Source organism: Cornus florida, unplaced genomic scaffold (assembly GCF_030987335.1).
Source record: "Cornus florida cultivar Cherokee Brave unplaced genomic scaffold, ASM3098733v1 CherokeeBrave_3.0.0_Hap2_Chr11, whole genome shotgun sequence".
NCBI classification, from domain to species: domain Eukaryota; kingdom Viridiplantae; phylum Streptophyta; class Magnoliopsida; order Cornales; family Cornaceae; genus Cornus; species Cornus florida.
This window is the reverse complement of record NW_026775581.1, coordinates 139,123,211-139,195,096: the sequence shown is the minus strand read 5'-3', so window position 1 is coordinate 139,195,096 and position 71,886 is coordinate 139,123,211. Positions and strand designations below refer to the sequence as shown.

At 37.9% G+C, this 71,886-nt stretch overlaps 4 protein-coding genes and 1 long non-coding RNA gene across 12 annotated transcripts; 4 read left to right on the top strand and 1 right to left on the bottom strand.

Annotated features, from left to right (window-relative positions):
* Positions 1–2,304: 2,304 nt before the first annotated feature.
* Positions 2,305–3,191, bottom strand: LOC132282268 (small ribosomal subunit protein uS9-like). The gene is made up of 2 exons (XM_059783875.1): positions 3,084–3,191; positions 2,305–2,562 (listed from the first exon to the last, which is right to left on the bottom strand). Exons 1-2 carry the CDS (start codon positions 3,189–3,191, stop codon positions 2,305–2,307), a joined length of 366 nt encoding a protein of 121 aa, XP_059639858.1.
* A 26,698-nt stretch (positions 3,192–29,889) lies between these two features.
* LOC132283803 (B2 protein-like) lies at positions 29,890–33,231 on the top strand. The gene is made up of 6 exons (XM_059785831.1): positions 29,890–29,949; positions 30,912–31,484; positions 31,877–31,977; positions 32,427–32,510; positions 32,604–32,714; positions 32,830–33,231. The coding sequence occupies exons 2-6, from the start codon at positions 30,923–30,925 to the stop codon at positions 32,869–32,871; spliced, it is 900 nt and encodes a 299-aa protein (XP_059641814.1). The 5' UTR covers positions 29,890–29,949; positions 30,912–30,922; the 3' UTR covers positions 32,872–33,231.
* A 1,251-nt stretch (positions 33,232–34,482) lies between these two features.
* On the top strand, positions 34,483–47,280 carry LOC132283802 (plastoglobule-localized metallopeptidase 48, chloroplastic). Of its 4 annotated transcripts, none has more exons than XR_009472136.1 (9): positions 34,483–34,785; positions 34,918–34,975; positions 43,961–44,028; positions 44,922–45,101; positions 45,346–45,442; positions 45,893–46,002; positions 46,105–46,238; positions 46,320–46,515; positions 46,940–47,280. XR_009472136.1 is itself a non-coding variant. In XM_059785830.1 (8 exons), exons 1-8 carry the CDS (start codon positions 34,564–34,566, stop codon positions 46,453–46,455), a joined length of 1,005 nt encoding a protein of 334 aa, XP_059641813.1. In that variant the 5' UTR covers positions 34,483–34,563; the 3' UTR covers positions 46,456–46,790. The 4 variants fall into 4 exon arrangements, 1 of the variants encoding a protein (XP_059641813.1); XR_009472137.1 differs by having other exon boundaries at positions 46,892–47,280; XR_009472138.1 differs by having other exon boundaries at positions 46,873–47,280.
* A 3,618-nt stretch (positions 47,281–50,898) lies between these two features.
* LOC132284242 (uncharacterized) lies at positions 50,899–61,140 on the top strand. 5 transcript variants are annotated; one of them, XR_009472225.1, is made up of 6 exons: positions 50,899–51,542; positions 54,666–54,761; positions 54,944–56,507; positions 56,646–56,778; positions 57,487–57,704; positions 60,881–61,140. It is a non-coding gene; the product is annotated as an uncharacterized LOC132284242 (long non-coding RNA). The 5 variants fall into 5 exon arrangements; XR_009472222.1 differs by lacking the exon at positions 60,881–61,140 and having other exon boundaries at positions 50,899–51,173; positions 51,475–51,542; positions 57,487–57,832; XR_009472223.1 differs by lacking the exon at positions 60,881–61,140 and having other exon boundaries at positions 50,899–51,173; positions 57,487–57,832.
* Positions 61,141–68,432: 7,292 nt separating this feature from the next.
* LOC132285595 (F-box/kelch-repeat protein At3g27150-like) lies at positions 68,433–71,148 on the top strand. Its single transcript, XM_059787784.1, has 2 exons — positions 68,433–68,961; positions 69,748–71,148. Exon 2 carries the CDS (start codon positions 69,782–69,784, stop codon positions 71,078–71,080), a length of 1,299 nt encoding a protein of 432 aa, XP_059643767.1. The 5' UTR covers positions 68,433–68,961; positions 69,748–69,781; the 3' UTR covers positions 71,081–71,148.
* The last annotated feature ends 738 nt before the right edge of the window (positions 71,149–71,886 follow it).

The window sequence follows — 71,886 nt, the reverse complement described above, 5'->3', positions numbered from 1 at the left end:
CTATAAAAATTCCCTTATACTTTTTTTTTTTTGGGGGTCACTTTACCTCCGTATACTATTAAAGTCATCATAGACCTCCCTTTCTGTTAATTTCTAGTTAAAGATAAATTTTTGTAAATGATTTTAATATCCATAAAGCAACCCGCTACCAAAAATGATAAAAATACCCTTTAACACCAATAATAAAAGGATTAAATTCATAAATAATATATAATATTACACTATACAATCTATTATACTAAAAGTTGAAAACAACTAAAATTATCTAAATACATTACGTTATATAATAAAATAGTAATTTTATAATAAATAATTTTTTTATAAAATAATATACCTATATAAAACACATAATATGATATATGAGATTTTAATTAAATGTTATAAGAATATTCATAATTAAATATATATCATATACTATATAATATTAAAGACTATAACCTTTGTGTATAATATGTATTATATATAATATTTTTATTTTATTATATAATATGATGTATACTTACGACCCCATTCAATAAATTATGTAAATAAAAAGTTCTATTTATGCACAGTACACACGAGGTGAGTTGAAAATAAGAGGCTAAAGTGTCAAAAACAACACCAATAGAGTTTCATCTTGGTCTTTTCGTGAAATTGGAAATATAACACGATTAAAAATTGTTAGGCTGGTATTAAAAAAGTTTCTGATCAAATGGTATTTGATAAAGTAATACACAAAATGCATTTTATAAATAAAAAATATATTATTAGGAGAGTAAGTTTTATTATTATATATATATTTTTTTTACAAGAAATACACTCACTTGTCCTTATTAAGACTTGATACCTCAAATCTTCAGCGATGGAATGATTTTCCATAGAGAGGTGGAGGTGGTTGGTCCACAGTAATTCCTCAACCTAATACTTAGCAAATATTCATATTAAATGTATGTAAAATATGTGTAATAATAATAAATATGCTTTTCATACAAGTTTCAAACTCAACAGATGATACACATATTTTTTTAGTTGAATTGTATGATACGCAATTAAGCTTGTTTCATATCTAGTTATTAAAATAGTTCACTTATATATATTTTTTAAAAGTTTACATTACCTTTACTAATTTTATTAGAAGAAACAAAATTTAAATTATGTGCAATTACAGTGGCATACAGTAACTGTTAGTTCATTTAATAGTTTTTTTTTGTATATTTTAACTTGAAAGTAGTCCCTCATAACTTTAAGAAAAAATTATATTTTAGTGATCAAAACTAAATAAAATGATTTTAAATTAATCACAAAATTAAAAAAAGATAAATAGTTACCAAATTTAATACTTATTTGTTAATAAGCTATCCTTTAAGAATAATTCTATCAAATCATTGTTTACTTTTAAAAATAAAATAAAATGAGTCTATTAATACTTCCTCAAATCTCAAAAGAAAAGGTCAAGATTAATTAAAGTCCCCGTACCAACGTGAAAAAAAAATATATATATATATATATATATCAATAATTATCACCACTTTATCTTCATTGATTCTTTTGGATGGTAAAAAAAAAAAGGTCAACATTAAAAAAAAAATTTCAATGGAATATTTTTTTTTTGTGGAAACAGTCAGTTTGTAAGAAAATTTGGTATAGGTATTAGTTTCACTGTTGTGCTTAATTGGATAGATATTTAGAAAGCTAGTCTATAGATGATGGGGAGGCCGTATCCAAGCATACCCAATGCTAAAGTTCTCTAATGGTAATGGCCGAGTTCGATAAATCTTACTTTACCCTGTTAAAAAATTTGTTATACAAATTATGTTTCCATTTCAGGATGCACCTATTCCTACTTCAATAGATAAAGTACATACTCTTTTCCATGTATTCTATTTAATTACCGGGGGCGGGGCGGGTTATACCACTTTTATTATGTAGTAAAAAAAAATATTAGTCCAATGTGTTCAAATTGAGTTGATAAATAAGTTTGGTCAAACTTTTAAATTACTAATTAGTGAATATTAATATGTTAACTTACCCTTTCAGCATAGTAACAAGGGTCTTAAAAATATAAAATATTTTATAGGATTAAATGCAAAAAAAACCTTAAACTATTGCCATTTCAGCAACCAACCCCTAACTACAAAAAATGCAACTATACAATTTTGTTATAGATGACTCCATCGGCAAGTCTCCAGCAAGTTTTGACAGGGCATAAGTTGAAATTAAATGACCATAGTGCCCTTATACACGTGAAATGACAAAAATACCCTTAATTGTTAAGGCTGCAACCAAACAAGTAACTAATAGGTTATAATGACAGCCAAACACCCCTCAACGGTATGACTTCTGGAACTTGGCAGGAGCACCACGCCCACCGAACTTCTTGATCTCCTTCTTGGACTGCTCGTCAACGTACTTCTGGTAGTAGGTGAGGAGGGCTTTGGCAATGGACTGACGGATGGCGTAGATCTGGGAGGTGTGACCACCGCCTTTGACTTTGACCCTCATGTCGACGCCGGCGTAGCAGTGGCGACCCAGGAGGATGATTGGTTCGTACGCCTTGTAGCGGAGGATCTTCGGCTCCACTAGCTTGATGGAGCAACAATTAATCTTAATCAGACCACGCCCGCGCTTGTATTAGGTCACGGTCACGGCCACGGCAGTCTTCTTGCGCCCGAAGCACTGCACACTCAATTGGGGCCGCCATGATAATCAGGTCTCTCTCTGTAGAAAAATGAGAGCCCAAAGTAAAATAATATAATTGTTGAAAAGAATCTCTCTCCGCCCCCTCAATCTGTCTATATATATGTAAGTAGTGTGTTTGTGTAAATTCCATATCAATCCAATAATGTTTAGAGGAAGTGTTCGCCGGAGAAGAAACAATTGTAGATGATGGCAAACACTTCCTCGTTGAAGAAGAACGAACTGGCAGTTACTGGGATATCTATTTTCCGTTACCTTTATTTTGATCAGACCCTAAACTATGTTCGGCGACCTTCTCCCATGTGTGACAAAATCTTGATTCCTTAAATTCGATTAACTTTTGGCAACATTATATTTCCATGGCTGATAATCCTTCTTCCACATTGAGATCTCAATTTTGTCATCACCAAAAAAACTGAGTCCGGACTGTGACACCGGTTCTGATTCTTCGTCTCTGTCCAGCGATGTCCACCTCTACCACCATAGCCGCCACCACCATAATCACAATCCACCATTGTTACGCTTTCTCTCTCTTTTCATTTTCAGAAACAAAACAATAAAAAACTGAAGGTCATCTTTGTTTGCTTTTATGAAATAAATTCATTAGTGTCTTTGATTTAATTGGTGTTTCTCTCTCTACACTAGTGAACCCAAGAGCCTCCTCGAATTCTTCATCCTCCACCAACAAATTCACATATAAAAACCCTTACACTCAATGCGTACATTCATATATATATTGACACATTCTTTTTTCATTTGTTTGTCAAGGTATACATATACACACACATAACCCATATACATTCGGATATATATACACATATATACTGAGAAAATTCAATCACCTGAATATCCATTCATATATTTTATTTATTTGGATCATTAATTTGGCTCTTCAACTCCATTCATATACATTTACATACATATATAGAGACGAGCATATTCACAGGACCCAAAATTATTCTTTTATATACATTCAGATATGAACTTCTATCAATTTCACACTATTCACATTCGATTATTTAATCAATTTCACATTTCAAATTGAAGCACTTGGTGTGACAAAAATAAGTGATTTAGGTTTGGGTAGTTGTTCCTGAATTTGGGACATCCAGTTCACCATCAAACCCCCACCACCAATTCGTCCACCGCCTGTGGAGAAGTGGATTTGAGAGCAGTGGGTGTGGTTTGGGTTCCAGTTAGTCCTTGAGGAGGCCCCGGATGACATGGGCCAGGTCCGACTCGCAAAACACAACATTCAGTTCGAACAGCTGGGTCAGCCCATAGAAAGACACTGCCATATGGGCCGAACGGGAGTAAGCCCATCAAGGGTGACCAGGGCTTACAGAGGAATAGGCCCAGATCCAGCAATCAGTAAATATCTTGTAAATATCTTGTAAATATCTATAAATAGGAGTTGGAATGAAGAGGAGAGGGATCTTTTCGGGTTGAGGTGTAAGAATTCTAGAGAGAGAAAGAATAGAAGGAGTTTCTTGCATCTTCAATTGGCGCCGTCTGTGGGAATCGAACCCACGACCACGTGTTGAAGATGCAAGAAACTCCTTCTATTCTTTCTCTCTCTAGAATTCTTACACCTCAACCCGAAAAGATCCCTCTCCTCTTCATTCCAACTCCTATTTATAGATATTTACAAGATATTTACAAGATATTTACAAGATATTTACTGATTGCTGGATCTGGGCCTATTCCTCTGTAAGCCCTGGTCACCCTTGATGGGCTTACTCCCGTTCGGCCCATATGGCAGTGTCTTTCTATGGGCTGACCCAGCTGTTCGGACTGAATGTTGTGTTTTGCGAGTCGGACCTGGCCCATGTCATCCGGGGCCTCCTCAACTGCCCCCATAATTGCCCCTTATTTAATAAGGGGTAATTATTGATGGCGTCTCATCATGACGCTGACGGCTCGAGATAACCACGTGGGGGAGCGGACGGTCAGATCCAGAATCAATGTTCCGGGGCTCGAGGGATTTCTCGCCTTCCCGACGCTTCGGCCCTCGGGCCCCCTCGCCTTTATAATGCTCTAGAATTCCACTTCACTTCCCTTTACCGTCTCCATCATCAGCCAAGTCTCTCTCTTTCTAGAACAGTGCTAAGCTTTTTCCGGTGAAATCCTTCGAGAGTCAGTCTTCCAGCGATCTTGCAGTCCTTCGAGGTTAGTTTCGTTCTTTTTACTTTCGGCAGGCTTCCATTTTCCCTCTTTTAGATTCTTCTAGCACTTCCACCATGGTTGTAGATCTGGATGTTCTTCGTATGAGACTTAGACTTCCTGACAACATCGAAGTTAGGGTTTGCCCCCAAGACGTTAATATTACGACCGGCGCCGGCCTCTTGCCCGGCGAAGTCTTATTCACGAACCTTCAATTGAATGTTGTTAGGTTCCCTCTGCACCCTTTCTTTAGTTATGTCTTCAATAGATTGGGGATATCCCCTCTGCAGGTCAACCCCAACTTCTTTAGGATCATATCTGTTATGCTCTTATTGATGCGTGACAGAAATCTGGACTTCGACCTCATAGACCTCCTTCTGTGCTATAAGGTCAGTAAGATCCGTACTAACGAGCCCTTCTACCACCTCTACCCGTTCGAGAAGATGTCCATATGCACTGACACAATAAAATCTGAAAAGGGTTGGAGGGATAGCATAGTGGGCATTAGTGGGGCTTGGTCTTCGCCGGCTGCAGAGGATTACCCAATCCCGAGCGCCTTTGGTGTCTGCTCTGTCTCCTCCTATAAAAAATTCAAATCCCATAAACATGACTGCCCCTGTGAAACATGCGTTCCTCGTTTTTGCACTTACTTATGCCGCTCCTTGGGAATACCTTGTGATGACTTGAGCTATAGTGTTTGCAGGGATAGGAGTAACTACTTGAAGAGATACGTTCTGAACGATATTCCTTCCTGCTCAGATCTCCTCACTTCAGACAACCTCTTTGCGCTCTCATCACTCGGCTACAACATGAGCAGACTTCAGATTCCCTCTTTTGGCAGGAGGAAAAATACTCCCCCAGCCACTCCTGCTGCTGGGGCGACCTCCTCTCCAGCGTCAGCTTCTTCTTCAGCCACCATATCTGACACTGTCCCGAGCGCAGTGGCTACTAACCCTGTTGCCAGCGCCCCTGCTGCCAACCAGAACGCGCCCTCCCCAGCTACCATAGCTCCTGCTGCTGCGGGGGGCGGTCGGGACAAAGAACGAGGCAAAAGGCCTCATCCTGACAGTGAAATCGATCCTGAGGAGGAGCCTCTCATTAGAAGGACCCGGGTCTCTGGGCCGGGTACTCTCTTGCACCGAGCGATCAGAGCTCCTTCTCCCTCTGGGCCTCCCGCAGCTGGTGGCTCTGCTTCTGCTTCAGGCCCCCCTTCTATCCCCAGCTTACCGCCATGGGCCCCTCGGTACACCCGAACGGATGGGACGTTCGTGAAACCGAACGAGACCATGCTGAAGGATGGCCAGACCGCTATGGCCTACTACAGGAGCATGTGGACTCCGAAGGACCTTGAGGCGGCAAAGGGCCTTTCCCAGAAGGACGTGTTCAGTCGCTTTCCCCAATCTGCTATGGAGGTGACTTTTATTTTCTAACTCATGAATTCTCTCATATTACTTGGTCCTGCCTTCGCCCGTTCTAACTATTGGTTTAACCGTTTTTAATGTGCACCTATGCAGACATTGTTCGGGATGATGGCCATGCAGAAGCAGGTGGAGATGGGGAACGCCAGGGCCCGTAAGTATTCTGACAGCCTGGAGGTGGCTAATAAAGAAAACGACCTCCTTGCCATGAAGAATACCGAGGTGCTGGTTCGGCTTGACAAAACCGAGCAAGAGAGAGATGCCCTGAAGAAGGAGAATGATTCCCTTCAGGATGAGAAGGACGCCCTCCAGCTTGAGAAGAGCGTCTGGCAGACCGAGAGGGAATCAATTAGAGAAGAGAAGGCAGAACTCCAGCGCCTTCTAGCTGATGAACAATCTGCTCGGATGGCCTTTGAAAGAAGAGCTCTGGACGAGCGTACCGCTCTGATCGACGCGATCAGCAGAGTGGGTGGTGGGATGCTGGCCCTTTACGCCCGGTTCTCAAGGGTCGGTGCTCTTAGGTATGCTCAAGGATTCCGGGAAGGCTTCACCGACCGGGTTCCGGATGAGGGACAGACCAGCTCCACTCCGGATGAGGTAGACAAGGATCTGGGGATCGAACCTCTGGGGGTCTATGTCGACCCAGAACCTACCGAAGCGGAGCGTATATTTGATGAGTGCCAGGACATCGCATCCTCAAGGATCATCACAGCTCCTCCTACCGCTCTGCCACTGACCGCTCCTCAATCGTCAACCGTGGTTCCTTCTATAGCCACTGCTGACGCTGAACCTCAGCCGAACGATTCAGTCATTCACCTTGATTCCCCACCTCATGAAGGTGAGGCGGCTGACGGGGCCGAGGAGGCGAGTCGGCACGACCAGGATGCTGTTGGTACTGAGGCGTCCAGCTAGGGCTCCTTCGAATTCTTCCATTTCATATCTTCTTGTAATGATGGACATCTCTCTTTTGTAAACTCAATGTTCAATATTAATGAAATGACAGAACTCTTTTTTCCCTATGTGTTGTGCTCTATTCAACTCATCTTCAGTACATACATATCTTTTCTCTTTTTTTTTTTTCTTTTATATTAGCTTTGTCGTGTGTTTGTACGGCAAGTGCCTGGCGCTCGGCTAGAATGCCACTTGCCACTTGGCTTTAAATTTTTAGCAAGTGTCTGGCGTTCGGCTTGTAGTGCCAGCTGCCACTTATCTTGCTTAAGTGCCTGGCGCTCGGCTAGAATGCCACTTGCCACTTGGCTTTAAATTTTTAGCAAGTGTCTGGCGTTCGGCTTGTAGTGCCAGCTGCCACTTATCTTGCTTAAGTGCCTGGCGCTCGGCTAGAATGCCACTTGCCACTTGGCTTTAAATTTTTAGCAAGTGTCTGGCGTTCGGCTTGTAGTGCCAGCTGCCACTTATCTTGCTTAAGTGCCTGGCGCTCGGCTAGAATGCCACTTGCCACTTGGCTTTAAATTTTTAGCAAGTGTCTGGCGTTCGGCTTGTAGTGCCAGCTGCCACTTATCTTGCTTAAGTGCCTGGCGCTCGGCTAGAATGCCACTTGCCACTTGGCTTTAAATTTTTAGCAAGTGTCTGGCGTTCGGCTTGTAGTGCCAGCTGCCACTTATCTTGCTTAAGTGCCTGGCGCTCGGCTAGAATGCCACTGGCCACTTGGCTTTAAATTTTTACAGTAGACCGTTGGAAAAGAAAATTCTTTTTTGTAAATTCCAGTAACTTGCTCATTCATACGTATTTGATTGACAACAAACAACATCCAATTAAAGCCAGAACTTAGCTTTTATTGGTAGTACCTCTTCAGAGACGTGGCGTTCCAGGGCTTGCTGACCAACCTTCCCGCCATGGTTTCCAACGTATATGCCCCCTTGCCAATGACTTCTGCAATTCTGTATGGGCCTTCCCAGGGTGGCATCATTTTTTTGACCATCCCCACCTTTCTTTTCAGAACCAGATCGCCCGGGGCAAAATCCCTGTGTTTTACTCTCTTGTTGTGACTATTCGCCAGCACTTGCTGATACGATGCTAGCCTTATAGCCGCTGCGTCCCTCCTTTCGTCTATCATGTCGAGGTTCAATCTTAACATCTTGTCGTTCTGATCTCGACTCCATGCTAAGCTTCTGATAGTGGGGACTAAATGCTCAACCGGTATAACTGCTTCGGTACCATACGCCATTGCGAACGGGCTCTCCCCAGTCGGCCGCCTTGGGGTGGTTCTGTAAGCCCATAGAACGTTCGGGAGTTCATCCAACCACTTCCCCTTATGATCTTCCAGCTTCTTCTTAATGCAGGCGAAAATGGTTCTGTTTGTGATTTCTGCTTGTCCGTTGGCCTGAGGATGATTTACTGCAGCCAACTTCTGGTTGATTCCATACTCCTCCAGCAGCTTTCTTACTTGCCTGCTGTCGAGGTTTGTGCCATTGTCCATGACTATCGATCTGGGAACACCAAAACGGCAGATAATGTTGTTCCAAATAAATCGTCTCACCTGAGTCTGAGTCACGCTAGGATACGGTTCTGCCTCCACCCATTTAGTGAAGTAATCCGTGGCCAGTAACACATACTTGTTCTGAGCTCTTGCAGTTGGCAGAGGACCGACCACATCCATCCCCCATTGCGCGAAAGGCCACGGCGAGGCCATTACGTGCAATTCCTCAGGTGGTTGGTGGATCAATGGTCCATATCGTTGGCATTTATCGCACCTTCGAGAGAACTCCTCCGCATCTCTTGACATGTTTGGCCAGAAATACCCTTGTGTCATTGCTTTATGCGCTAACGATCGCCCGCCAGAGTGATTGCCACACACTCCCTCATGAATAGCCCGCAATACCTGCTGCGACTCCGCGGGGGTGACACATTTCAAGTATGGGCCAGAATAGGACCTTCTATACAGCTGGTTCCGCATGATGGCGTACTTGGCAGCATTCTTTTTGAGTCTCCTAGCTTCATCCCTTTGCATAGGCAGAACGCCATCTCGAATATAGGCAATGATTGGGTCAATCCAACTCGGTTCATACGGTATGACGTTGACTTGCCAAGGGTCAGAGTCCAACGGTTCTTCGAAAATAGATGGCTGGGTCACTATCCCTACTGGAATCACCCTCGCCAATGTTTCACCGCAACACGAAGCACTGCATGCTAAACGGTCTGCATCTGCATTCTGTTCCCTCGGCAGCTGTATGAATTCAATCGTTGCAAAGTCCTTGGCTCTATGCAGAACGGCAGAACGATATGCCCCCATCGTGTCATCCTTGGTCGCGTACTCACCATTTACCTGCCGAACAATCAGCTGCGAGTCACTATACACTGTCAAACTTTTAATCTGTAGCTCTTTGGCCAACTTTAATCCATTTAGCAACGCCTCGTATTCCGCTTCATTATTGGTGGCTCGGAACTCAAGTCTGAGTGCTTGGCTCAAGGAAGTACCCTCTGGGGTTTGCAGTTTGATCCCAATCCCAGCCCCCGTCTGGTTAGAGGAGCCATCCACAAAAAGTTTCCAAGAGCCGCTTCTAAGGTCCTCTTCCGTATCTTCGGCGTCACATTCTAGTAGGAAATCGGCTACCGCTTGCCCTTTAACAGCTGTTCTCGGCTCATACGTTATGTCAAATGAACTCAACTCTATGGCCCACTTTGTCATTCTGCCCGAGAGCTCTGGCTTGTGCATAAGCGTTCTGATTGGGAAAGTTGTCAGAACAGCTATGGGGTGGGATTCGAAATAATGCCTCAACTTTCTTTTTGCATTTACAAGTGCAAGTACCACCCGTTCGGCCTTTGAGTATCTTTTTTCTGCCTCCATCAGTGTTTTGCTTACATAAAATACCGGGTATTGCACCCCTTCCTTGCAACGAATCAGAACGGCACTCGTCGCGACACCAGATACTCCAAGATATAGAAATAACTTTTCTTCCGGTTCTGGGGCTGACAGGATTGGCGCCGTCTGTGGGAATCGCATGAAAGTTTGGTTGATCAATGAGGAGTATCGAATGGATTCAAACCAATTTGGTTGATCGAGACTCGATCTTGGGGATTTGAATCCAGATCTGAGCGATTGTGACCTACTCTGGAGGAATTACAATTCTTGAAGCTTTGGCAGGAGTGACTTCAGATCTACGCAACCACGAGTTGTTCGATTGTGGCAGGATCTGACGGATTTAGAGTTCAGACAATTCAGATCTCGTAAACAGTGAGCATAATTCGGAGAATTAGAAGCCAGATCTAAAAATTCCTACTCACGAAGCTCAGATCTACTCGCGAACTTGAGATTAATGCCTTTACTCCGTTCGGGAATAATGATAGGTGAAAGCTCCAATCCGATGGAGGCTGTCCAGCAAACAAAGCTTGAAGAGTTAATGAACTTGATTGAAGCTCTCAGAAAAGAAAATGCAGAATTGAAAGCTGGACTGCAGCATCGGCAAATACTTGCGGTTTCGCATCCACTTCCGGTCGGAGAAGGAGGTGTTCCATCTAATATCGCGCATCAAGGCGATCAGGACGAGAACAATCAGTCAGCTCACCACCGTGATGAAAGGATGATGGACAATTTGCCGCCAAATGTTCGTCGAGTTGAAGATCACGAAGGATCGACTCACGTTGATCCGCAGCGGGAAAGGTTTGACCGAGAGGAAGTGATGGAGGTTGATCGCCGTCGAGTAGCGTCGCCTTGGCAAAGAGAGTTCATAGAGGAACAGTCGTTCGATCCGTCTTACCGGCCCTCCATGGCTACTGTCACTCATCACGGTTCGGAGGTCAGAACCGTAACTCACAGAGCTACCGCTGGACTCCAGAGAGAGAATGAAGCTCTCCGATCCGCAGCTCGGACGGTGGATTCACCATTCACCGACGAGATCTTGAATGCGCCGCATCCAAGGAAGTTTGTTATGCCAGTCTTTATTCTGTTTGACGGAACAACCGATCCGATCGATCATGTGTATCATATCCAGTTGAAAATGGCCCTGAATACGGAAAACGACTCTTTAATGTGCAAATGTTTCCCTACAAGCCTGGCCGGACCGGCGCTCAGCTGGTTCAAAAACTTGCCTAGGAGCTCCATTGGCAGTTTCAGAGACCTGTGCGATCGGTTCATAAGCCAGTACTATGGGAACAAACGCCCGCCGAAGGACATCTCGAGCCTATTCACGATGCGGCAGCACAAGGATGAACGTCTCCAGGCCTTTCTTACCAGGTTTAATCTCACTAAGAGTATAGTGATCGAATGCCACCCTTCTACGGCAGTTCAAGCCTTCAAGTTAGCCATGACACGCGGAACTCCCTTTCACACCAGTCTGGTAGTGAACACGCCGGCTACCATGGATGAACTCAATGAGAGAGCCGATGGCTTTGTGCGCCTAGAAGAAGAGGAGGCAGCTAATGCTCGGACAACGTCGCTTGTGTCAACCGAGGAAAAGTCCAAGGCAAAGATCAGGCAGAAGCAGGCTCAGCCGCAGCGTCAGACCACTTGGAAGGCCGAAAAAAGGTCCAGGGAGGAAGAGTTGATTACTCCGCTGAAGGTCACTCTGGCGAGGCTGTATCAGGAGAACAAAGACAAGTTTCATCCACCACTGCCAATTAGACAACCCCTCGAACAGAGGGATCAAACTAAACATTGTGCTTTTCATTCTGATTTCGGACATCAGACTAACGAATGCAGGAACCTGAGGAGGCAAGTGGAGATGTTGATAGCTAGAGGGGAGTTTGCGAGTTATGTTCAAGGTTCGGCGATGGAGCAGAATCGACCGGTGGAACAAATAAAAAGGAGTCATAAACAAAGCTCCCACAATTCGCAACCAGTTCGTATAATCAATGCGATCCATGGTCGACCCGAGCCTAGTGAAGAGTCAGATGACCTGCTCCGGGTGCGCCTGCGGCAGGCGCAGATGAAGAAAAGGGTCGGCAATGTGACCACTCTACACCAGCAGAGCCCGTCAATGCAGATAAAGTTCGACTGGACAGACCTGCAGCGTGTTCAACTGCCTCATGACGACCCGTTGGTAGTCAGTTTGACAGTGGCAGATTGCTTGGTGCGCAGAGTTCTGATCGATCCTGGGAGCAGTGCGAATGTTATGCCGAGGGACACATTTGACAGGCTCGACATTAAACCAGAGAGGCTCAAGCCCACCGGAAATCCCTTATTAGGGTTTGATGGGAAGAGGGTGGAACCCGTCGGGATGGTGGAAGTGGAAGTTCAAGCTGCAGAACGAGCTCTTATGGAAACTTTTGTGGTCGTGGAAATTCACCCCTCGTATAATCTCCTGATGGGAAGAGGATGGATTCACAGAGTCCGGGGTGTACCCTCAACTCTGCATCAGGTCATGAGGTGCCTCGGGCCCGATGGAGATAAAGTAATAGACATTCGGGGGGATCAGGTCGCAGCCAAAGAGTGTTATTCCGTCACACTAAAGCATGCTGGGAAAGGAAAGGCGCCCGTCCGTTCGACAAGCCCCAGATAGCAATTACAGAAACCTCCGCCTGAGCAGAATAGGGTGGAGGAGTCAGTCAATTTGACCGAGGAGCCCCTTCTGGATGTGCAGATCGATCAGTCCAGGCCAGAACGAACTACCAGAGTAGGTATAAGACTGACCAGAGAAGAGCAGCAAGAGCTAGTGGATTTTTTATCCCACAATGTCGACGTATTTGCATGGAGTCACCTAGACATGCCTGGAATTAGCCCTTCCGTATCCTGTCATTCCCTGAATGTCAATCCCAGTTTCAAACCAGTGAAACAGAAGCAGCGAAGATTTGCTCCAGAACGTAATCAGATCATAGCGGAAGAAGTCGATAGGCTGCTTGATGCGGGATTTATCAGAGAAGTGCACTACCCTGAGTGGTTGTCCAACGTCGTCGTAGTGCAGAAGAAAAATGGGAAATGGCGAGTATGCATTGATTTCACCAATTTGAACAAAGCCTGTCCGAAGGACAGCTTCCCGCTGCCTAAGATTGATCAAATGGTGGATGCCACCACTGGGTATGAGCGTTTAACCTTTCTGGACGCATATTCGGGTTATAATCAGATTCCTATGGACCCCGCAGATGAAAAAAAAACTTCTTTCGTCACCGAGCGAGGTACATACTGCTACAAAGTTATGCCTTTCGGGCTAAAGAATGCGGGAGCAACTTATCAACGACTTGTTAGCAAAGTTTTTAAGAATCAAATGGGTAAGATTGTCGAAACCTATATTGATGATATGGTGGTAAAGAGTAGGAAAAAGGATGATCATCTGAAGCATCTGCAAGATGTATTCGATGTACTAAAGCGATATGGAATGAGGCTCAATCCGGCCAAGTGCTCGTTCGGTGTGAGTTCCGGACAGTTTCTGGGACACGTGGTCAACCGCAGGGGCATCGAAGTTAGCCCCGCTCAAGCAGAAGCTTTGATTAAGAATGCCGAGCCAAAGACGATCAGAGAGGTGCAAGCCCTAACAGGACGAATAGCTGCATTAAGTCGATTTATTTCAAAATTGTCAGATCACTGCAAACCATTCTTTGACACGATTCGGAGCCATAGAAGGCAGGTCTGGGGGGATGAGCAACGACAAGCATTGACTCGTTTGAAGCAATATATGCAGAATCCACTAATCCTGTCAGCCCCAGAACCGGAAGAAAAGTTATTTCTATATCTTGGAGTATCTGGTGTCGCGACGAGTGCCGTTCTGATTCGTTGCAAGGAAGGGGTGCAATACCCGGTATTTTATGTAAGCAAAACGCTGATGGAGGCAGAAAAAAGATACTCAAAGGCCGAACGGGTGGTACTTGCACTTGTAAATGCAAAAAGAAAGTTGAGGCATTATTTCGAATCCCACCCCATAGCTGTTCTGACAACTTTCCCAATCAGAACGCTTATGCACAAGCCAGAGCTCTCGGGCAGAATGACAAACTGGGCCATAGAGTTGAGTTCATTTGACATAACGTATGAGCCGAGAACAGCTGTTAAAGGGCAAGCGGTAGCCGATTTCCTACTAGAATGTGACGCCGAAGATACGGAAGAGGACCTTAGAAGTGGCTCTTGGAAACTTTTTGTGGATGGCTCCTCTAACCAGACGGGAGCTGGGATTGGGATCAAACTGCAAACCCCAGAGGGTACTTCCTTGAGCCAAGCACTCAGACTTGAGTTCCGAGCCACCAATAATGAAGCGGAATACGAGGCGTTGCTAAATAGATTAAAGTTGGCCAAAGAGCTACAGATTAAAAGTTTGACAGTGTATAGTGACTCGCAGCTGATTGTTCGGCAGGTAAATGGTGAGTACGCGACCAAGGATGACACGATGGGGGCATATCGTTCTGCCGTTCTGCATAGAGCCAAGGACTTTGCAACGATTGAATTCATACAGCTGCCGAGGGAACAGAATGCAGATGCAGACCGTTTAGCATGCAGTGCTTCGTGTTGCGGTGAAACATTGGCGAGGGTGATTCCAGTAGGGATAGTGACCCAGCCATCTATTTTCGAAGAACCGTTGGACTCTGACCCTTGGCAAGTCAACGTCATACCGTATGAACCGAGTTGGATTGACCCAATCATTGCCTATATTCGAGATGGCGTTCTGCCTATGCAAAGGGATGAAGCTAGGAGACTCAAAAAGAATGCTGCCAAGTACGCCATCGTGCGGAACCAGCTGTATAGAAGGTCCTATTCTGGCCCATACTTGAAATGTGTCACCCCCGCGGAGTCGCAGCAGGTATTGCGGGCTATTCATGAGGGAGTGTGTGGCAATCACTCTGGCGGGCGATCGTTAGCGCATAAAGCAATGACACAAGGGTATTTCTGGCCAAACATGTCAAGAGATGCGGAGGAGTTCTCTCGAAGGTGCGATAAATGCCAACGATATGGACCATTGATCCACCAACCACCTGAGGAATTGCACGTAATGGCCTCGCCGTGGCCTTTCGCGCAATGGGGGATGGATGTGGTCGGTCCTCTGCCAACTGCAAGAGCTCAGAACAAGTATGTGTTACTGGCCACGGATTACTTCACTAAATGGGTGGAGGCAGAACCGTATCCTAGCGTGACTCAGACTCAGGTGAGACGATTTATTTGGAACAACATTATCTGCCGTTTCGGTGTTCCCAGATCGATAGTCATGGACAATGGCACAAACCTCGACAGCAGGCAAGTAAGAAAGCTGCTGGAGGAGTATGGAATCAACCAGAAGTTGGCTGCAGTAAATCATCCTCAGGCCAACGGACAAGCAGAAATCACAAACAGAACCATTTTCGCCTGCATTAAGAAGAAGCTGGAAGATCATAAGGGGAAGTGGTTGGATGAACTCCCGAACGTTCTATGGGCTTACAGAACCACCCCAAGGTGGCCGACTGGGGAGAGCCCGTTCGCAATGGCGTATGGTACCGAAGCAGTTATACCGGTTGAGCATTTAGTCCCCACTATCAGAAGCTTAGCATGGAGTCGAGATCAGAACGACAAGATGTTAAGACTGAACCTCGACATGATAGACGAAAGGAGGGACGCAGCGGCTATAAGGCTAGCATCGTATCAGCAAGTGCTGGCGAATAGTCACAACAAGAGAGTAAAACACAGGGATTTTGCCCCGGGCGATCTGGTTCTGAAAAGAAAGGTGGGGATGGTCAAAAAAATGATGCCACCCTGGGAAGGCCCATACAGAATTGCAGAAGTCATTGGCAAGGGGGCATATACGTTGGAAACCATGGCGGGAAGGTTGGTCAGCAAGCCCTGGAACGCCACGTCTCTGAAGAGGTACTACCAATAAAAGCTAAGTTCTGGCTTTAATTGGATGTTGTTTGTTGTCAATCAAATACGTATGAATGAGCAAGTTACTGGAATTTACAAAAAAGAATTTTCTTTTCCAACGGTCTACTGTAAAAATTTAAAGCCAAGTGGCCAGTGGCATTCTAGCCGAGCGCCAGGCACTTAAGCAAGATAAGTGGCAGCTGGCACTACAAGCCGAACGCCAGACACTTGCTAAAAATTTAAAGCCAAGTGGCAAGTGGCATTCTAGCCGAGCGCCAGGCACTTAAGCAAGATAAGTGGCAGCTGGCACTACAAGCCGAACGCCAGACACTTGCTAAAAATTTAAAGCCAAGTGGCAAGTGGCATTCTAGCCGAGCGCCAGGCACTTAAGCAAGATAAGTGGCAGCTGGCACTACAAGCCGAACGCCAGACACTTGCTAAAAATTTAAAGCCAAGTGGCAAGTGGCATTCTAGCCGAGCGCCAGGCACTTAAGCAAGATAAGTGGCAGCTGGCACTACAAGCCGAACGCCAGACACTTGCTAAAAATTTAAAGCCAAGTGGCAAGTGGCATTCTAGCCGAGCGCCAGGCACTTGCCGTACAAACACACGACAAAGCTAATATAAAAGAAAAAAAAAAAAAGAGAAAAGATATGTATGTACTGAAGATGAGTTGAATAGAGCACAACACATAGGGAAAAAAGAGTTCTGTCATTTCATTAATATTGAACATTGAGTTTACAAAAGAGAGATGTCCATCATTACAAGAAGATATGAAATGGAAGAATTCGAAGGAGCCCTAGCTGGACGCCTCAGTACCAACAGCATCCTGGTCGTGCCGACTCGCCTCCTCGGCCCCGTCAGCCGCCTCACCTTCATGAGGTGGGGAATCAAGGTGAATGACTGAATCGTTCGGCTGAGGTTCAGCGTCAGCAGTGGCTATAGAAGGAACCACGGTTGACGATTGAGGAGCGGTCAGTGGCAGAGCGGTAGGAGGAGCTGTGATGATCCTTGAGGATGCGATGTCCTGGCACTCATCAAATATACGCTCCGCTTCGGTAGGTTCTGGGTCGACATAGACCCCCAGAGGTTCGATCCCCAGATCCTTGTCTACCTCATCCGGAGTGGAGCTGGTTTGTCCCTCATCCGGAACCCGGTCGGTGAAGCCTTCCCGGAATCCTTGAGCATACCTAAGAGCACCGACCCTTGAGAACCGGGCGTGAAGGGCCAGCATCCCACCACCCACTCTGCTGATCGCGTCGATCAGAGCGGTACGCTCGTCCAGAGCTCTTCTTTCAAAGGCCATCCGAGCAGATTGTTCATCAGCTAGAAGGCGCTGGAGTTCTGCCTTCTCTTCTCTAATTGATTCCCTCTCGGTCTGCCAGACGCTCTTCTCAAGCTGGAGGGCGTCCTTCTCATCCTGAAGGGAATCATTCTCCTTCTTCAGGGCATCTCTCTCTTGCTCGGTTTTGTCAAGCCGAACCAGCACCTCGGTATTCTTCATGGCAAGGAGGTCGTTTTCTTTATTAGCCACCTCCAGGCTGTCAGAATACTTACGGGCCCTGGCGTTCCCCATCTCCACCTGCTTCTGCATGGCCATCATCCCGAACAATGTCTGCATAGGTGCACATTAAAAACGGTTAAACCAATAGTCAGAACGGGCGAAGGCAGGACCAAGTAATATGAGAGAATTCATGAGTTAGAAAATAAAAGTCACCTCCATAGCAGATTGGGGAAAGCGACTGAACACGTCCTTCTGGGAAAGGCCCTTTGCCGCCTCAAGGTCCTTCGGAGTCCACATGCTCCTGTAGTAGGCCATAGCGGTCTGGCCATCCTTCAGCATGGTCTCGTTCGGTTTCACGAACGTCCCATCCGTTCGGGTGTACCGAGGGGCCCATGGCGGTAAGCTGGGGATAGAAGGGGGGCCTGAAGCAGAAGCAGAGCCACCAGCTGCGGGAGGCCCAGAGGGAGAAGGAGCTCTGATCGCTCGGTGCAAGAGAGTACCCGGCCCAGAGACCCGGGTCCTTCTAATGAGAGGCTCCTCCTCAGGATCGATTTCACTGTCAGGATGAGGCCTTTTGCCTCGTTCTTTGTCCCGACCGCCCCCCGCAGCAGCAGGAGCTATGGTAGCTGGGGAGGGCGCGTTCTGGTTGGCAGCAGGGGCGCTGGCAACAGGGTTAGTAGCCACTGCGCTCGGGACAGTGTCAGATATGGTGGCTGAAGAAGAAGCTGACGCTGGAGAGGAGGTCGCCCCAGCAGCAGGAGTGGCTGGGGGAGTATTTTTCCTCCTGCCAAAAGAGGGAATCTGAAGTCTGCTCATGTTGTAGCCGAGTGATGAGAGCGCAAAGAGGTTGTCTGAAGTGAGGAGATCTGAGCAGGAAGGAATATCGTTCAGAACGTATCTCTTCAAGTAGTTACTCCTATCCCTGCAAACACTATAGCTCAAGTCATCACGAGGTATTCCCAAGGAGCGGCATAAGTAAGTGCAAAAACGAGGAACGCATGTTTCACAGGGGCAGTCATGTTTATGGGATTTGAATTTTTTATAGGAGGAGACAGAGCAGACACCAAAGGCGCTCGGGATTGGGTAATCCTCTGCAGCCGGCGAAGACCAAGCCCCACTAATGCCCACTATGCTATCCCTCCAACCCTTTTCAGATTTTATTGTGTCAGTGCATATGGACATCTTCTCGAACGGGTAGAGGTGGTAGAAGGGCTCGTTAGTACGGATCTTACTGACCTTATAGCACAGAAGGAGGTCTATGAGGTCGAGGTCCAGATTTCTGTCACGCATCAATAAGAGCATAACAGATATGATCCTAAAGAAGTTGGGGTTGACCTGCAGAGGGGATATCCCCAATCTATTGAAGACATAACTAAAGAAAGGGTGCAGAGGGAACCTAACAACATTCAATTGAAGGTTCGTGAATAAGACTTCGCCGGGCAGGAGGCCGGCGCCGGTCGTAATATTAACGTCTTGGGGGCAAACCCTAACTTCGATGTTGTCAGGAAGTCTAAGTCTCATACGAAGAACATCCAGATCTACAACCATGGTGGAAGTGCTAGAAGAATCTAAAAGAGGGAAAATGGAAGCCTGCCGAAAGTAAAAAGAACGAAACTAACCTCGGAGGACTGCAAGATCGCTGGAAGAATGACTCTCGAAGGATTTCACCGGAAAAAGCTTAGCACTGTTCTAGAAAGAGAGAGACTTGGCTGATGATGGAGACGGTAAAGGGAAGTGAAGTGGAATTCTAGAGCATTATAAAGGCGAGGGGGCCCGAGGGCCGAAGCGTCGGGAAGGCGAGAAATCCCTCGAGCCCCGAAACATTGATTCTGGATCTGACCGTCCGCTCCCCCACGTGGTTATCTCGAGCCGTCAGCGTCATGATGAGACGCCATCAATAATTACCCCTTATTAAATAAGGGGCAATTATGGGGGCAGTTGAGGAGGCCCCGGATGACATGGGCCAGGTCCGACTCGCAAAACACAACATTCAGTCCGAACAGCTGGGTCAGCCCATAGAAAGACACTGCCATATGGGCCGAACGGGAGTAAGCCCATCAAGGGTGACCAGGGCTTACAGAGGAATAGGCCCAGATCCAGCAATCAGTAAATATCTTGTAAATATCTTGTAAATATCTTGTAAATATCTATAAATAGGAGTTGGAATGAAGAGGAGAGGGATCTTTTCGGGTTGAGGTGTAAGAATTCTAGAGAGAGAAAGAATAGAAGGAGTTTCTTGCATCTTCAGTCCTAGATTTAGGAAACCCACATCGTCATATACACCTCATTGTAACTGCTTTGAGGGGTTTGATTACTGACGGCGAGGTGTGGTGATCAAAATTTGGTTACAGTAATCACGATGCCCGAACATGGTGGGCAAGGAGAACGTCGCCGCAGATGTAACGTTCTTCAATCTTTATGCACCAATCAGGTGGATTTGGCCGCCGAACATGGCGGGCAAGGAGAACGTCGCTGCAGATGTAACGCAAATGGGTTTTACAACCTATTAAAATTTTTATCATTTTTTTATTATTTATTATTTTTATTTTTGACTGACTTTGTTTCCCTTTTTTATTGGTTTTTAAATTACTAATTGCCATGTCACTAAAGCTGTGTGGGTAACTCTCCAAACTACATAGTTTTAATTGAGGGTAAATGTGTCTTTTCATTTTTCCGACCAAGTTACTTGTCCGAAAGGACTGAAATGCAACAAATCAATAGTTCAGGGGGATTTTTTGTAATTCAAGGAGTTTGTTGCAATATGCCGTTCAGAGGTTTTTTTTTACATTTAACCCTATATATATATATATATAAATTTATAAATTTAAAAGGTACATATATGTATTAACTAAGTCTTGTCTTCTATTTTTATTTTTCTTTTATATTTATTTTTAATTGTATTTTGTTATGTGGTGGGGCCTAGGTTGACTAGTTGATAGGATATGTGTGGATGAGAATATGTGTGCTATGTATATGTGTGTTTGTATAGAGAGAGAAAGTCTAAGATAAACCCAAAATCCTCTCATTCCTCCCACTTTACCGACACTCTCTCTTCTCTCTCCCATTCTCTTATTTTTCATTTTATTTCAACCATTTCTCCACCATTTCACCTCCAACCTTTGAGATTTTGAGCTTGCATATAAGGAAAATTAACAAACATTACGAGAGGAACAAAACCCCTCAATCAATTTTGGATTTGGAGCACATTTTTCTTTTGGAGTAGCTAGGGTTTGCTCCTAGCTTGAGGTAGGGGTGTATTGTGCTTATAACCTAGGAGTTCATGGAATTTTATGACCATTGTGTGAGTTATGCATACACTTGTGTGTGTGGATTTAATTAGAGAGCTTATGTAATGATTTAATTGCATGTTCATAATGTTTTATTGAGTTTTTATATCAATTTTCATATGTAATATGTTATTTGTTCCATTGTTGATATTATGGATGTTAATTAAAGTCCTAAATCTTAATGTGTACAATTTCTTGTAATTAAAGTGCCTTATATGTTGTGTTTATTCATGGAATTATCATGTATTTGTTATTTTGTGAAGGTTAATTTTGAAGATGTATATATCAATGATGATGTTAAACTTTTACACACTTGAAATTTGATATAATGATAACATGAATTTAAATGACTTTAAAATATCCAATTTGTTGACATTGCATCAAGAGTATGCAATTATAGTGATTTGGACCATAGGACATGGATTGTGTAATTAGTATAATTTATGTGCGCATGTGAAGTACAATTTGGGCATATCATGGAATATGGATTAATTTGTGAACTTGTTTGTTGGTTTTGGGAGATACTTGGGGGTTGTTTCTTGAGAATGCGAGGGCTCGGCACTCGCGGGTGAAACATGAGTTTCCCCACTTTATATTGGCCAATCGGTTAGTTTCCGACGGACTAGTAATCCAAAAATGACTATTTTTATTTAGGTGCATAGCATGGCTATGTGACCGGGAGTGTGGGTGTGTTCCGAGTTATCCCGTTAATTGATTTTGACTTTTATTTTCAAGTTGGCATTTATGTGTTATTACAACTTGTGAATTTATGTACATTACACTATATTATTTATGCTTGTTTTAATGAATGAATTAATATTATTTATGCTAGACTAGGATGATCTTATTTAGGTTCCTTTTGAAATTAGACGTTAGGGAGCATGTTCCTTGTATTGTATGACCATGCAATGCTTATAGAATTTTGAGAAACCTAGTTTATATTCATGAAACATTCATACATAGCAATTCGTTGCTGAGATACCCCTCGGATTCGAGACACGGGTTGATCAGGTCCAGACCCAAACCCGAGAGAATATCAAACAATTAATATTTTATAATGAACACGGAATACAAAATAAATTAAGAAATGAAATTAAAGCTGGAAGGAACTAAAAATAGAATCCGCAAAATATTATAATTATTAAAATCCATCAAACCCAAACTCCAAAACTCCATCAGTTTACAACTTGGGAATCCATCTCTAGTGGACCCCTATTAAACATCCAAACGGAAGATAGAACAAATGTAATAAACGTCCAGAAATAAAACTATAGAGAGAGCCCTACATCGTCGGAAGAGTGAATAGAGACCTCGGCTCAGCACGAACACGTCTAAGCCTGGAACTGTCGTGTACCTGAAAAATAGAAGTGGGTCAGGCCTACGCGCAAGTTCTATACTACTACAATCCAAACAGAGGCCCAATACGCATGTACATCTTAAACAATTCAACAATAGCTAATAGTCCGTAAATATATATATAGTCACACTAAAGGACTCTCACTGGATTACAGGCCGGTCTCAACCTGAATAGAGGTAACATGCTAAAACGCACACGAAGTGGGCATATGTACCTATACCTAAACAGGGTATACCTCCAACCATCGTAGCCAGCTACACATCCCGATGCATATACGCTCCCTAGCCATCGGTCCTGAGGCTCAAGCTCATACCGAGGCACCATAACAGTACATATATAAAATACATCCAAAATCCCTGGTATTGCCGCTCAACAAGTAGTTGCCACGACAATACAAATCCACGAGACTTATCTTTTAGTTAATCTCATCCTTATTCCAAGTAGGTGGGTAATGGTATTATTTTAAAAACCAAACCCATCCTTAGTATGCCACCGTCCCATACCGGTGCCTACTTTCCAATCTTGCAGTAGTCAATAATACCAATAAATCAAGTATATATCAACTAAATTCCAACATCCAATATTTAATGTTAGCAGTGATCAAATAAGCATTGATAAACATGGTCACAACAACAACATATACATGCCCAATTTAAGTTGTTCCCTTTAGTCTGATATAAAGACAGAATTAATTAAAACTTCCATTTAACACCTTACAAATGACATACAGATATGTAGGGTATGTATCACAAAATCCTAACCTCCACAGTTGATACTAACTGTAATAATGTAAGCATCAAAACAATATTCACAGTATGTATGTAGACATGCTCAAATTATAGTGTTCCACAAAACCGATCTAGTGTTAAACTCAAATCCTCTTAGTATTTAAGTTCCAACAGTTGCTATTACAGAAGTTAAGATAGCTATCATCTAGACCCATCCTTCCAATAATTTATACTATCAGTGGTAAGGAAAAACGTGAACCACAGAACCACAATGCATCCACAAATATGCTTAGTCTAGGTTGAACAAGCATACAACACTACTGTAACTACCAGTTTCATAGCAAAACAGATATCATTTTAGTTTGGTTTAATCTTCATTAATCCTGGAATCATTTAAGAGTGCAAAGAGTATGAAACCTAAGGGAAAGAGTAAGGATAGAATCTTGCCTCAGAAACTTTTGTTCAAAGTTTCAACGTCGTCTTCTTAAAAAAAATCCCGGCGAGTTCCAAAACCCTGTTACTGTTCATGGGTACGAAACACTATTCCCGAACTCAAAATTTGATCTCCACCGTTCAGATTGTGCAACACTGAGTCATGAATCTATCCTCCAAATTTCAGCTCGATCGGACCACGGACGAAGCAGGATCGGATGTTTGATGAAATCTGGGCAGAATGGAAAAAAAACCCGTGCGACCCAGTTACTGTTCACGAGTACGAATCACTGTTCCCGAGGTCAAACTCTGATCTCCACCATTCAGATTGTGCGACACTGAGTCATGAACCTATCCTCCAAATTTCAGCTCGATCGGATCACGGACGAAGCGGGATCGGATGTTTGATGAAATCTGGGCAGAATGGAAAAAAAACCTGTGCGACCCAGTTACTGTTTACGAGTACGAATCACTGTTCCCGAGGTCAAACTCTGATCTCCACCGTTCAGATTGTGCGTCACCGAGTCGTAAACCTCTCCTCCAAAATTCAACTCGATCGGACCACGGACGAAGCGGGATCGGAGCTTTGATCAAACCTTGGCAGAATGTGAAAAACTGCGTTTTTCCTTCTCCACTTCCACAAAACGTGTGCTTTGTTTAAAAAAAACCCTACACAGACGTCTACCTTATACTTATAGAGTTTTCCTAAATCCTAGGTTCATTTAAGTCCAACTCACAATCCTAACCGGCCCATCCAATTAACGTAGAAACCTACGACAGCTATAATATAAAACCCTAATTTATACTGTAATTAAAACCCCAGTTAGATGTATTTACCTAATTACCCTATTCACCATTAAATACTTAACAAATAATCTAATTGAACAAAATAATAATTAGTAAACCCAATTAAACCAAATAAGACACACATAAAATAAGACACACATAGAATAATTAAACCAATTACACTTAAACCATTAATGCCAATTAAATAATTAAAACACTAACAAGTAATTCCAATCAAATAACTAAACCAATTACACTTAAACCATTAATGCCAATTAAATAATTAAAACACTAACAAGTAATTCCATTCAAATAACTAAAAATAAATATCATTTAAATAAATTAAATCACCACAAAATAAAACAATTAAGCACCTAATAAAAAAAATAATGATACATAATCAAATAAAATGCACTTAAATAATAAATTAAATACCATTAAATAATAGGAATATCCTTTTTAAAATTAGGGGTATTACATTCTTCCCCCCTAATAAAAGGAATTTCGTCCTCGGAATTCACTCTTACCTTCTTCCAATATTTCAGGAAACCGTAAGCGAATGACATCCTCTCGTTCCCAAGTGGACTCAGACTCATTGTGATGACTCCACTGAACACGAACCAAAGGAATAACCTTATTACGAAGAATCTGATCTCGTCGGTCGACAATACGACACGGTGGCTCTAAATAAGTTACATCCGGCTGCAACGCAATCTCCCCAACATCGATATGCTGATACCGATCCTCATCTCGAAGAAATTTCCGCAACATGGAAACATGAAACACGTTGTGGACGCGATCCAAAGTATCCGGAAGTGCCAACCGATAAGCAACAGCTCCAATGTGATCCGTAATCATGAATGGACCAACAAATCGCGGTGACAACTTCCCTTTCTTCCCAAAGCGCATAACACCCTTCATAGGAGACACTTTGAGTAGAACCTGATCCCCAACCTGAAACTCCAAAGCCCGAGTACGACGATCAGCATAGCTCTTCTGCCTACTTTGGGCAATATGCATGCGATCTCGAATAAGAGCAATCTTTTCAGAGGTATCCTTGATGAACTCAGGACCTAAGAATCGATTCTCTCCAACCTCCATCCAACAAACAGGTGACCGATACGGTCGACCGTACAATGCCTCAAATGGTGCCATACCAATAGTCTTTTGGAAACTATTGTTATAAGCAAACTCCACAAGTGGCAAATATTCATCCCAGTGGCCCTTGAAATCCAGAACACATGACCGAAGCATATCTTCCATAATCTGATTCACCCTCTCAGTCTGTCCGTCAGTCTGAGGATGATAAGCAGTACTAAGGTGTAACTCCGTACCTAAAGCCTGCTGAAAACTCTTCCAAAATCCAGATACAAAGCTCGAATCCCTGTCCGATATAATAGACAATGGAATGCCATGTAGCTTCACAATCTCTGAAATGTAAAGCCTCGCCAACTGCTCCGAAGTGTAGGGCTCTCTCACTTCTATTTTTTAGGTACACGACAGTTCCAGGCTTAGACGTGTTCGTGCTGAGCAGAGGTCTCTATTCATTCTTCCGACGATGTAGGGCTCTCTCTATAGTTTTATTTCTGGACGTTTATTACATTTGTTCTATCTTCCGTTTGGATGTTTAATAGGGGTCCACTAGAGATGGATTCCCAAGTTGTAAACTAATGGAGTTTTGGAGTTTGGATTTGATAGATTTTAATAATTATAATATTTTGCGGATTCTATTTTTAGTTCCTTCCAGCTTTAATTTCATTTCTTAATTTATTTTGTATTCCGTGTTCATTATAAAATATTAATTGTTTGATATTCCCTCGGGTTTGGGCCTGGGCTTGATCAACCCGTGTTTCGGATTCGAGGCGTATCTCAGTTGGTATCAGAGCCTGACCCAGCCGGAAGTGTGCCGACGAGGACGTCGGGCCTCCAAGGGGGTGGATTGTGATGACCTTGTGAGCGGGTGTGCCGTGGACGGGTGCGAGAGACACTGTCAGGCTACCACACTGGCGAGCTACGGGTGCACGGTCCTACATCTCCTGGGTAGAGGAAAGGTGAAGTACTTATATGTAAGTGTGTTACCTCTAATTGGTATGAGGCCTTTTGGGGTGAAGCCCAAGAGCAAAACCGTGCGGGCTCAGGCCCAAAGCGGACAATATCATACCATGTGGTGGAGTGGGTTGTTACAGTTGCTCACCCCGTTGATTCTTATATTTTTCAGGAAAGGGCATTGCCCAAGAGGAGGTTCCTTATCCCTAACTTGATTGGGATCTTGACAACATTTTTGAGTTACTTGTGATAATTATGACATCCATTGTGTAGCTTACTTTTGGATTTGTATTTTGACGCATGCTGTATTTTGGATATTATATTTGATGACATGTTTGTAATATTCTTTTGGAGGAGGGAAATGACGTAGGAACTCACCCATCTATCTTTTGGAGTTCTTATGGAATTTCCTCTCTTATCTTTACTCATGTTATCCCTTAACATTATTTCTCACCTTATGGATTGTAATGAGGCCATGGTGGCCATGACTTATATAGTGGGATTGAACAATTATTGTTTAAGTTGTGTACATGCGGGTTCATTTGGATAGTCTAATATAAATGGTTAATTAATCATTCTATTATTTATTTTATGAAACTATTATTATTATTATTTATGTGGTGGATGACACCGGTTTTCTCCAATTAATTATTTACTTACTCAAGTGAATATAATTATTTATTTATTGACTTAATTATCTATTATTATATATATATATATATATATATATTATTATTATTATTATTTTTCTTCGCGACCCGAGTCGTGGAATTCGGGGCGTGACAATATATAATCGGGCCGTCGTCAGGGTGGATTCTTCACTAAATCCACCTCCGCCCCAAACATGATTCAGGTTTTCAATTATTTTACAATACCCATCCCAAACTCATTTAGGAGTTACCAAATCCACCACATTATGAACGGGCCGGGGCAAAAATCCACCAAGTCGGAGGAAATTGCCATTCTTACCTAAAATCAATGGCGTTGTCCTTAAAAATGACAAATATACCTTCGCTTAGAGCATTCGCACCGTATTAGCCAAAGGCCTTCTCGCAATTGAAAAGCCCAAACACGTCCACAGCGGCCTAGCGCTAATTGGGCAGGTCCACATTTGCTCGTGGGCTAGCTTATGGAATACCGTGAGCTCAAGCCCAGCCAGGACTTTATTTTATTTTATTTTTGCCAAAACGCCATCGTTTTGTAAAGTTTAGGCTACAACAATCAAGAACAGTACCTTAAGGAACTGTTGGTAGCATGATTTTTAAAAATAAAATAAAATAAAATAAAATTTATTAAATAAAAAATATATTGTTGAGACATTATTTGTAAAAAAAAAAAAATTGATTTGGGCCAAAAATAAATTTAAAAACCTTTTTTTTCCCCCTAAATTTGATTTTTTTTTTGATTTTTATTTTAAATTAATCATATATTTTTTAATCCATATGATGAGTGTTCATTGTATAAGATGAAAAATATAGCCTTTAGAAAAAAAATTTAAAAAATATTTTGAGATTTTTTTTGGAAAACGAAAATTCGAAGAGCCTGATGGAGTGTCTATTTTTGGAGAGCGAAACTGCTGACGTGACTCTTAGAAAAGAAATGATATTTTTAAAGAGCCTAAATTCGAAGAGGCTGGTGTAAGACATGGATAAAATATTGTGTAGATTGTTGGGAGTTTGACACCCACCACAAAATATATATATATATATATATATATATATATTTTGAATGGTTCCCACCGCAAAATATTACCTTAACATAATGTGCCCGTTCATAATATCTATCTTTGCTCCTTCAAAATTTATATGAGTGTTTGGAAACTTGGCCAATTACGTTATTAGTACCTTAGGATTTGTTTGGTACAACGGAAAAAAGAAAAAGAAAAAATGATAACATTAGTTACGAGGAAAAAAAAATGAAATGATAATTTTAACTTCTTATTGTGTTAGGTTGATTGATGAAAGAAAATAAAGAAAAAGGATAATAATTATATTTGGGAAAAAAAATGAAATGAAACTATTTTAATGAATTTATTATTATACCTTTTTATATTTTAAAAAACAAATTTGTAGATTGTGTAATTCTAAAATAAATAAAAAATTTAATAACAACTTTATTGTTCTTTTGAATTCATATTTATACCTTTAACTTGTATGTTAGGTAGGCAAAAAAATCTCTCTCTTGATATCATATTTCAATACATATAGGTCAAATTAAATGTTACCTATAAAAGATAAATCAAGCAAACATATATATTTTTTAATGAAGCACTGTCCAAGTTAAATGTTCCATAACATGAAAGTTCGTGACAAAATCATTTTGTGAGATATTTATTTTTTGTGAAGTATTTATAAGCAACGCAACACACGGGAAAATCATATATCATTTCTGTCTCAAAATACTGTGCGTCAACTTTCACAAAATGCAGTCGGCGCCATCAGGAATTTTTCGTCTTTTGACAATTTTGTGCATTTCCGGAGAAAAATCAAACCACCAAATATGTACATGATAGAGCATTTGAAGTTCATCATCCTTAATAACTAAACTATTGCAATAGCCACTTCTTCAGTACTTCCATCTCTTCTCAATTTTCTCGCAGGTAACCTTTAAATCATGCAAAGGCTGTTATAATTGGAATTTTCTCCAAAACAAAACTTAATCATTTTTGCCTTAATTCAACTTCTTTTTGTTTATCAAAAGTACACCTTATCCTCTCCTGTTTCCTCACCAAAACTATCCAACAGAAAATCATCATCATCATCCCTCTCATCAACATCATCACCACCCCGAAATTGGTGAACCTCATCATCATCACTTGAAGCATTCCTGCTTCTAATTAGGAAGAAGCAACAACTACACAAAAATATTCACCTGCTAAAACATGCCAAAGAACAAGTGTAATTTTAATTTTGTCTTAACGGAAAATTTGATATTAAAAATATTACGTTTGCCTTTTCTTTATATTTCTTTTCATTTTCTTCCATTTTTTAAAAAGATAACAAAGTTACTATTTAAATCTTTGGTCTATTCTTTCAAAACCATCTATTTTCTTTCCTTTCCTTTATACGGTTTATACCCAACACACATTTTTAATCATCATCCTCCATTACGTACTTTTCTTTTCTTTCCATTTCCATTAGTCCAAACTGGGCCTTAGGAAAGAATTTGAGAGGACAAAAGATTATAAAACAAATTTTTCTAAAAAAATTACCGTTCAAACAAATGGGATATAATAAATATATTTTAAAAAAAAAAAATACATTCTATTCCAACAAAAGGGAATTATTTACACATATTTGAATAATCTATTATAAGAACTTTTTGGTAATAAATCATGAGATGATCACTGAATTATATTTTAAAATTTAAATTTAATTATTATTCAATTTTTTTAAAATTTCATGATCACTTTAGAACAATTTTATTTAAATTTGTCATTAAGATCAAAATTTTCTTGAATTTAATAATTATTTTCAAGAGATAATTACCGCATACTCCTCCTATTTTAATAACTATTGCGGCTATGCCGACAGCACAAAATTTGAGCAGCTGTTGAAGTGGCAAGCAAAGCATGAAACGGATACCTAGGATAACTCCATTCGCATTTAAGGCTCGTGTACCCGGGACTCCCATGTGATAGGTAAATGTCAAGCACGCAGGCTACAAGCGCGTGCTTGTAGAATTCAATCATCACTGTTCTTGTGAGAATTCAAAACTAAAGTGGCAGTAGTGTAATACCGTTGAACAATATGGGCGTTTCAGTGTAACAATCTTATATAAAAACCGAGAAATCTACTTTTACTTCCCCTCTGTCGCGTCTTCCGGATTTCGCAGCCGAGGAGATCGAGGTACTTACTTTCTCTCTCTACTCTTGAATCCCCAAATATAGGGTTCTTAGGAGACGAATAATTTGGCTGATCCGTTGGATTAAAGTTGTTTATCCATGTTTAAATGCTCAGTTTATCTGTTATTAAGATGTCAACTGTGCTTCTCTGCATATTTTATTTTGTGACAGCGCACACAATTTTCACATGCACTTGTTTGATAACCCTGCATGAGTTAGCTGAAGTTGTTGAATAGTGTATACAATACTGGATCTGGAGTAATGGTAGTGAATTTTGAGTCTTGCTACTGTTGAAATTGGATGAATGTTGGATATTTCTGTTACCTTTTTAACCTATTGTGTTGACTTCTAGTTGTTTCCCCTTTAATTTTTGTTGATAAATAAGTTGGTTCCGGTTTATGCTCGCTTCTTGTGAAGGAAAATAGTTCCGAGAAAATTTTCTGGAAGAAAGTTTCTTTTTAGTGAATTTTTGTTTTCACAAAATCTTATTGGAAAATCACTCTGCTGAGTTTTATACTGTTTAATGTTTCCTTAGGTCAAGTGATCTCATTCCCAAGCTCAGGAAGATTAATTTCACTTTGTTTCTTTTTCTATAAAGTAAATTTCTCTAATGAAATATTCTTTTCTGCAGTTTCAGTATTCCACAGTGCTTGCAATAAATTATGTTTGTATAACCTTGTTTTGCAATTTGTGCTTTCTGGAATGACATTTGTTCTTGAATCTGCGTCAGTTACTTGGTTTATGTCTGACTGCCAATTTGTCAATTATACTCCTCTCATCAACATGCAACTTTGATATGCACTGGGTCACTGACGTAATATATATATATATATATATATAATACTGTTTTTCATGGGGAATTTACTTACTGTATATTCTCTTACTTATATTTTTGTTTTTTTTTTTTTTTTTTTTTTTTTCCTGTGAACGTCTTACAAGAATTCCTCATTTATGTTAATGCATTAGATTTTGCAAGTATGGAGAGTATGCAAACCTTTTGGCAATTGGGTGATGAACTTCGAGGACAATCAAAAGTCTCAGAGGATCACAAGTGGTTAATGGTTGCTTCCAAGTTGGCTGAGCAGACCAGTTCAAAGGGGGAGCGAAGGAATAATCTTGATCTCTCAAAGGGCTCAGCTGAAATAAGGCCAAGGGATAATGTTGGGTTTCAGGAGGATAACAAATTTGAAAGCCTCAACTTCAACATGTTAAATTTGGGGGCTAAAATGACTGAAAATGCAAACAAAAGCTCCTTCAGAAATGGCATCTACAATATGAATACAGTATATCAGAAGGGCAGTAGTAACAATATGGGAAATATGATCGGTAGCAAGTATAGTGGCAACAACCATAACAGAGAGCCCAACAACAGCAGCAATAATACCACCAATGAGAACACTAATACAAACGGAGCAGTTGACAAAAGGTTCAAGACCTTACCCACAGCAGAGACACTTCCACGGAATGAGGCACTTGGTGGATACATCTTTGTTTGTAACAATGATACAATGCAGGAAGATTTGAAGCGGCAACTATTTGGTAATTATGTTTGCATCATTTATTAACCTTGAAGAAAGTCAGGAAATAGGTTCGGAAAAGTTAATACCTGGTTTGTCACATATATATTTAACAAACCAGTCAATTTAGTGGTGCATTTAGAGTTTTATTGCTTTTGTTGGAATTTTGGATGGATATTAAGAACAAAACAACTGTTGAACTGTTTAAGAAGTTGAGTTAGATTTAATGCATTTGTTGGAACTTGGAACATCTAGTTGTCTCAGTTGTTGTTAGAATTGTGATTGCACCTATTTTTGAAGCATGCTACATAGTTTTGGGAAAAAACCGATATATTTTGATGATAATTAGACATTTCTCCTTTTCATATATTTGCAGTTACAAGTAGATGATCAGTGTGAATTCTCATTTTGTAGGCTTGCCACCAAGATATAGAGACTCTGTCCGGGCAATAACACCAGGCTTACCACTGTTTCTCTATAACTATACTACTCACCAGTTGCATGGCATTTTTGAGGTTTGTGGTTAACATTCAATGTGTTTTTTCTGGTTACAACATAGTTCTTCTCTTTGAGTTTCATTAAATTAGGGTGTATGTGAAATGTTACTGTTTTACGTATATTCCTATTTTGAGCACCGGTTTAAAGAGGCAACCATTTAAAAGGGTACCTTGGTAAGCAAATCCTATAATGATTTTCTTTGTTTCAAATGGAGATGATATTAATCATTATCTTTAGCGGCACTGTTCCAAAATTAGCTAATCAATGTAAATCTAGGAATAGATTCCCGGACTGTTCTACATATATGTTTATATAAGTGATTTTTTTCGAGAAATGCCTTTTTCTTTTGAGCAACTAAGATGTAATATACTTCTATTATAAGTTCTGTGATTTTCTAATATATATTGGTTAGTTATTTACTAATATTTTGGAACACAATTTTTTATTTTTTTATTATTATAAACAGGCAACAACTTTTGGGGGTTCTAACATTGATCCAACTGCTTGGGAAGATAAGAAATGCAAGGGTGAATCAAGGTTCCCTGCACAGGTAAACATGTTCAAAAATTGAATACTCTTTCTTCAAGGATTTGGGGGAGATTCCCATTTTATAGCCTTCTGACCTTTTCATTTTCCTTTTCAGGTAAGGATACGTGTTAGGAAAATCTGCAAGGCCTTGGAGGAAGATACTTTTAGGCCAGTCTTGCACCACTATGATGGTCCCAAGTTTCGTCTTGAGCTCTCAGTCCCAGAGGTATGATGAAAGTTACTATTCTTCAATATTTTAGAGTTTGTGTACTAATTTGCATCTTTATCAATCTGGCTGTTATGTTGATACTGATCGTCACAAATTCTGGTTCATACTGCAGACTTTGGACTTGTTGGACCTGTGTGAACAAGCAGGTGCTTAATTGTTTGGTCACCAAACATAATGGACTCTCCAGCATAAGCAAATGCTGGTGATAAATGTGCATGATGTAGGTTTTGTGGTGCATTTAAGTTTGTGTGATTTTGGCTACTTAATCCTTAGAGCGCAAGCTTGGGAGTTAAAATCTGGTTTGGTGATGTTTCGGAGTGAAGGAAAAGGTTTGTGGCCTGCCAAATAATTATAATAGTGTCTTGTGAAGATCTATCTGGAGTAGCTGCAAAATGTCTCATGTCATTTTAACTTTGTGATCAAGAAGAATGGCGACTGTATAATGTTAAGTCCTCGGAAGATGACGACCCTAATGTATTCCTATTTTCTGCAATTTGAACTGAGTTTCGTCTCCTCTCTCTCTCTCACATGTGATCATAATAATTTGAATTCTGAACATGCACCTGTGTAGAGTTTGGGTCTGGAATTTGAGTCTTGTGGGTTGTTGTACCGGTGCTGCTTTTCATTCCACAATAGGGTTGGGTGGGGTGGGATTTTGCGATTTTAGTAGTTATTGGGATGCTGTGTTACCTTGGAGTGATGCTCAAGTTTATGCTTGCACTAATTTTTTTATTTTTTTCTTTTGCCTTGAAAAATAACCGAGTGTGAACCTTTCGCTACAGCTAGTCACATTACCTTGGCGAGGCACGATATGTCTTATTTTGGTATGTAGCCCTTGCTCAGCAAAGTAATATCCTCTAAACCGATCCACAGCCTGGCCTGGGGTCGATGAGTTTCACCCTTTATATTCTTTCCAAAAGCGACTCATTCCCACAGCATCTTACGTACTCCGCCGCACGGTCTAGGTTAATTTGTTGCTAGTACAATACTACAAAGAGTATATTAGGGTTTATTTAGTTTGTAAATTTGAAAATAGTTTTATGTTTAAATTGAAAATTAAATACTGTGCACAAATTTTGCTTGGTGGTTTAATTTTTGAAAAATTAGTTATAAAATTATCTATTTTTAAAAATAATTTTTTATAATTTTTCTAAAATAATTTTTTATTTATTAAGTTTTTGTGAATTGTTTTATGAGCTAAAAGCCATTCATGCCATTAATTTTTTTCTAGAACAGTTAATTATTCCTGTACCAATTATTGGTAGGTTAAGAGAGATTTTGTATTGATAAATTATAATAAAAGACTTCAGTGTAAATGTTTGATAATGTGAAAAAAAAAAAAATGTTTGATAATAAAAAAGGTCTGTAGTATGGTTTGCTCATTTATGTTTTATTTTTTAAGTGTATATTTTGTACAGTTTTTTATTTTTCTATAATTCAAATTTTGAAAATAATTTACTTAATCTTTTTTGAAAATTTAGTTAAAAAATATATATTTTAAAAATATAATTTCTTATAATTCTTTAAAAATAAAAAAATAAAATTTTATTTTAAAAATTTTAAAAAATTATTTTTTGAATGATAAACCGATCAAATAATTATTAACTAATACAGTAACTCGGTTCTCACTTATCTGGCCCTTTTTGCCCCAACTTTTATATGAAACAATAGTTTCACAAAAGTCAACAGAAAATGAAGTGGCGGCAAATCGTTACCATGAGTACGGCTGTGGACAAAAAACTACACACGCACCAAACAAACGACACTATCGTGCGTGAACTACAACAACAAAGTGAAGCAAGAGAAGTGTTTCAGACCCTAACGTACACTTTCTCTCTCTGCTTCTATGGCCTCTGTTCTTCCTTCTTCACTTAGCTTTTATTGGAAACCATCCACTCTTTTCTTTAATTTGAATTCTGCCAACAAATCGAGTTTACGTTTGCCTCCAATTGGATTTGGTTCGATCAAGAAGAAGAATCGAAAAATTAGAGTTTCTCTCAGCGGAGCTACCTCTGTCGTCTTTCGCGATCTCGATGCCGATGATTTTAGACATCCTCTTGATAAACAGGTGATTGATTTAATTGATATATAACTGATCGACTCGGTTTTTCCCTTTTTTTTTTTTTTGTTGCCATAGTTTACTAATTTTGTAGACTTAATTTTTTTTTAATTAATTTGGTTTTCATTTTCATTTTTATAGAATACGCTTATTCTGAGGGCAATTCCAGGATTAAACGAGCTTGGAAAGGCTTTACTAGGTAACAGAGATGCAAGATATCTTAATTAATTGTTAATTGCATTATAGCTATGGTAGATGCTAGGTACTGAAGTTCCTGTGTTTAACAAAACTAAAAAAAATTTATTCTTCACTAACCTTTTAGGTTGTTGTGACATATTGAGTTTTTAAGTGCTTCATTTCATACCTCAATAATATGATCTGAGGGTTTTCTTTGATCATTCTGGTGGTTTGCTATTTGTAACGGTTGAATTAATTAGTTTGCCAGTTTCTAGTTTATGGACCAAAGTTAATTATTTTCCAATTTTGATTGATCTTTCAACCGTATGGCACTTTATTTTGTTGATCAAATTAACTAATTTCGTATTCGAATTGATCTGTAAATATAGAGATGCATGGATTTCTTCTGAAGAAATATTGTTTTCTGGTTATTTAGTTTTAGTCACAATATTGTGTTAGTTTGAACCTTGGATGTAGATGTTCTAAGAGGAATATAATACACAAACAGAGACACATTAATTTATTCTTAAGAAACAGTGTCTCCTGATTATTTAGTTTTAATCACGTGTCATTTTAAGCCTTGGATGCTAGACACTGAAATATAGATGGTTGATTTGGATTGTCATAAAGCTGGGGACGCTTTTGACAGGAAAAAAAAAAAATATTCGAATTTGGGGATTACATGCTTGTGTTATACTGAATAAAACATATGCACAGCTGTACATCTAAAAAAAATCCATCGTCAGTGTATTTTATGAGTTTTACCAGTTATCAGCATTTTTATACTTTATATGGCTTTGCTTATATGTACTTTTTATATAGTAATAATAACGCAAGAGGTGTAGGCAGTCTTTTGTCCTTATGAGTCTAGCCATGAGCTGAAGGTATAAATAGCTTAAATTATAAAGAAATGAAAAAGAGAAAAAGGAATCTTATATGTGATCTTACTTGCTCATATTTCATGCATAAGTTCTAGGTAGTCCTAAAATCTTGGGTATGAGCCTTGTTGATGCAGCAGCGGGTAGGGGCGGTTCGAAAACAAAATTCAAGTAAATAAGAACAAGGATGAGAAAGAGATTGAGAAACAAGTAGAATAAGAATAATGGGGGGAGAAATCAGAAAAATTGAGGTAGAAGAAACACAATAATTTCTGAATAATAATCAATAATCAATCATCAAAAGCTGTCTTTCACAATGTCTTAACCAACCTTATATAGGGATCGAAGAAAAACCCTAATCAAACTATTACCATAAATAGAAATCCTAAAATCAAATAATAATAATAATAAAAGTCAAAATCCCTAATTCTATCTTTCTTTCCCACGTCTCCAATAATATGCATGGGCCGTATGGACTTCAAGCTCTCGGGCCAGGCCCGGTTCTTCATTATTCCCTCCCGGTTGAGAACTCTCCGGAGGAGAGTAAATGCATAAGTATATCTCCAAAAAGTATGGGTCAATACTCCATTTGGTATTTAAAACTGGAAAATCCTTCCATCGAACAAGGTAATACTCAATATCTCCAAGATGAGGGCCATCACTCTGATAATCAACAATATCCTTTGTCTAATCCATATAATGCGGCTAAAAAGATAGATGAACTAATACCGCTGTTGAGGAAAATGTAAATCCACCTGTAGGAACACATGCCAATAAAATAGGAGGCTCAAAGGTACCTCGGTCAGATAACAAATACTCCACATCAAAAAATTGAATTAGTACTCAGATCCAATGACCAGTCAAAGAAGTATGCATTAGGTCCTGATTTTTGAATGACGTGGAAAATTCCAACAATTTTTGCATGTTTTATTTGGAAGGAGTTTTTAGGATAAGGGTGAGGTAGTGCACATATTATAGCACAATCTCCAATTAATTAATTATTCCAATGATGAGAATATGCAATGAGTTCATAATTCTTTTTGCTCAAGACAATTTCTTGTCGCATATCGGCGTAAAAATCATGAACAAGCTGAACGAAGGAATTAACAAAATCAAGTGAATACATATGGAGGTGGATGACAATAATCAGTGGACTGGCATGGTAAAGAACTGTAGATAATCTCCAAAAACAACTACCAGTACTTTGATTAGTCACACATGTATAAACATAATCCATGATAGGTAAAAACAAGTTCCAACTGTCTAGGTGCATGCTAATAATAAAACTAACCATCTTTCCTAGACCTTGATTCACAACCTCAATTTTTCTATCATTCAACGGACAAGATGCAAAAGGAAACTTCAAATTTGTTCCTTAGAATGTCCAAAGTGTCTTCCAGAAATTAATATTGCACTTGACATCCTTGTTTGACACAATGGAGGTGGATGACTCATGAAATTTAATCATCTCTTCAAGACAATCTTGAGTGAACTCATTTTGTGCAAATTCATCATTTGCTCCATTCAGTTCAACATTTTCCCTAGAATGTGTATGGTTAGGTGGGACATCAAATGAATATGATTCTAGGGCGAAGGCAATGGTGTGTTGCTCCCCACTCATGTTTGACAATTTAGTTTGATGCTCCTCAAATGTTAAATCCTTAATTTCATCCAATTTAGTGCATTTGGGTGGTGGCGAATCCTACACCTCAGATGTGACAATGGGAGCTACCTTAACTATGGATTTTTCTTCTTTTGCCAACACAATAGACTCTTTTTCAGACACATCTTGACCAATAGAAGTGACCACTTCAGCAAAATCAATGGACAAAAGGGCCATGGATGGTAGAGCTTTTGAAAGACAAGACTTAATAATTGTGGCACAATTGTTCAAAACTTTTTCTCTAACTTGTAAGATTGAAGTGAAATAGTCTGATTTCCCCTCTTAACATTAGTTAGAAGAGGACGAAGTAACTCTACTGAGATATGGTCGCTTTCTTCCAGGACAAGAGTCTTAATTTTCCCCATGGATGAAAAGACACTATCGGAGTGATAATAACCTGTTTCCCTTAAAAAGTGTTCAAACATCTCAATAATTAATTCATTACAATCCAAATCAAGCATAACCAAACATGACTTGACATTTGCAAATGTGTGGAGAATTTTGACCCTTTTACCATAAGACTAGATATATCAGATAAATTTTCAAAAGATGATACAATCATCTGAAATACTTCTACCATTTGATCCTCATTGTAGGGAAAATCTGGTGGTGTAATCCTTCTTAACTCACTAAGGCATGAGGCTACTGCAACTTTAACATCACAACCTGAATGCTTTAAAAATTCTTTAGCAATTAAAGCCTTAATTATTGGAAAGAGTGCAGCTTGCATTGAAGCACATGTGTCCTGGTTTACTTTGCAAAACAAGTGATCAGTTTTGTTAAGCAACCAAAAGAGCTCACTGATTGAGGATGAAGGTTGAAAAAGCCTATTTCCAATTTTCAAAAGTTGTTGTTCCAAATTTATTTTCAATGTTGTTTTTGTTTCCCTTTCATTTTCACACCAGTTAATTCTATTTTTTGTGATGGGAAGCTTGGTTTGGACTCAACAATTTTAACCTTGCTTTGCTTAAAACAAAGCCATTGGGGACATAAAGGGATGTTCTCCTTTGACATCGTTAAGAAGATAGTTTAAGGAAGGTTGTTGCTGGTCATGGTACATAGAACGGTTGAGGACAATGCCGATATGGAAGTCAAATTGAATTAAGTAAACTAAATTATTAACTGACACAATGCACAACTAAGAAAATCAGAATGCAATTAAATCAATTATGCTAGAAGTCATGCACTATTGTGAGTATTTAAAATAGTGAATAAAAATATATATATATATTTTTGGATAATAGTGGGAACAAAATAAAATAAAAATTGAAGTAAATAATCTATTGGAAGAATAAAATCAAATGGGTTCAATTAGGACCTTTTTGCAATTTCTAAATTAATGAATTGGATAAAAGTACTAATAACAATTTTAATTGAAGTATGTGTACCTTTTCCTAAGTCCTCTGTAGCTCCCAATTGAATGCTCCCAAGTGTTGAAGATTACCCAAAAGTGGCTGAAGAACCGTAATAGAAATTCTGTTTCTGTTTCCTTTCTGTTTTTTTTTTTTGAACTGGCCAACTGTAGAACTGGTTCAAACCCGGACTGGTTTCAGAACTTAACTTGAATAGTTTTGAATCTGTAACCAAACAGGGCTGAGCTGAAATATATATCTGGGCTCTGACCTAGTATTGAACTTGGGCTGAGTTTTTTCCTTTTTTTTTTTTAATACTGGATCACTATTGGGCTGGCCTGTTCTGAAGCTGGGCTGATTTTGATCTGGCGAGGTGCATACAGTAGTTATTTGAAGCTGGGCCACCTTGAGTTGGGCCAGATGGATCTGGATCACTGCTTCCTGGGCTGATTAGATCTGGACTTTAATTTAAATTTGAATTTGGTCAAATCTGATATAAAAGGAAAACATAATATATCATTTCCAAGCCAATTCTGATTTCCCAAGTCTGATATTTCAAAAGCAATAATCCAAAGCTGACTTTCCAAAATCGTGAAGATGACGCTGAATTAAATTCGACTTCCCAAAATCAAATACTGAATTCTCGGCTGAAGTTGTGACTGGTAGCTATGATAATAAAAGAAACTCTGGTGAGACTGTTTGGCGACGGGCTGGCTGATGGCAAGAGAGGTAACGATAGTGACGAGAAAACTCCGGAAAGATTAACTGTGATGGTTTTCACTAGAGTGGGTGAAGAACACGATGAACAGCGGCTGGGTTTAGGGTAGACGGATGGATGGATTGTGGTGGGGTTTTGGTGGCAGCAGATAGAGGTATTTTGGGTGGATGACAGAAGACGATGAACAGACCGTGGATGTAATGTGTGTGTGAACAGTAGGGTTAACAATGATTATTGCTGATTTTTATTTATTTTTTATTTTTTTTGATGATGATGGCTGAGCTTTGAATCTTTTGCTCTGATACCAATTGATGCAGCAGTGGGTAGGGGCGATTCGAAAACAGAATTCAAGTAAATAAGAAAAAGGATAAGAAAGAGATTGAGAGAGAATTAGAATAAGAATAAGGGATAATTCCAAAAAAATGGTGTCTTGGAGGTCAAAGGACAAAAAGATGGAATCAAGCTTAAGTTTTCCAAATTAATGGAATTTTGTCAAATACTGACATGGACATGAAAATTTACTGTAAATTATTTCTTGATTCCCAAATTGCCCATCATATGTTATTGCGAAATGACCCAACTACCCATTAAATTTTTTTTTTTTTTTGTCTTTTTCGGACGGTTCAAACAAGGGGTAGAAAAAAAATGTTTCATCTCCACTGATCTGCAACTCCATTGGATTTGTGAAGTCCAGAAAAGTTAAGAGAGACGTTTGATGTAAGTCCATTAATTGCTTTTTCCGATGAGTTGGCCGTATTTGTTCTCTCCATGTGCTCTTTTATTTTCTCTCTCTAGAACGCAGAAAACAAACTTATATCTGATCTTTCTGGGTTTTGTTTGAGGTGTAGTACGTGTTGTGCTTATGGAGAGAAAACAAGGTTCTTTTCGGCACTGAAAGGAGGAGTTCATGAGAGGTTTATTGCCGGGGAGATCCAGGGGGTAACGAGTGGGGCGCAACTGGAGGTATTGATTTTGAGATTGGGGAGGTTGAAGCCGGTGGCGGCTTTGTCACCGTTGATGGAAGTTAATCAGTCCAACCCAATCATAATAAATTACAGATTAATTAATCAAATATACTTATATAATGTATAGTCTGCTTGTGTCTTAAAAAGAAACACTACCAAACTAGCAGTTATAGTCTGTATGATAGAGTGTGTTTCAGAGAGAGAAAGCTAGAGTGAGAGAGAGTGTGTGTGTTTTTTTTGGGTAAATCAAAAATTTAATAACCAAAACGAAACTGTACAAAGAGGCTGGCCGAAAGCAAGCCATAGTCACAAACGGCAAGTCAATTGTAGAGCCTAAAGCCACAACCACTAAAACTTCATAGAATCAGATCCAGCAACAGAACACACAGAACTAGCCTTCATTGATGCTTCCTTGCCACCGACCTCCCTCATGCTCGAAACCGTTTGGGTCATGATGCGTGGTTATGGGTGTTTGTCGCTTTTAGATTTCGGTCTCAATTGAAGCTGTTGGGTTGCTGGTGGAGGTTGAAGCCGGTGGCGACTTTGTCGCCGTTGATGGAAGGACCCGATCAATTGAATAGGATAGTAAGGTCATTTTGCAACAAGGGCAGTTTGGGAATCAAAATATAATCTACAGTAAATTTTCATGTCCAAGTCAGCATTTGATAAAACTCCATTAATTTAGAAAATTTAAATTTGACTCCATCTTTTTGTCCTCTGACCTTCAAAACACCATTTTTTTAGAATTATCCCGAAGAATAATGGGGGGAAGAAATCAGAATGACAGAGAAGAGAAGAATAGGGAGAAATCAGAATCGAGGGAGAAGAAACAAAATAATTTCTGAATAACAATCAATAATCAATCATCAAAAGCTGTCTTTCACAATGTCTTAACCAACCTTATATAGGGATCGAAGAAAAACCCTAATCAAACTATTACCATAAATATAAATCTTAAAATCAAATAATAATAGGGTTAAATGCTCTGAAACCCCTGAGGTTTCAGTTTATTTCTCTCATATTAAACCTCAGCCAATTTTGCTCTCACACCCCCTTTTTAAAGTATGAAAAATGTGAGTTTGCTATTATACCCTTAGCTTTATTTAAGCATAAAAAATATATTGCTAACAAAATGTGAAATGACAATATTACCACCTCTACCGTCCTCCTATTCCTTCAATTTTCCCAGTACTCTCTCTCTAGAATTTCACTCATTCTCTCTCTAAAATGGCTCCCAAGGCTGAGAAGAAGATAGCGGCGGAGTTGGCGTTGAGCAGCGATGCTAAGCTAGATTTTGTCAACAACGATGAGTAAGGTGGGGCTCGGTTGTTGACGGCGAGGAGTTTAGAACCTACCGGTGACAAATGATAGAGATAAATCTTGAACAAAACAGTGGATGTGCGACCTTTACCGATCTACTATCTTTGGCGCACTCCTTCGTAGCCCAGCGGACTGCCCATGTTAATGGATTGTTTCAGCTTTCTGGAAATGACATTGGGAATTGCTTCAGTATAGTCGTCATTTTCCATGAAATGTTTTCTTCAATTTCACTTCAATGAGAATCAATCAACAAAGAATGCTGTGCGAATGGCAGAACGAGTTCGAAGGAATCACCTTGGTTAAGTGGCTATCTAAAAAGCAGAATCTTTTAAAAACGAAGAGCTAAGAATTTTATATTACACATCGGTTCTTGATTTAGCAATTTTCTCTCTGTCTCAGGTCCATTAGTCAAGTGATTATCCAATCATCTAAGAGCAGGTGAGGCTGTTGCTCCGAGAAAGTAAGGAAGCGGGTTCATAGGATTCTATGGCATTCCTTGACTATCGATTAGTGGACATGATTTGTTCTGTCGTTCCGGCGTATTATAAAAGGTAAGTGTCTGTTCTTCGGCAGAGAAGGGTGCGTAGGGACTAGAAAACACCAAGCCAAGGTGCCGAGGTAGACCTATGTTAATATCAAGGAGGGGAGCAAAATATCCCCATGGTCGTGATCTCCTCTTCCATCCATTTCCTCTCTCCATTCCTTCTCTTTGAGCAAACCATCAAAAGATTAGAGAGAGAGAGTATGAAAAAAATGAAATCTTTTAATTCATTTGTTTACTGTCAATTCATATTCCAATCAATTTTTGGAAAAAAAAAAAAATTTATATTCCAATGGATTGGTCTGCCCTGTGACAGTGGTGGTGAAGACGGTGGCTGCGTTGAAGAACCAAAATCACTAATTTTCTGTCCAATTTAGTAATCGAAGGGGGTGAAACAAAAACGAACCCTGAAATTATACTCACAAACAGCCCAAATCAAGAAAATTTTCTCAAACCCTTGTTATGAACAGAACAAAAAAAAAATTTGATAAATTTTTTGGGGCAGAAAGATGACGACGTGGCCTTTGCGAATCTCAATGGCGGAGGGAGATGGAGCGATGGAATCAACCGTGGTCCAGATGTTAGAGAAGAAAAGGTGGCTGGCCGGTGGGGGTGTTGCCGTGGTGGGGACGCAAGGAGATGAATGTGATGACGTCGAGGGAGTGATTCGAAGGTAAAGTTATGGGCTGGTGTTTGATTTGCAGAACCCACTTCTTAGATCAATTGTAGCCATTGAATTACAATGTGTGTGTATATGTACATATATACATATATGTATATATAAAGGGAGTTGGGAGTCTGAGAAGATAGCAAATGGAGACGAGGATGAAAGGAGATAAATGGAGAATGGCGGTGGTATTTTTGGTAAAAAAAAATGGTCAGCAACCAAGCAGACACGTGAGTGAATTGAAATAATATGTGAGGGTATAAATGTCTAACAAATTAAGGGTAAAAATGTACATGAAACAATGAAGGGTAATTTAGGTATTATATTTTATCAATTTGAAAAAAGGGGGGTCACAGCAAGATAAACCAAACTTGAAGGGAGTGTGATAGCAAAAATGGCTGAGGTTTAATATTAGAGCAATAAGTCCAAACCTGAGGGGGTGTGAGAGCATTTAACCCATAATAATAATAATAAAAGTCAAAATCCCTAATTCTATCTTTCCTTCCTACGTCTCTAATAATAGGCATGGGCCGTATGGACTTCAAGCTCATCACTTATTCTTGTGTTGATCAAGACTCAGAATTGTTGTTGTTATTTTTTTTCCCTCTCTCTATCTTGGCTTCATTTTGAGGTGAGTTTTGAGCTGCGAGCCTCAGAGGTCACTCAAATTGGAATGTTCTTCAGGCCCGAAGACTCTGAGCAGTTCGCATTGTGTAATTTTGTCTCTGCGCACACTTGTAAATATGAATTCATAAGGTTTAAGTCAAGATGCTGGCAAGTGGTATGCTAGCTTGTGTTCCTCTTATTTCAGTGGAAATATTTAATTGTGGCTGTGAATTTTGTTATACTTCGATTTTGGATTGGTTTTTCAATTAAATAGTTTATTTGAACTTCTCATTGCAGGAACACTTGGAGAGCAAGTCATGCTTCTCGAGAATATAGGGACATCAGTTCTTGTTTCTAAAAATCAGGTAATGTGGCACTCAGTAAAAAGCATTGTTGAGAAAGAAAGATATCATATCTGATGAGGTTTCAATGACCTTTTCCGGACCTCCTTCAATTGTGGAAATATCTGCATTGACAACTGGAGACTCTTTCTTTTTTAATACGATAGAGGGATCCTTTGTATATGTTAGGAGCTATCTGCTAGGAAAGAAGAATTACAATGTGGATATAGATATGTGTATAAAAGACCAATTACCGATAGACTTGGAAACTTATTGGTAAAATATTTTTGCTAAAAGACTCAATCAAGGTTTAATATTTCAAATAAAACGGGCTTATCTGATTTGATCAATCGTGGCACATGGTCTAGATGCTCTTGGAGAAGGCTACTCCACTTACTGTAGTATTGGGAAGATTTTAAGGTCTCTGAGCTATCAAAAGTTCCCAAAAGGAACTACCAAAAGTGCGTGATGGCGTTGATCCTTTCATTCCTGATTTCCCGCTCACTAATTGGTTTTTTTTTTTGTTTTCCTCCATACTCACACACACATGCCTCCACTAAGGCTTGAACCCCTGACCTCCCTTTGGGAAGTAAGGGGCTGATACCGCTAGGTTACTGACCCATTGGTCCGCTTGCTCGCTCACTAATTGGTGGTGATCTATCAAAGTTTAATGTTGTGAATTTCTGTTTTATTGTAAAAGTTTCATATTTATGTGAACTCGTGGGAATTGATTTAAAATATTTTTGATTGTTTTACTCAAATGTCTTACTCAAATGTTATAACATTCACTAATTAATCCAGTTAAAAGATCAAATGTTATGGGATAGAGTATAGTTCCTACCTTTTAAAAAAAAGTATAGTTCCTATATTTGCTTGTGCAAGTATATTGATTTTTTCTACTTGTTTGAGTGTTTCAGCTTTCTGAACTTCATCAATTGATGATTGAAGCTGCTGAAATACTGAACGTTGAGGCTCCTGACCTGTATTTGCGTCAAAGTCCGGTGCCAAATGCATATACTCTAGCTATCAGTGGTAAAAAGCCATTTGTTGTTGTTCACACAAGTCTTGTGGAGCTTCTGACACGAAAGGAGTTGCAGGTTCTCAATTTGTTTCTCTGTTAGAAGAATGTCTCTGAATTTTTACCACCTTATGTTTTCTAGCTTTCCTTTTTGGTTAATAAAAGCAGAATTTTTATTATTATGTGTTGAGCATTCAGGTTGTCTTTCTCGAGATGTAATCATTTTAGTTGTCTTTCTTTCTTTTTTCCTGTAAATTTTTGTTTTATAATATCTCTGATACTATATAATGCCATTAACATTCTGTTGTTCAATTGATGAATAGGCTGTTTTGGCACATGAGTTGGGTCACCTGAAATGTGACCATGGTGTATGGCTGACGTTTGCAAATATTCTTACTCTCGGTGCCTATACTGTACCTGGTAGGTTTGTCATGTTATAATCAACATATGCATATTGGAATACTCAACTCAGAATGGAGGCCTGTTTCCTGAAATTTGTATGTTTGTTGTGCTGTACGGCGCTTAGTTATAATGGTTCTGGCACGTAATCTGCAATGTAATTATATAGTAAGAGAAGAGACCTCTTACATTGCAAGTTGTATGTGTGTGTTTGAACACGCTTGTCAACAAGGTGTTGTTTTGACTGACTTAAGATTAAAAATGCTGCTTCACTGCGATGGTAAAAGCAATGGGACTCTGGTTCTGTTTCACTTGATTTTGCTTTAACTGAACGATCTCAAGTAGATGCAGACCTGTCACTGGTTATGCTAAACTCCACTTATAGGAAATTGTAACCGAGTATAGTGCGAATATTGTGTGTGTACTTTAAAACTATGCATCATAGAGTTTTCATAGCATTGTTATTCACAGGGCTTGGCGGGTTGATAGCTCAGAGATTGGAAGAACAGCTGTTTCGCTGGATCCGAGCGGCAGAGCTAACTTGCGATCGTGCAGCCCTTCTTGTTGCTCAAGACCCTAAGGTTTCCAGAATTGAAATTCATAAATTGCAAATATTGTGATCGACTTCTTTGTTGTGTACAATTTCATTTGATACTTATTTTAATACGATGCTCCTACAAGAGGTGGTCGTCTCTGTTCTAATGAAATTAGCGGGGGGCTGCCCGTCTATGGCGGATCAACTAAATGTGGATGCATTCTTGGAGCAAGCTCGCTCTTATGACAAAGCTTCTTCAAGCCCAATGGGGTGGTATATAAGGTAAGTACCAGCATATCAAAGCACGAGTAATTAGGATACCAACTTCTAGATGCAGATTTCTAATGAACGCATTCTGTACAGAAATGCTCAAACGAGGCAACTTTCACATCCTATTCCTGTCCTACGAGCTCGTGAGATTGATGAATGGTCAAGAAGTCAAGAGTATAGAATTCTTTTGAATCGTGCAATACAGATTAATTCTGTGCAAAAAGTTTAGCATTGCACGATAGATGGAGTTTGAAATCTAGCACAGCTCGAATACTTCCTCAGTTGTATGGTTAGTTTCCGAATTCTTGTTCTCTCTTAGAATCCAAAACCTTTTACCTGCAGAAACGGTTACTTACCTTAGGATACCTGAACCAACTTTTGTATAGGCCATAGATTATTTTATACTTGTACAAACAGCAAGTGAATGGGCGTGACTTGCCTATTTGATAAATTGAAATTTGGAAGGTGAATATTGACAGAGTGATGACTGCACCTATCCATTTGTTTATACTACAATTTCTTTTTGTTAATATAAGATGGTATGATTGGTTGTTTGTGACTCAATATTAGATATGGGAGATTTTTTGGCTGGCATTATCAAATGACATGTCAGACCTCATGTACACTGTTACTCTTTTGGTTAAAGTTTTTAGGTGCTTATTCAGGTTCCTCAATGCTGATCTGTTTTGATGTGTTTCCTCAACGCTGATCAGATATATACTTGCGAGGCGAAGGAGAGTGCAATGGATGAAGTGTGGATTCAACTTATAGTTAACTGCTGTAAAATCGTTGTTTCTGCGAGGATTGGACTCATTTTGGTGTGCTGTAAAATATTGGTTTATCCAACTATTGTAAATTTACAATAAGGAAACAATAGTGGGGTAGGTTTTTGGTCTGATGTGCGAAAAAGAAGTTTGGATTCTGGAAGGCATTACAAATAGCATATACACTAGTGAAATCAGATGATCGTTGTTGTATGATACAGTTTCACCATGTTGACTTGTACTCGATATAAAAAAATTATACCTACTCAAGTTACGTTATGGCTTCAAAATCTCAAGTATCTCATTGTTGTGAAATTCTGAACAAATGTTTATTTATCATATTATAACTGAGAAAATTAATAGGAAGATGGATTTGATTCTGCATACTGCAGAGTAAAATTCTAAAGTAGGGTTGATCCTGCTTGAATCCCTTCTATAAGTCTCTACAAACGTAGCAGCCTGCTGTTACTTTGTGAATGATACTGCAACCGTTAACCCAGACAAAATTACATTTGGTTTATCGGAAGGTGTACATACTCCTACGTTAGGTTCTATTTCTTTTTTTTTAAATCAGAAATGATGACATTGTACATCCTCGCCACCGGTAAAGACCTAACTATAGTCCATAAATATGTACTTCTTATAAAAACCTTTTCCAAAAATCATCACCAAAGTCTTAACCTAGGAACTCACCATCAAATGAATTAAATTATTAAACATACGGTGACGATGACTCCGTCGCCATGTCTATAGGGTTTTCAAAGATTTCATCTGGCTTTGGTCCCGCATTGACAGGCTGTCCGAATTCCACATTGGAACACAGGGTCGGAGAGAGGATTTCCCAAGTCGAAATTGTACCGGTTAGCATGCCAAATTCCAAGGGCGCAAATCCTCTTATGTGATTATTCCTGCAGTCTCCTGTTGTATGCTGACTTGAGGTCTTAGTTTGACCACATATTTCTTCATAAAATAGCTCATCAGTCCGCTTTTGACAATTATATCATCATTTTTTTTTTTTTTTTTTTTCTAGTTGGTACTCATACACACTTATTTCTTTTGAAACTTGAACCCCTAACCTCCTTTTGAGAAGTAAGAGGTTGATATAGTTAGGCCACTGGCTCGTTGGTAATTACACCATCATTTATAATAGGGTTGATCACGGATCGGATTGGTTCGATTTTGGGTAAAATTCAAACCAATCCGGTTTTCACTGATTGACTAAATCTGAAACCGAACCAATTCGTGGAGATTATCAATCCAAACCAAATCGAACCGTGAAATAACGGATTGGATCGGTTTGGTTCCCCCGGATTGAGCTTTTTCAAATAACCCAATATAATTATATGTTAGTTATGCCCAACCCAATATATGATTATATTTTACTATTTTAGTTATGACTCAGCCAAACAATAAATCTGTCAAAATAGTGTGTTGTAATACATTTAATCTAAAAAAAACAGTAAAAAAGTGAGTGATGGAGATTTGCAAGAATTTTTCAGATGTTATGGTAATAAATTAATAATATAGCTTCTTCTAGAGATGAGGGATGAAGAGAGAGTTCATAGACATGCAGAGAGTCAGAGGCTGGGAGTAGAAAATTTAGGGTTAGACACGCTTATGTAGGACTAAAATTTAAAAGCAAATAATGAATAATAAATAAATAAATAGAAATAATATATTACAGTATACATATAATTATATATATATATATATATATATATATAATATAATTCACGGATTGGATTGAATCGGTTAACGGATTGGTTCGGTTAGATTCAATCCGTTAACCGAATTGCTCATTACAAATTGCTAATTTTTAAAACCATCACCGAACTATTAGATCAAAAAACCGAACCGAACCACACAGATCGGATTGATTCAGATCTGTTTAATGGATTAGCGGATTATTTGAACACCCTTAATTTATAAGTAATATTCCACTATCATTTACAAGTAACATCACATGAGTTTAAAAAAAAATCACCATTTATAAGTAACATCACAAGAGTTTCAAAAAAAATATCACATAAGTCTAAAAAGTAATATCACCGTTGGTAAGAGAGTAACATCACCACTTAAAAATTAAAGGCTGTTGACAGCTAAATATCTCAAAATCCCTTTCAAAATTCTCTTTAAATTAACATGTGACTATTTTTTTGGATATTCTATTTTTTATGATAAAATTTAACTTAAAAAATATTTAAATAATATGTTGAATTGAGTTAGATTTATGTGTGATTATTAGTTTTTCAATACTATGTGAATACCTTATTTTGATAGTGAAATTGGTGAGTGTGGCAATTAATATTAAATTTTGCTAATGTTTTTTCAAAGATATGTTAAATAATTTATACTTAAGTGTATGTTTGTTTAATATTTGGAAGAAAAAAAAAAAGATGCGGCTTTTTTCATTATTTTTGGAAACAATAAGTGCTTTGTTTGTTGTCTAAATTTAATTCAAGTAATTTTAATTTTGGTTTAAATTTTTTAAAATATTTTAATTTTAAATTATAATATAAATGATATGTTGAATTGAGTTACGTTTGTATGTGACATTACTTAGTTGTATTATATGCATATCTTATTTTGAGGGTAAAGATAGTCTATTTTGTTAATTTAGCTGTCAACAAATTTTACTTTTTAAGTAAGGATGTTACCTTCTTATAAATTGTGATATTACGTTTTAGACTCTTATCATATTATTTATAAATAATGGTGAAATGTTACTATTTATAGACGATGTTATAACCCACAATCTTATAAATATGGACCAGTTAACACTCAGGAGACAGCGTGGGAATCACAAGGATTTGCGCCCAAATTCCAAAACCACGACATCAACAAGCTGCCGTTTTCAGCGCGGATCACAGTTTCAGCACGTGTCAAAAAGTGGAACCCATCAGTTTCACGTAAACCTCTAAACAACTCTCTCTCTCTCTCTCTCTCCTGCAATAACAAACCGTTTGAAGCAGAACGAAACTGAGAGGTCAATCATCAATGCCCGGAATAAGAGGACCGTCCGATTATTCACAAGAACCTACTCGTCACCCAGTCTTCGAATTAATGCAAAGGCTAGTTTATCTCTCTTCTATACATATGAATTATGAACACATGTATACACAGCGACGGACAGTATCATATCATATGAACTCTTGATTGGATATTATTCCAATATTCAATACTATGCCAGTCGTCTATTTCTCTCTCAGTGGATTTTCCTTTTTTTTTTATCCGTCTCTCGGAATGCTTACATGCATTCAGAATCGTGTGGCATCGATTTTTCCTTTTTTGGTACCTTCTTTTACATTTGTATACAATTTGCCAGGAATTTTGTAGTTATCATTTTATTTTTTTCTTAATTTTCTTTTTCGATTGGATGGAAACCAACCACTTACACACCCACTTTGCCCATTTGAGACTCTAATCCTCACATTTTATTTTGGGAGATAAAAGGAGATACCACTGGGCCACAATTCATTTATATACATATATAATTAAAAATTGGATTATATTGCTTTGCATTTAGTCTTCATTTATTCGGAGTAAAATAAATTCATGTATGTTGATCACCAATTTCAGTGATTCTGTATAGTTTGATATTTTTATATAATTTAACCTTCTTTCTATGTGTTGTGTGGATTATTGAGAAAAAAAGGGCGTTTTATTATGAATGATGGTTTAAAGTCAAAATGGTTTCATTCTAAGTGGGAAAATGTAGATTGAGGAAAGATTTCCTTGAAAGTAGGGAACATCAAGGATATGTTGCTTATATATTATTGGACAATACAGATGCCACTGCAATGGGAATTATGATTTCAGCATCTCTTCAATATCAGCAGCCTCTGCTTAATTATTTTTCATGACTAAACCCAATGGGCAACTATCATTTTCTTCCATTTATGGTGCAGGAGCCCTTCAATGCGGAGCCACCTCGTTCAGCCATGATTTCTTCTTATGTGACTCCTGTGGATTTTTACTACAAGAGAAACCATGGACCAATCCCAATAGTTGATGACTTAGAAAGGTCATATGTTCTGTCGTAGTTCCATATAGTTCTCTACCTTCGTGATGTTTGAAGTCTATGAGTTTTAACTGACCAAAGACCTGCTTAGCTGAGCAGATATTGCATTTCTATAGCTGCTTTAGTTGAAAATCACAAAGTGTTGTTCATGAAAGATATCTGGTAAGTGATAGAACAGGAGATGTTTATTTCATTATATTAATTTATTATTTCTTGCAAAATTGTTTCAGTTAAATACATACATTACAGCATAAATAATAGGAACCTTCCAAAGTATAACATCATTGGGACTCTACAGATATGCTTTTTCTACATATGCATTGGGCCTATGTTGTTAATGCTCTCTGGCTGTAAACTTTCTACACATTTTGTAACAAAGAGTATGGTTAGATTCTTGATTTTGTTAGAATTTATAAAATCATGGATCTTGGCTTGTTTTGAATTTACTGTGTGCTGGTAACAGAAGGACTGCAATGAGCAAAATAAAAACAGTGACAGGAGTTGGCTGGGATGTTGCTGCTATAGGAAATGGTTAGTTTTCTTCATCGTGGGTTTGAACTTACTTTTAATTCTACTGATACAGTGAGTTCATTTTAGCGATGTTGGAAAGGAAAAAATTAAGGTGTTTATGTGGTAAATCCTAGGATAGTCTGTCAATGGCACACTGTTGAATTCATAGTCATGTAAAGGGATGATGAAAACTCAACTGAACTCACCTATGAGTTTTTTATGGTTCCCTTTGGCTAAAAGCTGATTCGATGCAGTTTGGATACTTCGATAGGTGTTTTATCCTGTGCATTACAATTTACAATAGGTCAAATTCATTTTATGCAGTCAACAATTTTGAGAAAAACAAGTAAATCAAGTCAACTTTTTCATAAGTAAACAGTCTATTAAAAAGTTGGTAATCGCTGAAGTACTATGTTGTGGTTGGACAATGACATGTTTTGGAGATAGAATCATGATGCTGGCATTGGTCGATATGCTAAGAAAGTAGTGTTATTAACCACAGGTCCACAATACATGGGTTTGGCCTCCAACTAATTCAATTGAGCTTATGAGATCAATGATTTTCCATATTCCTTTCTCATTCCTTATATGGATAAAGAGGACCATATTCTCTTGATTCCATCTCCTCAGAAATTTTCTGTGGTTACATAGGCCACACTTGGAAGTTTTTGCTGGAAAATCTACCACTTGTTATGTGGGGTTGGTATGGTCAGGAAAATCTGTTGAACACGTGATCGTCTTTTCTTCAGTTGCAGCTTTACTACATACTTGTGGCGTAGAGCTACATGTGCTTTAGCAACAACCCTAGGGAGTTAAAATCAAGTCATTGAATGGGCTAGTATTAAAATAAAGGATAACTCTTTTCCTAAGCTAGTAAGAAGGGTGATGTTTGCCAATTTTGTTTATCATCTTTTGGGGGAGACAATTGCAGGATTTTTTAGAATGTTCACAAGGACAGGGCTTCACTGGTATTCAATATTGCGATAGATGTTAGGGGTCACTTCTCTGGTCATAGTACTCCTGTTGCGAGAACCATATGTTAAAATTGGAAATATTCAGCTTGTTGGAACTTGAAAGGCTACTGCTAGGGGGGTTGATCTTTGTAATTTTTGGTTGTTTTGTAGGTTGATTTGTTGTGTAAGCTTGTTTGATGAGGGTATCTTATGATGTATTGTTTGGTCAGGGGTACCCCATTGAGCTAGTCCCTAGTTGATTGGGCTTCTCCCTTTATTCATGTCTTGATTTTTTTCATATAAAATGCTTTTTTCTAACGGGAAAAAAAAAAAAAAAACGGTTAGTTTAAGTGAATTATCTCAAAAAAGTTATCCAATTTTTTTTCCAAGCTACAAAGGAAAATGCCGAAGTTTCTGCCATCTCTTCATATTTGTGAATAACTAATATCTGTTTTTGCCTTTGCATCATAAAGATTTTGGGTGATTCAAGTTTCAGATGTCCTCAAAATCGTCATTGACAGCATCAGAAATTATAATTCTGAGTTGGAATATCTGAATTAGTATATATGCTACAACAAACAAGCAAGGATATTGAAGGTGTCTTGAGGACTTAGCTAAAATTTGGGAGGACATGTAAGGCAGTGAGTATAGACATGTTGGTTCATGGTTCATAATTGAGCTGTATGTAGCAATGTGTTTTGATGTGTAGTGAAATCCAAAAGTTGGAGAAAATTTGCTGAGTTGAGTTTAGTTAATACGTAAATATGCAGAAACACTGATGGACATAAAGCTAATAAGATTTGTTCAGCACACGTATGTAGATGTGTGTATGTAAAGTTGCATATGCCTAGTGAAGAACATGCGCATGCATGTGGATGCGTTTCTGCATGCTGTCTTGTGTGAATCCTACGATATCTGTTTTTGCCCGTCTCCCAAGGAGAATTGAAAGCCCTTGGTCCTCTTTTTGGCTATGTTTCTCCCTAATCATTTTCTTTCATGATTTGCCTACCCTCATTTTTTGTTGATTGTACCCTTTGGTTCCTTTAGCTCTTATAGTGTGTAAAGTGGTCGTGTTCCCTAGGAAGCAGACGCATATTGGCTTGGGTCGGGTGAAAGTGGAGCAGCTTGAGTAGAAAGCTGGAGCAAGGGATCAAATCAAGCTAGTGAGTTCTACCCAAATGTATGTAGTGCTTAAGGAGTGTTGTGGTCTATCTAGGTATATATAGGGTTCTTTGGGTTAGGGATGTGGAGGACAGTTGCTCGCATGGCCCAGATCCAGCTACAGTACAGGCGAGTGCCATGCCTATGCTTGTGGGGCTTATATGAGCAGGAGTTGTGATTAGGCGTTGTGCACATTAATCTCCAGGTGCTTTATGAATACACTTAATTCTCACTCACTCATGGACTACAGTGCAGAACAGCCTTAACTTGCCACCATCTTTTTTCTGTTTTCAGTACGTAGTACCTTCATACATCAATAGCCACCACCATAATGCTTAGGCATGCTGTTGACAAACACCAGATCTTTTAGGAAAGGATATCCTGGAACTTGCCTCCAACCCTGGTCAGTGTTCTCTCTTTGCTCGATGCCTCACACTGTTGAGTGAGGGCTTGGAGAACGTGAATGGGTGTGTGGGTGTGCAGTTTACCTATGGGTGTGGCTCAGAAGATCTATTGGATTCTCACCCTTTTAGGGAGGATAAGCAGACGTCGCTCCATGCGGCATTCCTGGTACTGAACATGTTGAATGAGGATAATGGTGCATGTTTTTGCTGATGTCGTCAATTTTCCATGTCTCAACAAGAGTGTATGGCTAATTATTGAATGAAATTCAGCATTCATCTTTACTCAAGTATGTTGGTTTTTATGTGGTGCTTTAAAATTATCCTTAAACAAAAATCTAATTGCTGTAAGTGTTTTTCTTTTGCTATTCTTTTTAAACTTCTTACACCCCTACATATTCAGCTGTTTGGGCTGGGGTCAAATTGGCTGATGTTCTTGAACTTATTGGGATACCTAAGTTGTCGAATGTCACATGCTTAGGTGGGAAGCATGTTGAATTTGTCAGCATTGATAAGTGTAAAGTAATTACTTGAATTTGTTATCTTGTTCTGGGTTCTACAATCCTTTTGCTCTCTTGTATTGTTTGGTGGTGGATTTCACTGGATTCAGTGATTCCTTTAAATTGTAGGAGGAGAATGGGGGTCCATATAAGGCATCGATTCCGTTATGTCAGGCCACTAGCCCTGAAGCTGATGTTTTACTGGCATATGAGATGAATGGAAAAGTAAGCAAACTTTCTTCAAAGAGATAAAACATTGAACTAAATTATGAAATTAATCATACGCACTTTATATCATAACAAGCAAGTTAGGGGCACATTGCGCCTCTCTCCAAATAAGTGGACTTAAAACCCTCTCTACACATGAAGTTTTTAAGTGAGTTCCAATGTTCGTTGCTGCTGTGCAGATAGCTATCAGAGGATATGCTGTATCGGGAAGTGGGCGTGGGATTGAGAGAGTAGATTTATCCATTGATGGTGGCAAAACCTGGGTGGAAGCCTCCAGATACCAAAAAACTGGCATTCCGTATATTGCTGATGATACAAGTTGCGACAAATGGGCATGGGTATTTTTTGAAGCCATGGCTAAAATACCAGAGAGTACCGAGATAGTTGCTAAAGCGGTATGTCACATAACTGTTTTCTCACCATAGTGTTTCCTGTAATTTGATATTTGGAAATGTGTAGTGTATTGGTTACTATCTAATGAATCCTATGAACAAAGATTTCATCCTTTCCTACATATATGTATTGTTGCAATCTTAAACCACCTAAGAGAGTTCGTTCTAATCAGATTTGTGAATGGATGAACATCTAGTTGACCTGGTATTTAGTCTCTACATCCTCGCATGCCCCACTTTTTACCAGTTTTTTTTTTTTTTTTGGCTTAGAAAATATAATTTTGTTATGGTCATAAAACATATTTCCAAGCTAGTGGCAGCTGAATACATTCTAATTAATGTTCTGATTTGTCAGTTATTATGTGGTATATGAACCTATAATTTATAAAAGAGAGATCAGAACCCATTAAGTTATAGGTTGTTTTGGAAGTTTGGACCTAAACCTAGGGGTAGAAGTTTTCCATCTTGACTCGCTGAAGTACATGCAGTTCATCTCCTCAGCCATGAATCGTCCCCCACAACACACACACACACAATTGATTTGCATTTCTCTGATCATGATTTTGCTTTTGCTTTTGATTATGAATTGTCCCCCACAACACACACACACACTTGAATTCCTGTCATGTGGATACAGCCGCAATTGTCCAACCCGAAAATGTGGAACACATTTGGAACTTAAGAGGTATTCTGAACCATTCATGGCATCGGGTAGTACAAGAAAAACAGTTTTTTATCTCGCACTTTTTACCACGGTTTTAAAATCATGGCAAAGGACCCTTTCTACCACAGTTCATGAGGAACTGTGATAAAAAGCTAGCCCTTTCTACCACAGTACATGAGGAACCGTGATAAAAAGCTAGCCCTTTCTACCACGGTTCATCACGGTTCATGTTCATGCGGAACCGTGGTAGAAAGCGAATTTATATTGGCGGGTGTTATTCCCACTGATATTTTCAATGCTTGCCCTGTCCAAAAAAATAAAAAAATATATATATATATTCACCAAATCATCGTTTTTCCACACAAAGAAATCCACCAGGACTGCCTCTGATCCACATCAATTTCAATTCTAAGTCGGCAAACTCTCCAAGCCATAACCGCCACTGGGCATCTACAGAGCAAATGATCCACAGTAGACAAATCCACACACCCGCACAAAAAAAAACACACACTGTCGATCGGATCGAAGCCCTAACCTGTGAAAATGTTTTTCCCTCTTTCCATCAAGCCTCTTTCAGTTGGCCATCGAAGCAAACCCTAACCCCTAAAGAAGAAACCCTAAGTCTGGAATCCTCCATTAGAGACACGAAGGTGTGTTCGGCAATTTGCAGACGACCGCTTCTGTTAGGTTTGTTTCCAATCTATTTCTCTCTGTATTTATACACGTATATATATGTGTGTGTTTGTTCGCAAAACTTACTTGGTTGATTAATATTGATACATAAATTTTGATTCTTATTCTTCTCACTCCCTGACCCTCTTGAAGCAAGCCTTAAGCCCAGACAACTTAGAGTTCAACTCAGAGTCTCGAATCCTCCATTGGAGCAGAATAGAAGTGGTAGAAATCACTGTGTTCTAATGCATTATCATTCTTCGCAGGCTGATTCCCCTCGCAAAAGGTATCCCTAATAATTTAGGTATCCCAGTTGTCTATTAAACTGTTGATAGAAAGGAAATTAATTTCACTTGTATTAACACTTACCATTGTGTCCCATGAGATTGTTTATTTTCTAGTGTGTGTTGTTTTATATTTCCTTATGTGATGTTGGTTGCTTTGGAAAGTAAGATTTGGGGTTGTGAACCTTTAAAACACTTCTTTGTTGTTTGTTAATTGAAGTGTCGGATTTTTATGTCTTCAATTAATTCCTGAGTTAGAGATGGTCTATATTTAATTGTGTCCATTTTATATCCTCTCAGTGAGAATTGGGATTGTGAACCATTAAGACACTTCCTTTTTTTTTTTCACCATTGTGATATCATAAAACATGCTACATTTTAAAGCACAATTTCCTATATATTTCTCATTCAATTGGTTTTGTGTACATCAATCACACTACACTCCAAAAGCACATTTCTATCATATCTGGTTACTCTAATGAAACCACTTTTTTTCGACTTATCCCTCTAAGTCTGGTTGCTGTTTATCTTCTTCTTCTTCTTCTTTTTTTTTTTTTTTGTAGAATTTTAGTCACTAAAACTTAATTTTCTCCTTTAAGCCTGGTTGCTGTCAATGTGTCTCTCTTTCCAAGTCTTAGTACATATAAAAAATAGGGTAATTCATTCCTTACAATGACTACATTGTATAATGCTTTTCCCCATCTCTTCAGCAGCCCGAGTTTGGTGTTTATGAACTACAAAGAGGAGGAAGAAAAGAAGATAAAAATGAATGCACAACCATGAGCTTATTCATTCATTTTCTTCGGTCATTAGAGAGACATTACAGTTCCTTTCAGCTTGAACTCAGTTTATATCTCAAGCTTACTTGACATACGTGAGATATATGTGGCAGTTTCTCTGCAGTCCGGGCATACATGGTTTTGTCCAGGTTTCTTAATATAATCTCTATTACCTTTCTTTTTTGTTTACTTGATTTAGGGATAATGTAAGGCCATGAAATGTGAGATGACATTCATTAAGAATTATTTGGAAGCAACGATTGATTGATTGCGTCAATTTTTTTGTTTATGATTGATTGGTTGCAGCAAATGATATTGATGTTGTGTGTGTTTTGAGTGAAACAAATATATATAACAATTGCATAAGTGCATATAGTTTTTTTTTACAAGTCAAAGTTCATTTAGTTTTTAAACATCAACGAGTTTGCATGAAAAATGTGCGACTTAAACTGTGACTTGTATACCTTGCTGAAATGAGCAATTCATTTGTTTTATTAGGAATGATTTAGTTTATGTTTTGAATGCGTGATATGCAAAAAAAATTGGACACATTTCTAAGGAAAATCTCTGGACATGATAATATTGTTTATTCCCTGTAGCCTTTTGATCTTTTCTGATGACGAGTTTGTTATATATATCTGGAAGCTAGTCTTGATGAATTTTGACCACTTGAGAATTATATGGTATGGATATAGACACGGAATACAGATACGATATGACACGCCAAAATTTTAAAAGGTAAAACATGATCGAGTACGGTTTAGACTCAACTATTTAAATATGAATTTTTATTTTGTATAAACGTATTGAGTAATATTTTATAAAACTTTAATTCATTTTTAATTTTTATATTAAGCGTTATCATATATATATCATTATTCTACTACTTTGTCATAATAGTGTTTTTATTTTAAATGAACAAATATTATTTAATGTTTCGCTTGTGATCATACGTGTATAATGTCAATTTTTCTTAAAGAAAAAAGTTGAACATTTGTGAATGTGTTTATATTATTTTCAAGATTATTAGGTAGGCCTGTGTTAGAGATGGATGAAAGTGTGAAGTGTGGGGAAAATGTCCAAAATAATAAAAAATTATTTTTATTTACGGACACGTATGTGAAATATGAAACACATGTTCGACGAGTGTCGGTGTCCTCATCAGGTACGACCTCTTCGTAAAAGTGTTCATGTTTCGTAACTTTAGAACGATATGAATATTAATGAATTTTGATCTGATAAAAATAATTTATGTGATATATTATTAATCTTTTCAAATGAACTAATTTAAAACTTTTATAGCAGGGAAACAAATTTAAAAAGAGGTCATAGTTTGATATTTCATTTAAATTTAATTATCTTATATATATATATATATATATATATATATATATATATATTAAAATGTGACATTTCATGGTTGGATTTAACAAAACATCCATAAGGTTTTTTGAATTTGATGTTAACATGCTGTCAAAACTGTTTTATGAGCAGAATTTTTTCAATCTTTTCCTTCAAATCTGATTTAATTGGTAAGAAAATTTATTGATTTAAATTGATAGAAGAAAAATATAGTCTTTAAGTTTCCAATGGACTTTCGTTTCATGCAAATTGGTTGAGAATTTATTTTTTTATGAATTTTCAAAGAAAAGTACGTTTTTGGGAAAAACTTTTTCAAACAGATTTTTGGGCTTCCTTATGATTTTTGGTCCTTCAAATAGTCCAATCAATAAAAAAAAAGTCAAAAAAAAGCAATAATAAAAAGGAGCAATAATCTTGGTTTACTAGTGTTATCCCTTTTTTTATTTTTTTATTTATGTTTAGAATCTTGCTTTTGGTTACTAGTATATCCCATATATATATATATATATATATATATCAAACTTGTGTTATCCCATTTCAGCTGATAACATGATAGATTGATGAAATCTCAGTGCCCAATAAAAAAGTGGTCTGCTCATATAGTGGTCTGTTCATATATTTTTAAGCAACTATATATATATATATATATATCTCTTTCCTGATGGAGGCCCACCCCTTTCCCTTCTCTGCGTTGCACTTCTGTGATTAGATAGGTACTGTAGAGAGTGTACACTATTGTTATCAACATTTAGAGTTCCTGTAAACAGGTGTTAGTGGAAGAATGCTAAGTTTGATAATAATAAACCCAATAAAAACCAATAGAAGAATAATAATTGTAGGAAGAATAATAAGAAGAAATCTAAAGAAAAATAAGTCACCAAAAAATAACCAAGATATTTCACTGAAAATAAAATTGATTTGGTTAAGTAGTAATGACTTGAAATTTTTTATGAAAATTTCTTTGGATTCCTGTGGCATCAAAACCCTAAGAAATCAAATATATTACTTTTTTTCTACTTTTACTTGTATCTGTATATGTCACCTTTTTATGTGTTTTATATATATTACTTTTTTTCTTTTCTTTTTTTGAGTTCTAATCTGTTCGTTGTTGCATGTGTACAATAAAACATAAGCTTAAAATTTCTGGTGCTGTAGAATAGAACTTATTTATACATAAACACAACACACAATTTTTGTACAGACTTTATATATATAGACACAATTACTTCAATTGGGGTGGGGGTGTTAAATCAGTAAGTATAATAGAACAATATCAAATAATAAAAAGAGGAAAGTATACACCCTTGTAGAAACAAATAAAGAAAAAATCAAAATTGAGAACCAGACCAAAAACAAGACGCTCCTAACCAAAACTACACAACTTCACTTAATTCCAAAAGTTACCTCAAATCACTAATCCAATTAGCCCAAAAGTTATTTCTTGAAATTTGATCAAAAGGATAGTAATTTGTTATTTTTTTATAAAGAAGTAGAGTTAGTGACCTAGGTTCATGAGGCATGATCTGGTTTTACACCATAGTGTCGGCAAAGCTTGAACAACAGTGCTACGGATTGAATCATTTTTATTTTCCTGATACCCATTTCATTCTTAATATGACAAATAATTAAGTCCAAGTTATAGAAACCATATGAAGTGCTTTGCCAGACAAGGAATATGGGTGAATATATAGATATTCAGGTTCATTAGGTTGCTTACCTCTATGGCTTTATCTGTGACAAAAAAACATAAATAATTTTAACAATTAGCAGCTTCAACAAGTTTAGGCTTCATTGTCAGACATACTATAGATCTTGCTGATTTCAGAAGAGTAGAATGCACGTACCCAAGACAACTTATGTTACTGAAAATTACATAGTTTTTTTGGGGGTAAGAGGCTGACTACTAATTTCATTTAAGAACTGCTCTATTTATTCTTTTACTTTAACTATTACATCTTTGTAGGTCAAAGATAAGGTTGTGGGATTGCGGTTGCTGTTACTTTTTTTTGTATGGCTCATGAAGAAGTTGCATATATGGAAAGAGAGAGACTAAAATAGAGCAAAAAGATATGAAATTTTTTTGTTTTATTTTAGTTAAGTAAAGATATAAGGTGTGGATCATGCATGTACTTCTTCGAAATTTGTATATGGTTAATTTTTGTATAAAACCATGATTTGGAATTGGTTATATATATATATATGATGTTATTCGCCAGTTGTAAATTATTTTTGTTATGATGCTATTTTATTTATTTATTTAGGGTTTACTTCTGGGGTCCGTGCAAGGCTAGTGGTATGAAAAAAAAAAAAAAAAAGGCATCACGGGGGCTATATTTAAAAAAAAAAAAATAAATTATATAACACTTTCTATTTTCTACCACGGTTTTCTTTTTACCACAGTGCGAAACCGTGGTAGAAAGAAAGACTTTCTACCACGGTTGTTTCTACCATAGTTCAAAATCGTGGTAGAAAGCGTTTTTCACTGTAGTAAAAAGTCATTTTTCTGCTGTTTTCTCCATGTTGTGATATGTGAAATGGTTTATCTTCCGTGTGCCAGAATGGTGCAAAAATAAGGATGCCTAATAAATATAACGGTTTAAAACCTAGAGAAATGTAAAACCTACCAGTGTAAGAACTAGGCTTAAGACACCAAGTCTGCTTAGGCAATTTGTATCATGTTAACTTGAACTTCATCCATTTATGTTTTGTTAATAAATATGTGCTCTGGGTGTATCAAATCAGGTTCTCCTGTTATTTACCACCACCATGTACCAAGGTCGTCACACTCACACCATCTTCCAATGCAGACCCCTATACCAACCAAATAATTTCTTCTTTGATGCTGCCAATCTTGCAATGCACACTGAACGGGTTTGGAATCAGAGAAAATTAATAGACATAGTTGTTTAGCACCTTGTTTTTTTGTTTTAATATATATTATCTATATTTATGTTTCTATATATTTTTGTCCTGTCAAACAACTTACACAACATTCAACTTTGGAGATAGAGAAAAATCAACTAGATTATTTATTCAAATGTTATATTGTGCTGGCTAGGTAGAAAAATAATATTTGCTAACCTTATATAAGTTTTAATTTTCTTTTTTATCCTAACAAGAATTTCTTATGTTGCGTTTCGGAGCGCCAAACGAACTTTAGATTTGGGATTTATAGAAATTTAATTAATATAACATTAGTTGACATAGATTTGTTTATTTGGATATTTTTTTTATTCAAGTCTAAATTATTGATTCATACTTTCAAACATAGTTGTTTTGTTGAAAATTTGAATAGTCAACCTTCTAATTAATTTTCGGTGCATCTCATTCATATTACTTTTAATGACGTGGTGTGATATATTTGTGTACTGGTATAGTTTTTTTTCGGCAGCATGACCATACAGAACTGTGTTGCAGTTACGTTTCAGCGGCACATTTGGTTGTCTGTCCTTAAGTATTTTTAAAGATGTTGCACGATACACACACACAAACACACACACACACACACACACACACACACACAAAAGTAGGATGGGTTCCTTTTCTTACAGAGTACCAATGTTTTTCAAAGTTCCCATGTCAGATGGGCACCAGGAAGTGGCAATTTTAGGTAAATGACAGCCTTTATGGATTTGTTTAAGGAAGGCTCTTCCATCTCCAATAAGGTTTAGTGCTGGTATTTCTGAACCAATTAAAAGAAGATTTAGTGGGCTATGAGCTTTTCAGATCCGTGGGCTTAACCCGCCCATGATTATTTCTTTTATAGATTCAGGTTTTAATTTAGCTAAGCCTACACGTTATGACTCTGAAACTTGGATTACAATAATAATATATATAAAGTAGAACCAAATCCACCACACTAAAATCTAATCAGTGGAGTGGGCACAGTACATAACTTTGAAATAAAGAATAATTAGGGGTAAGGGGAACACTAAAAAAATAAAATAAAATAAAAAGACCTCATCCAATGTGCTTCCACATTCTAGGTTAAGGCGTGACATTTTAGTTAATTAAACCTGCTATATTCTAGATTAGTATGATCTGAATAGGACAGTTACAGTAATTTTTATAATCTGAATAGGACAGTTACAGTAATTTTATAATCTGAATAGGACAGTTACAGTAATTTTATGTTACTTATATTAAGTTGCTAATTCTCTACTCACCAATCGATAACAAATTAGCATAATTTTTTACTCGTATTAATTAATATATTGATATATAGGTATAGTAGTGCAGCAGTACTACTGTAGTAGCTGGTTTACTTTTGATAATTGATACCAAGCAACTAACAATTGTTTTCCTTGTTATGTCAAAAATAAATATGTTTACAACAATCACCAAAATGAAAATTTGGAAGTTATTGACCCAATTCGGTGCTATAAATTGTTTAATTCCGCCCTAAGCCATGAAATTCGGTACTCTTTATTTACTGTTGTACCATAAGAGATTCACTCAAAACTATTTTCTTTTTCTTTAAAATTTTGTTTTATAAAATATCTAAAATTGCTTTTACTACCAAAAAAAAAAAAAGTTGTTTCTTGAAATAATTAAGTATGATTTTGTTGCTAACAAAAATATAGAAATTCGGTAAAAGCTTTGGTTTGGTGTTCTTTTATAGTAAAATACAAAGGGAGTGTGGCACTACTTTCTTTTAATTATGGTTAAATTTGTTTCCACACTCAGAAACTAAAACTTTCAAGCGAAGTGCAAATAGCATAAAGAGCCGCCTGAACCCACTTGCTCTGTGTTAAGGATTCTGTTAATTAAGCACAACTTGAACTATTATATTAAATTTTAGGAATAATTTCAAAAAAATGGAGTTTTGTAGGTAAAAGATCAAAAAAAGATAGAGTCAAACTTTTATTTTTCAAATAAATAGAGTTTTATGAAAAGGGGACATGAAAATTTGTTGTGAAATGACCCAATTGCCCTTTCCCTCTCTTCAATAGCGGTGAATATGGGCTCATAAGTGTGACAACGAGCTTTGAACTGGCGATGAAGCGGATTGAATGGCCGAGCACGAATCGGCAACGATGAACTGCGTCAAGAGAATCGATGCTGGCGACGATGGAGTGTTCTTACCGGCGATGAGCAAGGATTGAACTTACTAGTGAGACCCGAGTCTGAGCCTGGTCTGGACAATGGTGGAGCAGCACGGTTGGGTCTTGTTAGGAAACGTGCAAGTTTTAAAAACTTTTCGAGGGATTTTCTTTCACAGATCTTGATTCATCACATAGAGACAAGTTTTATGCAAAAATAAAATATGATGAATCATTCAATTAATGGATTGAATACTTACATCAAAGGTTTGAGTAAACCTTTAAATCTTTCCTCTAAAGTGAATGTTCTCACTTATTGTAGATCCCTTAGCAAGATGCCTTCTCCTTGGATCTCCATCTTCTTGGTAATTGTTATGCCTTTAGGAGTCACTCATAAGTCTCCATGAATGACCTTGGAAAAATAGGCTTGTGGGAGCCTCCATTAGATGAGAACATTAACCCTAATTTTTTTAGAGAGAGAAAATTTATTCCTTTTTTTCTTCTTCTAAAAATCACCATCAAAATATACATAGACCATGTATATTTATAGGCAACATAAAGGTAAAGAAAAGGAAACAACGAATCCTTCTCAATATCTAATTTACATGTCTCAAATCTAATATGATTCTAATATCAAGTTGGGCTATGAGTGAGAATCCATTGGCCTATTATTTTTTTGGCTACAATGAATTAATAATTGGCCCGGTCCATGGACCCAATTCAATTAATTCATAAATTAATTTCTACTCCACTAAAAGAAATTAATTGAACTCCAATTAAATAATAAATAACCTCTAAATCAATATTGCACTTTGACCCCTCTATGCATAATTAGTTATCGGATAAATAAAGCCATCAATCCGACTACTTAATTAATATATTTATTTTGGTACCATTGATTATTTCTGACTCGATCACAATAAAACATTTGTTTGACAAAAATAATAATTTAATAAATAAATATATAATAAATCATTTTGTCTAAAACCACATGAAGGCCTTCGAATTTACTTTGTGATCAACCATAATCAATACAAAATAAATACAAGTAGCAATGATGCAAATATTGAAAATATAACCCTCTAACTATTAATCACATAACTACCTAAAGTGTCGGTCTAAGGATCCCGAAGAATCCGCCGATCAAATCAAAGTAATTATTAATTAATAAAAGAGTCTATAATTTTCTCATGCTTAAGAGTCAAATGCCATGACGATGATAGGGAGTAATTGCATACGACGGCTCTCGCAATATATCTCAACCTAACGCGGATTCAGTTCAAGTCTTAATTAATTATGAGTCTATCCATAATTACCGACTATGAACAATTTATAATTAATATTTATATATTATGCATTGATTGCCATCATTTACATATATATATATATATAAATATTTCTTGTAATCACAGAGACACTATCAATTTCATAGTGAATCGAAACATAATACATTGAATTCACCAATTATATAAATCATAAATATTTCAGATATGTCAGGAACATATGTCACTATAATCCAGATAGGAATTTGCTATGCCAAGGCATATAAATCCCAACAGGTCTGACAGCGTGGGTGTGGTCGAATGAGATGTTGTTAAGGAAGGTGATGGAGAGAGGGACGCGCCATGTGTTTTTGATATGTTTGCAATAGTTGGGTCACTGACTCACTGGGCAGTGTGTATAGACTGTATAGTACTCCCTGTTGAGGCACAGCGGAAGCAAAAGAAAGAAAGGAAAAACAACAATTCAAACCAAAACACAAGATATATACGTGGTTCACCCAAAATCAGGGTTACATCCACGGATGAGAAGAGATTCACTATATATGTAGAGATATTATAATAGTAGAGAATTTCAACACCGGACTATGCACACAAACTCTTGACCGAGTTCTCCGTGTATTCCACGAGACTCCCTCTCGCCATCAGTGTTCACTCTACCAAACCCGTAACTCACCCCTACCATCAACGTACTCCTTCATGAGGTTACATCTCTCTCAACTCATAACTCTCAACAATAACCTAAGTGTCTATTTATAGTCACATACCCAATTCCTTTGGGGACAATGATTACAATTTCTTAGAGCCCAATTCACATCTCTATAAGAAATTACCATAAACAATACACTCTAAAATAGAAACTAACAATAATGGGAATTTGAGACATAATTTCTAACAATCTCCACCTTGGCTTAAATTCCATTACGTCAATCATCGCTTCTCATGGCAATTAAATCTGGACAATTCTCTGCGACTTCAATCTTCTCTATCTTCTTGCAGAACTCAGATTATCCCCACTATACATTGCTTAATCAGTTAAAACCCCAACGCTCCACCTTGACTACTCAAGCTCCATGCCATGTAACCAAGCCAATTGATTTCACCTACAACTAAAGCCCGTTGTAGCACATGTTGAGACTTCTTGTGTTTTCTGAATCTCCTTCACCTTTGGCTCTGATACCAGTTGTTGAGGCACAGCGGAAGCAAAAGAAAGAAAGGGAAAACAACAATTCAAACAAAAACACAAGATATATACATGGTTCACCCAAAATCAGGGTTACATCCACGGATGAGAAGAGATTCATTATATATGTAGAGATATTACAATAGTAGAGAATTTCAACACCGGATCATGCACACAAACTCTTGACCGAGTTTTCCGTGTACTCCACGAGACTCCCTCTCGCCATCAGTGTTCACTCTACCAAACTCGTAACTCACCCCTACCATCAACGTACTCCCTCATAAGGCTACATCTCTCTCAACTCATAACTTTCAACAATAACCTAAGTGTCTATTTATAGAGTCACATACCCAATTCCTTTGGGGACAAGGATTACAATTTTTTAGAGCCCAATTCACGTCTCTATAAGAAATTACCATAAACAATACACTCTAAAATAGAAACTAACAATAATGGGAATTTAAGACATAATTCCTAACACTCCCATATCTCTCTCGATTGGAGAAGATGAATGCACAGTACCATTTTTTTTTTTTTTTTTTGAAGTAAAAGAATTGAAAGAGGGGTGCCATCGGGAGTCAAACCCAGGTTGCTGGATTCAAAGTCAGTCCACCATACCATGGAACCCATAGTACACATCTGAGGCCGACAAATCGCCTTCTTGCTGTTGGAGTTATGTTTCAAATTTATTTTATTAATCTATATTTATGAAGACTTTAAGTATTTTACAAACGCTAAACTCAAAGGTTTTTCACCTGATGCATTTAATCTACTATATTAATATGTTATTTATGAGTTAAGTTTAAAGTTATATTAAATACTTAATTAATATCTTCTAAATATATTAGTATATATAATATGGCATATGAAGCCTACGATATACATACTCTCTAAACTAGTTAGAGTTAATCAAAAGGGATTTGAAAAGGTGTTTTCAAACTATTGATTTTGAGTGTGTAAGTTCTATACTTTCAGTTGATCGGACGGAGATAAATGCATAGGTTCATAAAGAAGAAGATTGATTTTGAGTAAGTAAGTTCCATACTTTCAGTTGATCGGACGGAGATAACTACACAGGTTCATGAAGAAGAAGTGCAACCTTCATGAACATACAGTTTTGATATCTGGGCTTAGTTGAATCCCGGAGATAGTGCTGTCATTTGTCTTCCGTTGCACGTGGGAGAGGCTTCAATTATCTTCAAGAAGCGATTACGCGCCTCTAAGCCTCGATACTCACCGTTTTAAATATATCGGTTCCAACAATTAAAATTGAATTCCGTTTTAAATATATCGGTTCCAACACTTGCTCGCCGACTAGACTTGCAGACCGCGGGGTTCCCAAGAGATTGTACTTGTAGAATCAGATCGGCGCCCCTTTTGGTCAAAAACGCTCTTGGGTAGACCTTCTTGCTGCGGGGTTGATAGGGAATTGAGCATCAATCCCAAAAGAGTAGGCAATCACAAAGAGATGTGAAGAGAGAAAGGGTAGTTGGGTTATTTCGCAATAAATTTTCACGTCCGCGTCAGCCTTTCATAAAATTCCATTAATTTGAAAAATGGAAGTTTTACTCTATCTTTTTGGCCTTTTACCTACAAAACTCTATTTTTTTTAGAATTATTCTTAAAAATATATCAATAAACACTTATACTGTGTTTGGGAGGACGGAATTAATGCTTTAAATTTAAAATTAAAAGAAATTTAGTTTAACATTTGAAAAAAAAAAAAAAATACTTCTCATTGACACAGAGACACTAAATAAAGCACTCAAAAATCCTGAAATACCCAATCTTTACCAAAAAAAAAAAACTTGCTTCCCATGTCAACCAAAAAAATTATTAAGAAAAAATAAAAATAAAAAATAAAAATAGTAATTTTAATTAAAAAAATTAAAAAAATAAATAAAAATAGTAAATTTAACTTTATTAATTTTAATTACTTTATATCTAAGTCGCGGGAGCAAGAACAAATTCGAGAGTGGTATAATTAAGTAATAAATATTGAGAATTTGAGCCAAAACCCTACTGAGAATTTAAGCCAAAGCGGTGGAGCATGAGAACAGGAGCGCGCTCAGAACGTAAAAGTGACACCTATTAAAAAAGATTATGTGACTTAGCTTGATATTACTTTCAGGTGCCAAAAAAAAAAAGAAAGTATTTCTTGCAGAAAAGAAATTCAAATTTATATGGCATTATGACACATGACAATATATTAAAAATAAAAATAAAAAACAAGCTCGCGGGCACCAGTCTCTTTTTCTCAAAATTTGCCTCCCCGAAATCGACCACTGTAGTTGGTGTTTCTAATGATTTTTGGGTATTTAATCGCCCACTAGTTTATGCATACAAAATACTCTCACCTCTCTGTGCTTTAATGGCTCTACCTTCCCCCCTATCTCTCCTCTCTCTCTGCGTGTGTTATATATCTCTTTTTCCTCTATACTACTGTACCCAGTCGTTAAAACCCTAGCCATTTAAAACCTGGAGACTCTGACTGAACACATGTATTTCAATTTCACTACAACCGTCCTTGACTTCTCTGGTACGCCTCTTTCTGTGATGTATGTGTTTATTTTCTCTTTAGTAATAGACTATCTTCATCAAGTTTAATTAAAGTATTTTTTTATTTGCATGTTAACTCATCTGTTGAATATGATCAAGTTATGGTACAAAAATTCGTTTTTGGGCTTTCAATTTTCATTTCTCATCTGACTTCTCAAGCTTTGTTTGATCATCCCCTTGGAACAGTTTTTCTTTTTTTTTCTTTTTTTTCTTTTTTTTTCAGTCTCAATTTATATGTATTTGGATTGCTATTTGTATACACAAATATAATATATATTTATTTGAAGCTTGATCATGTTGTGACATAAAACATTTGTTTTTCCTGAGTGAATTTAGTTTTATATGAATTAGGGTGCAATTTAATTTAATTATTTAATTATTTATTATTATTATTATTATTATTATTTTCTGATGATCAGTCTTGACATAAAAGGGGTCTTCCTTTTGCTCTCGAGTTCTCATCTGGGTATGCAATTTTTGCTGATCTGTTATGTGTTTTCACTCATATAATTCATATTCTCTAATTCTTGATTTGCCAATTACTGGAATTATTATATGTTGGGTCTCAATGTCTTGCCTTATAATTTTTTTTTTGGTGATTATTTCTTCATTCTTTACCAATCCATGCCCAAAAAAAAAAGAAAAAAATAAAGTCTTTATTTTTTTTTTCTTCTTTGAGTTTTTGTATTCTCTTGCGTATATTATGGTGATTCTTGTATGTTGTTAATTGATTGGCGGTATTAATTTTAATGGAATTTTCAATTAGGTGACGACACACAAGATTTGAAGACATTTACTCAATGTTCCAAGGGAAAGAAGTAGATGTGGTGGAAGAAATGGAGGTGATGCGAAAAAAATGTCACTGTCTAAATAAGAAACATAGGCTTTATGGGGATTCTAGTAATGGTTGTTGGGTGAGTTATGATAATCCTCCACCTGAAAAGACTAGGATTTCCCAGATCAACACTAGATCAGATCAGAATTCGGTTCTACTTTCTTCCAATGACAACAAGGTTGATGGTTCATCCGGTGTAGAACCTCAGGATGCAGATTACACTTACATTCCCTGGCTTAGTTTTGATTTACTTGATGTGATCTTGGCGAGCTTTCCCAGATCAGAATATTGGAAGTTATCCTTCGTAAACAAGAGGTATTTAACCCTTCTAAAGAGTGGTGAGCTATTTAAGATTCGGAGAGAGATTAAGGTTAAAGAACCATCTGTTTTCATGTTGGCAGTTGGGGATCAGAGTAGTTGGTGGTCGTTTGATCATGAATTTAAGTCTTGTAGGAAGCTCCCAGTTTTACCTGCGGATTTTTGCTTCACAAATGGAGATAAGGAGTCACTTTGTGCAGGGTCTCATCTGCTTGTTTCAGGCATGGAGCTTGATGGCCTTGTTATATGGAGGTATGAATTGAAAACTAATAGATGGTGTCGGGGTCCTTCTATGATCAACCCAAGGTGCTTGTTTGCATCAGCCACATGTGGAACCTATGCTTTTGTGGCTGGTGGGATTGGGATGGGTAAAGTCTATGATACTGCTGAGAAGTATAATCCTGAAAGCAAATCATGGGAACCCCTTCCAAGGATGTTAAAAAGGAGGAAGTTTTGTTCGGGTTGTTACATGGACAATAAATTCTATGTGATTGGAGGACGAAATGAGGTAGGAGAACTCACTTGTGGGGAATATTATGATGAGTCCTTGGGCGAATGGGTTCTGATCCCAGACATGTTAAAAGATGATCCTGTTTTAACTTCTTATTCTCCACCTCTTGTGGCTGTTGTGAATAATGAGCTCTTTTCGCTGGAAACTTCTTCCAACCAGCTGAAGGTGTACTTGAAGAAGAGCAATAAATGGAAGCAGTTGGGGCGTGTCCCGGTAAGAGCTGATGCCACCAGAGGTTGGGGTGTCGCATTCAAGTCTCTGGGCAATGAGCTACTTGTGATAGGTGCATCTGCAGTTTCTTCTGCTACTAATTGCATGGTTATATACACCTGCTGCCCAGATCCTAATGCCGATAACTTGCTGTGGAAACCCCTTGGCATCGGCCAAACTCGGATTAGTAATTTCATTTTGAATTGTTCTATTATGGGAGCTTGATCTTTGAGGAGTCTCTGTGTGATTGGAGTGTCTAAATAAAATGCAAAAGTTATTTTTGTTGTCTTTTATATATTTTGATCACATATCCATTTGTGCTGTTTCTCCAAGCTCTGTGATTCATTTTTCTTTTATTTATTCTATTTTTTGCTCTCAATTCCCTGCACTGCTCTAGCAAATTTTGTTTGGACCCATAGAACATCGGCCAATTCCCAAAGAACTCGATCAAGTCTGGTTGATTCTATCAGTGTATCAACTCAAACAACTCAGTCTGAGTTGCAGAGATTAGACCGATACAGAGAACTGTAATTGTATCTAAGCCTACTACTCGAGGGTACTTTTCTTTTTTCTATTGGCAATTGATGTTCAAGGGTACTTGGTAGTACGTGAAGAACTAGGGACTTGCAGGCTCTCCTAAGCATTATTCTGTCTTTACCAATGGTTTATTTAATTTTTGGGTGAAATAGCGATATAATCTCATCACATGACCTCTTTCATGTTTCTTAATTTTCAAAAGCATCAACAAATAGCTTATAAAATCTCAATCTCTGTGTAAGTTTATACTTTATTTTCCTTGTCCGTCCATGTACAAAATAGATTGCATGTCTATGAACTCATGAGAGTTTGCTATTCATTACTGTTCATTTTCCTTAGGACTTGCAGTGTGATGCTACTTTCTCATCTTTCAAAATGGAAAGGTCCAGAAGTGGGTGTGTGTTTTGAGAAAATAAAAAATAAAAAAAGATTTTGAAAATGTTTGTAATAAGAGTCCGAGTTGCTGATAGAATAAAAAAAAAAAACCTCAGTCA

What these genes read in the sequence shown, in the direction of transcription:
- LOC132282268 (XM_059783875.1), bottom strand. Translation starts at nt 3,191, where the DNA reads ATGGTGGATTGTGATTATGGTGGTGGCGGCTATGGTGGTAGAGGTGGA. An exon ending in GTCCGGACTCAGTTTTTTTG is followed by an intron (nt 2,563 to 3,083) that starts GTGATGACAAAA and finishes TGCTCCATCAAG; the next exon opens with CTAGTGGAGCCGAAGATCCT.
- LOC132285595 (XM_059787784.1), top strand. Translation starts at nt 69,782, where the DNA reads ATGTTCCAAGGGAAAGAAGTAGATGTGGTGGAAGAAATGGAGGTGATG.
- LOC132283803 (XM_059785831.1), top strand. Translation starts at nt 30,923, where the DNA reads ATGGAGAGTATGCAAACCTTTTGGCAATTGGGTGATGAACTTCGAGGA. An exon ending in TTTGAAGCGGCAACTATTTG is followed by an intron (nt 31,485 to 31,876) that starts GTAATTATGTTT and finishes CTCATTTTGTAG; the next exon opens with GCTTGCCACCAAGATATAGA. An exon ending in TTGAGCTCTCAGTCCCAGAG is followed by an intron (nt 32,715 to 32,829) that starts GTATGATGAAAG and finishes TTCATACTGCAG; the next exon opens with ACTTTGGACTTGTTGGACCT.
- LOC132283802 (XM_059785830.1), top strand. Translation starts at nt 34,564, where the DNA reads ATGGCCTCTGTTCTTCCTTCTTCACTTAGCTTTTATTGGAAACCATCC. An exon ending in TTCTTGTTTCTAAAAATCAG is followed by an intron (nt 44,029 to 44,921) that starts GTAATGTGGCAC and finishes TGAGTGTTTCAG; the next exon opens with CTTTCTGAACTTCATCAATT. An exon ending in TTGTTGCTCAAGACCCTAAG is followed by an intron (nt 46,003 to 46,104) that starts GTTTCCAGAATT and finishes CTCCTACAAGAG; the next exon opens with GTGGTCGTCTCTGTTCTAAT.